Source organism: Ischnura elegans, assembly GCF_921293095.1.
Source record: "Ischnura elegans chromosome 13 unlocalized genomic scaffold, ioIscEleg1.1 SUPER_13_unloc_2, whole genome shotgun sequence".
NCBI classification, from domain to species: Eukaryota; Metazoa; Arthropoda; class Insecta; order Odonata; family Coenagrionidae; genus Ischnura; species Ischnura elegans.
In genome coordinates, this window is record NW_025791658.1 from 7,763,971 (window position 1) to 7,836,059 (window position 72,089).

Here is a 72,089-nt window from a genome sequence, read left to right on the forward strand (position 1 = left end):
ATTATCGGTGATTTTCGAAATATTTTATTTTTTTTCTGAGTAACCAAGGACGACGAAAAAAAATTGTTGCCTACATTTTGTAGACAATAATATAAGCATATATAATAATCATATTCGTTACCCTACACCTTAAATTAACTCGAATGGAGCGGAAGTTATGAAATTTTATTCGAAAAATAAATTTTTGGACGCCATTTTGGCTGCAATTTTCTCACTTGGAAACTAATAAATTTACTTTAATACATGCCCACGTTCATCAGCTTTCAAAAAAAGCATTAGTGACCCGTGTGTCACGCATAATTCGCGCGCAGTAAAATAAAAACCGAAAGACTGTCCCCGAAAAAAGCCCGATTTCGGCCATTTAGTCGTTCTAGCGACGACACGTGGCGGAAACTTCCGGTTTTCGGATTTTTCCTCCGGATCATTTCGGGTTCCCCACACGCGTGCCAAATTTCAGCTCTCCAGCACTTCTAGAAAAGGTCGGGAATTTGTATCCATCAGTGAGTCAGACACCACGAGGGCTGTATATAGATAGGATGTATATAGATAGGACTCGCCGCGCTGCGCGCGCTCGTTAGGGGGCAACGCCCCCTAAATCCCCCCGCATCCGGCTTCGCCGGCTGCCCCCACCGGACGGCGAAGCGGCTTCGCCGCACAAGGGTTACCCGAGTCGCCCCAAGGCGTGGACTCCTGGGAACGGCATCGCCCTTCCTCGTGCCGGGGCGGCTTCGCCGCACAAGGTTTACCGGTGTTCCTCCGAGACTGCGACAACTCGGAACGGCTGCGCCGTTCCTCGCCGCCCCCACTGGACGGCTTCGCCGTCCAACCCGTGACTCCTCGGAACGGCTTCGCCGTTTCTCGTTGTGGGTCGGCTTCGCCGCCCATATATTGAGGCAGCCATCCAACAGACACCAGCTAGTACCTCGGAACGGCTTCGCCGTTCATCGTGTTAGGGCGGCTTCGCCGCCCAAGGGTTACCCGAGTCCCCCCGAGGCGTGGACTCCTGGGAACGGCATCGCCCTTCCTCGTGGGGGGGCGGCTTCGCCGCAAGAGGTTTACTGGTGTTCCCCCGCGCCTTCGACAGCTCGGAACGGCTGCGCCGTTCCTCACCTGTGGTTATCTCGTCGTAATGGGGCGGCTTCGCCTCCCGAGGTTTACCTATTTCCCAGAGCCATCGCCTCCTCGGAACGGCTGCGCCGTTCCTCGCGTGAGGGCGGCTTCGCCGCCCAAGAGTTATCGGCGCCCTCCCTCGTTAGCTTCGTCGTAATGGGACGGGTTCGCCGCCCAGGGTTTACCCGTGTTCCCCCGAGGCGTCGACTCCTGGGAACGGCATCGCCCTTGCTCGTGGGGGGGCGGCTTCGCCGCCCAAGGTTTACTGGTGTTCCCCCGCGCCTTCGACAGCTCGGAACGGCTGCGCCGTTCCTCACCTGTGGTTATCTCGTCGTAATGGGGCGGCTTCGCCTCCCGAGGTTTACCTATTTCCCCGAGCCATCGCCTCCTCGGAACGGCTGCGCCGTTCCTCGCGTGAGGGCGGCTTCGCCGCCCAAGAGTTATCGGCGCCCTCCCTCGTTAGCTTTGTCGTAATGGGACGGGTTCGCCGCCCAGGGTTTACCCGTGTTCCCCCGAGGCGTCGACTCCTGGGAACGGCATCGCCCTTCCTCGTGGAGGGGCGGCTTCGCCGCCCAAGGTTAACCGGTGTTCCCCCGCGCCTTCGACAGCTCGGAACGGCTGCGCCGTTCCTCACCTGTGGTTATCTCGTCGTAATGGGGCGGCTTCGCCTCCCGAGGTTTACCTATTTCCCCGAGCCATCGCCTCCTCGGAACGGCTGCGCCGTTCCTCGCGTGAGGGCGGCTTCGCCGCCCAAGAGTTATCGGCGCCCTCCCTCGTTAGCTTCCTCGTAATGGGACGGGTTCGCCGCCCAGGGTTTACCCGTGTTCCCCCGAGGCGTCGACTCCTGGGAACGGCGTCGCCCTTCCGCGTGATAGGGCGGCCTCGCCGCCCAAGGTTTACTGTGTCCCCCCGAGCCGTCGACTCCTCGGAACGGCTTCGCCGTTCCTCGTCTGTGGGCAGCTTCGCCGCCCAAGGGTTATCGGCGCCCTCCCCCCGTAAGCTTCCTGGTGATGGGGCGCCTTCACCGCCCAAGGTTTACCCGTGTCCCCCCGAGGCGTCGACTCCTGGGAACGGCATCGCCCTTCCGCGTGAAGGTGCGGCTTCGCCGCCCAAGGTTTACTGTGTCCCCCCGAACCGTCGACTCCTCGGAACGCGTTCGCCGTTCCTCGTTTTTGGGTGGCCTCGCCGCCCAATGGTTATCGGCGCCCTCCCCCCTCGTAAGACACCCATTCGGCTGCTCCACGTGTTGGAGCGGATTTGCCGCCCGAGGGTTCTCGGAGGTTTTCCGCGCCTCTGACTCCTCGTTATGTCTCCGTCGTTCCTGGGGCAGGGGCAGCTTCGCCGGCGGGGGTTTCACTCCTCACAGTGCAATGCGTACTACCAGCTTTCCCCGATCGTTTACAAAGGCTGCCGGGGGAGAATGTGGCTGAATGTAGACGCATGCTAGCCGTGATTGTGGCATTTTAGCTTATGACGATGTTTCGAAGGGAGTCCGGGGGGTTTTCAGGGGTTTTTATGAGTATACTGACAACGGTCGCAATCATCCAAATAAATTACTTAGCGATGAGTCATAGGAGAAGGGAGTTACTGCTAAAATATGCGAAAACACCGAGGAACATACTATTCATAGAAAAGAAATACTTTTTTCCCTGGTCTTCTTCGAAGCCACGTGAAATATCGAGAAGTTGTCTTGCATAAAAGGTCTTTGTCTACCTACAGTAAAAATTCCAGCGATCTAACTGTAGGGGAACAATGAATTTTCCCCTATTACTCACATTTAGATTACCAATTATGTGTTCTCCACATAGCGGTGCATAGGCGCTGAAATAAGGCATAATTAATGTGAATTTCGTAGCCGTACCTTATGGGAAAGTGGTTAAAAAAATCGGTTTTAAGTGTCCTTGTCCTGGAACCCCTTTTATTACTCTACTATTTTGTTAAGAAATGTACATTTAAAAATTTGAAGTTTTATTGCGGGTGTGTAATTGGGGCAGGATAATTGAACAAGACGCGTAAATATAGCCGACACAATTCCCATTCGGAATCAATAAAAACGATACAACTGGGATGAATGGTACACGAAATATACGACTTATTAAGTAATTTTTATTTTTTTAGGGGGGTCACAGGGGGTTTTCGGGGGACCTAAAGTGCTTGGTCTGTATAACGCGGCATCGTTTACCTTGGATAAAATTTTCGGCTCTGTAGCTGTAGTGTAAGCATGCTTTTTCGACGGTGTCACCCGTTAAAATTAAATATTCTGCGTTCTCCTGGTAGCGGCGCGTAGGGGCACGAGAAAGACGTCAATCACCTGAATTTGGTGTCCGTACCACGTCGGGAAGTGGTAAAAAAAAATTCGGAAAAATTTAAAATCGTGTGTTGAGGGAATGCAGGCCATCGAAACGTTGGCAGCAATGGCCATCATCACCCGGCTGATTTCCCGAGAAGAGTTCATCAACAGCATTCGCCGGGAAAGAACCAAATCCTTCTTCATTCACGGCGGATGTGTTGTAAGTTACCAAACGTTGTAGGAGTCGCAATTTCAATGGAAATACATAATCGTTAATAACTCGAAATTCTTTCGTCGTTTGGATACATGAAGATAGCCAAAAAATTGAATAAAAAATCTAGTATCTTGCATTTAAGTGAATTTGTCCTACGACTATTGCAAATTGGTGAAAAAAATTCCGAAATTCGGCCCATAAGAAAAGCATTGAAAATTTGAATAAGTTAAAAAAAATACTTTAAATCAAAATATTGCAAAGAAAACGACACCAAAAAATCAAACAAAAAATCTAGTATCCCATACGTTAAGGACTTATTCCTACAACGATTTAAAGTTGGTTTTAAAAAAATCCAAAGATAGGCCCATAAGAAAAGCATTGGAAATTTAAAAAAATTATAAAAAATACTTTAAATCAAAATATGGCAAAATGTTTCACATCAAAAAATTGGCCAAAAAATCTAGTTTCTGTCAGTGAAATTTCACGTTCCCGTGACATTAAAAGTAGGCGAAGAATGGAAAAAGTTTTAGTCCCATAAGGCTCCAATGTTAATTCGGATCGATATATCTCGAAAACCGATCGACTTTTTCGAGTTTTCGGACTTTTCCCCCCGATGAATATTTTTTCTCCACGACCCGTAAAAATTTCGTCTTCCCAGCACGTCCGGAAGTGGTCGGGAATTTGTATACGTGAATGAGTGAGTGAATGAATGAGTGAGCTATCTGTCACACATCGGGTTGTATATATTATAGATAGATAGATGCGTAAAAAGTGGCATCTTCTCGTATCGTCATTTAACGGTTAATTCTAACAAAAATATATAGAATACCTTAAGACATATATTATTTGGCGGATGCATTTATAAAAATTCATACAATTTCAGGATTTTTTGGTTTTTAAACATTCTGTGATTCCTTTTAATTATGCATATTCCCATAAGTGCGTAAAAAGTAGCATCTTCTCGTATCGCCAATAAGTGGTAAATTCTAACTCAACTATATAGATAACCTAATGACACATATTATTTGGATGATGCATTTATAAAATTCCATACCATTTCAGTATTTTTGGGTTTTTAAACATTCTGTAATTTCTATTGTATATGCATATTCCCATTTGTGCGTAAAAAATAGCTGCTTATCGTATCGTCAATTAATGGTTAATTCTAACAAAACTTTATAGATAACATTATGACACATATTATTTCGATGATGCCTTTATTAAAATCCATACAATTACAGTATTTTTGGGTTTTTAAACATTCTGTAATTCCTGTTTTTATGCATATTCCCATATATGCGTAAAAAGTTGCATCATCTCGTATCGTCATTTATTGGTTAATTCCAACAAAACTATATAGAATACCTTAAGACACATATTATTTGGATGATACATTTATAAAAATCCAAACAATTTCAGTATTTTTGGGTATTTACACATTTTGTAATTCCTTTTGTTTATGCATATTCCCATATGATCGTAAAAAGTAGCATCTTCTCGTATCGTCGATTAATGGTTAATTCTAACAGAACTATACAAATTACCTTATGACATATATTATTTGGATGATGCATTTATAAAAATCCATACAATTTCAGTATTATTGGGTTTTTAAACATTCTCTTATTCCTTTTGTTTATACATATTCCCATATGTGCGTAAAAAGAAGCATCTTCTTGTATCGTCATTCAATAGTTAATTTTATGAAAACTATTAAGAATACCTTAGACACACATTATTTGGATGATGCGATTATAATAATCCATACAATTTCGGTATTTTTGCGTTTTTTAACATTCTGTAATTTCTTTTGTTTATGCATATTCCCATTTGTGCGTAAAAAGTAGCATCTTCTCGTATCGTCAATTAATGGTGAATTCTAACGAAACTATATAGTTACCCTTATGACACATATTATTTGGATGTTGCATTTATAAAAATGCATACAATTTCAGGATTTTTTGGTTTTTAAACATTCTGTTATATATTTGTTTATGCATATTCCAATATTTGCGTAAAAAGTAGCTTCTTCTCGTATCGTCAATTAATGGTTAATTCTAACAAAACTATATTGAATACCTTAGGACACAAATTATTAGGATGATGTATTTCTAAAAATCCTCACAAAATCAGTATTTTTGGGTTTTTAAACATTCTGTAATTCCTTTTGTTCATGCATACTCCCATATGTTCGTAAAAAGTAGCATCTTCTCGCATCGTCAATTAATAAGTTATTCTAACAAAACTATATCGAATACTTTAGGACACATATTATTTGGATGATGCATTTATAAAAATGCATACAATTTCAGTAAGTTTGGGTATTTACACATTCTGTAATTCCTGTTGTTTATGCATATTACCATTTATGCGTAAAAAGTGGCATCTTCTCGTATCGTCATTTAACGGTTAATTCTAACAAAAATATATAGAATACCTTAAGAAATATATTATTTGGCGGATTCATTTCTAATAATGCATACAATTTCAGGATTTTTTTTGTTTTTAAACATTCTGTGATTCCTTTTAATTATGCATATTCCCATAAGTGCGTAAAAAGTAGCATCTTCACGTATCGCCAATAAGTGGTTAACTCTAACTCAACTATATAGATAACCTTATGACACATATTATTTGGATGATGCATTTATAAAAATCCATACAATTATAGGACTTTTGGGTTTTTAAACATTCTGTTATTCCTTTTGTTTATGCATATTTCCGATGTGCGTAAAAAGTAGCATCTTCACGTATCGCCAATAAGTGGTTAATTCTAACTTAACTGTATAGATAACCTTATGACACATATTATATGGATGATGTTTTTATAAAAATCCATACAATTTCAGTATTTTTTTGTTTTCTAACATTCTGTTATTCCGTTTGTTTATGCATATTCCCATATGTCCGTAAAAAGTAGAATCTTCTAATATCATCAATAAATGGTTAATTCTAACAAAACTATATAGAATACCTTAAGACACATATTATTTGGATGATGTTTTTATAAAAATCCATACAATTTCAGTATTTTTTTTTTTTAACATTCTGTTATTCCGTTTGTTTATGCATATTCCCATATCATCTTAAAAAGCAGCATCTTCTCGTATCGTCAATTAATGGTTTATTCTAACAAAACTATATAGAATACCATAAGACACATATTATTTGGATGATGAATTTATAAAAATCCATACAATTACTGGACTTTTGGGTTTTTAAACTTTCTGTTATTCCTTTTGTTTATGCATATTCCCATATGTGCGTAAAAAGTAGCATCTTCACGTATCGCCAATAAGTGGTTTATTCTAACTTAACTGTAAAGATAACCTTACGACACATATTATATGGATGATGTTTTTATAAAAATTCATACAATTTCAATATTTTTTTGTTTTTTAACATTCTGTTATTCCGTTTGTTTATGCATATTCCCATATGTCCGTAAAAAATAGAATCTTCTCATATCGTCAATAAATGGTTAATTCTAACAAAGCTATATAGAATACTTTAAGACACATATTATTTGGATGATACATTTTTAAAAATCCATACAATTTCAGGACTTTTGGGTTTTTAAACATTCTTTAATTCCTTTTAATTATGCATATATTCCCATATTTGCGTAAAAAGTAGCATCTTCTCGTATCGTCAATTAATGTTTAATTTCAACAAAACTATATAGATAACTTTATGACAAATTATTTGGATGATGCATTTATAAAAATTTATACAATTTCAGTATTTTTTGGTTTTTAAACATTCTGTTATTCCTTTTGTTTATGCATATTCCCATATGTGCGTAAAAAATTGCATCTTCTCGTATCGTCAATTAATGGTTAATTCTAACAAAACTATATTGAATACCTTAAGACAAATTATTTACATGATGCATTTCTAAAAATCCTTACAATTTCAGTATTTTTGGGTTTTTAAACATTCTGTAATTCCTTTTTTTCATGCATATTCCCAGATGTTCGTAAAAAGTAGCATCTTCTCGTATCGTCGAATAATGGTTAATTCTAACAAAACTATATAGATAACCTTATAACACATATTATTTCGATGATACCTTTATAAAAATCCATACAAATTCAGTATTTTTGGTTTTTTACACATTCTGTAATTCCTTTTGTTTATGCATATTCCCATATATGCGTAAAAAGTAGCATCATCTCGTATCGTCAACTAATGGTTATTCTAACAAAATATATATAGAATACCTTAAGACAAATATTATTTGGATGATGCATTTATAAAAATCCATACAATTTCAGTATATTTGGGTTCTTAAACATTCTGTAATTCCTTTTGTTTATGCATATTCTCATATGTGCGTAAAAAGAAGCATCTTCTCGTATCGTCATTTAATAGTCACTTTTAACAAAACTATAAAGAAAACCTTAGGACACACATTATTTGGATGATGCATTTCTAAAAATCCATACAATTTCAGTATTTCTGGGATTTTAAACATTCTGTAGTTCTTGTTGTTTATGCATATTCCCATATGTGCGTAAAAAGTAGCATCTTCTCGTATCGTCAATTAATGGTTAATTCTAAGAAAACTATACAGAATACCTTAAGACACATGTTATTTGGATGATGCATTCATAAAAATCCATAGAATTTCAGTTTTTTTTGGTTATTAAACATTCTGTTATTCCTTTTGTTTATGCATATTCCCATATGTGCGTAAAAAGTAGCATCTTCTCGTATCGTCAATTAATGGTTAATTCTAACAAAACTATATTGAATATTTTAAAACACAAATTATTCGGATGATGCATATCTAAAATGCCTTATAATTTCAGTATTTTTGGGTTTTTAAACATTCATCAATTCCTTTTGTTTATGCATATTTACATATGTACGTGAAAGTAGCATCTTCTCGTATCGCCAATTAATGGTTAATACTAACAAAACTTTATACATAACCTTACGACACATATTAATTGGATGACGCAATTATAAAAATAAATAGAATTTCAGTATTTTTGGGTTTTTAAACATTCTGTTATTCCTTTTGTTGATGCATATTCCCATAAAAGCGTAAAAAGTAGCATATTCTCGTATCGTCAATTAATGGTTAATTCTAACAAAACTATATAGAGTACCTTGAGACACATTATTTGGATGAAGCATTTATGAAAATATATACAATTTCAGTATTTTTGGGTTTTTAAACATTCTGTAATTCCTTTTCCTTATGCATATTCCCATATGTGCGTAAAGAGGAGCATCTTCTCGTATCGTCAATTTATGGTTAATTCTAAGAAAACTATACAGAATACCTTAAGACACATGTTATTCGGATGATGCAATCATAAAAATCCATAGAATTTCAGTATTTTTAGGTTTTTAAACATTCTGTTATTCCTTTTGTTTATGCATATTCCCATATAAGCGTAAAAAGTAGCATCTTCTCGTATCGACAATTAATGGTTAATTCTAACAAAACTATATTGAATACCTTAGGACACAAATTATTTGGATGTAGCATTTTTAAAAATCCATAAAATTTCTGTATTTTTGGGTTTTTAAACATTCTGTTATTCCTTTTTTTTTTGCATATTCCCATATGTGCGTAAAAAGTAGCATCTTCTCGTATCGTCAATTAATGGTTAATTCTAACAAAACTATATTGAATACCTTAGGACACAAATTATTCGGATGATGCATTTCTAAAATGCCTTATAATTTCAGTATTTTTGGGTTTATAAACATTCATCAATTCCTTTTTTTTATGCATATTCCCATATGTACGTAAAAGTAGCATCTTCTCGTATCGTCAATTAATGGTTAATTCAAACAAAACTATATTGAATACCTTAAGTCACATATTATTTAGATGACGCATTAATAAATATCCATACAAATTTTTTATGTTTGGATTTTTTTTACATTCTGTACTTCCTTTTGTTTATGCATATTCCTATATGTGCATAAAAAGTAGAATCTTCTCGTATCGTCAATTAATGTTTAATTCTAAGAAAACTATAAAGAATACCTTAAGACACATATTATTTGGATGATGCATTCATAAAAATCCATAGAATTTCAGTATTTTTGGGTTACTAAACATTCTGTTATTCCTTTTGTTATTGCATATTCCCATATAAGCGTAAAAAGTAGCATCTTCTCGTATCGTCAATTCATGGTTAATTCTAACAAAACTATATTGAATACCTTAAGACACAAATTATTTGGATGATGCATTTCTAAAATGCCTTATAATTTCAGTATTTTTGGGTTTTTAAACATTCTGTAATTCCATTTGTTTATGCATATTCCCATATGTGCGTAAAAAGTAGCATATTCTCGTATCGTCAATTAATGGTTAATTCTAACAAAACTATATAGAATACCTTAAGACACATATATTTCGGATGATGCATTTACAAAAATCCATACAATTTCAGTATTTTTGGGTTTCTAAACATTCTGTAATTCCTTTTTTTATATATATTCCCATATTTGCGTAAAAAGAAGCATCTTCTCGTATCGTCATTTAATAGTTAATTTTAACAAAACTATAAAGAATACCTTGAGACACACATCATTTGGATAATGCGTTTATAAAAATCCATACAATTTCAGTATTTCTGGGTTTTTAAACATTCTGTAGTACTTGTTGTTTATGCATATTCCCATATGTGCGTAAAAAGTAGCATCTTCTCGTATCGTCAATTAATGGTTAATTCTAACAAAACTATATAGAATACCTTGAGATACATTATTTGGATGAAGCATTTATAAAAATATATACAATTTCAGTATTTTTGGGTTTTTAAACATTCTGTAATTCCTTTTAATTATGCTAATTCCCATATGTGCGTAAAAAGTAGCATCTTCTCGTATCGTCAATTAATGTTTAATTCTAACAAAACTATATAGATAACCTTATGACACATAGTACTTTAATGGTGCATTTCTAAAAATCCATAAAATTTCAGTATTTTTGGGTTTTTAACCCTAGAGTGGTGACTCCCGGTCTCACAGACCGAAGATTATTTCTCATCGGTGTCTCAAGCGAAGTATATAATGTTGCTGTTTTTGCTTTTCGGTAGCTTCCTATTTCACGCTGCTCTTCCGATACATGACCGAAAAAATCACTTCGTCAGAGTAATTTGGTACTTATTGCTACTTTCGTTCTGCGAGACCGCGCGTCACCACTCATGTTCAGAAATTTTACTTTGTTGCCGGAGTGGTGACGCCCGGTCTCACAGACCGAAAGTGTAACATTAATGTATCATGAAAATAGATTACAATGATGCCGCTTTCACCATCCCTTGGATTCAAATTTCGTCTTGGAAGTTACATGAACCCTATATAAGGCCAAGGAATACTTTTTCCACGAGTCAGTCACTGTGTGCGCGCAGTTGTTAGACATGCTTGTGGATCGACGCCGCTGTCCAGGAAAAACATCCAAGCACAACGACACCAACAGGTACGTTATAAATTTTGGAGTGCATTCATTGGAAATTGCTTATTAACTTCACGCAAATAATTTATTTTACAATATACGAGTATATAATTTCTTTTGGTTAGCACGTATCTCTGGTTCATAATAACTGAACGAGATGAATGGCATTATATGTAATAACTTATAGTTTTATCATTATCTCGACGGGGTATAATCTGCCCATGTACTCTTTTTTGTGAATCTCCTTTTGCAACTCTTGCGAGAGCTCAGACTGCACTTGGTGAGTAACTTGGTGAGTACGCTACGCAGCTATTTCACCTTTGAATTTTTATACCTTATGCCGTACATTGTTCCATATGTTGCATCCCATTTTCCTCTAAATATGTTTTTATTACCGATATTAGTTGGAGTGATGAGTTATGAAAAGGAAAAACAGAGGCTGTCACGGTTGCTGTCCGAAGTAGATAAAGAACCGCAAGAATCCCTGCATTTTGATGACGACGATGACGAAGATCCTTTGGAGGTGCAAGAAGAGAGCAGTGACTCGGAACAAGACTGGGACATGGAGGACGGAGATGCAATGAAAGAGGATGATATCTTCACCGGGAAAGATGGGACCACCATATGGAGAAAGAAAACACCAAAACAAAGCGTAAGAACGCGTTCAAAAAATATAATTACAAAATTACCAGGGCCTAGAGGAAAAACGAAAGGAATAACAAGTTCTATAGAATAATGGCGATGTTGTTTTTGACAGTTCAATAATAAATATGATTACCGATTGTACTAACAAAGTCATTGATAAGGTTTCTCCTAATTACGGGCGTAGCACGTACGCAAGACCTGCTAATGTTCATGAAATTGAAGCACTAATGGGATGCTGCTGCTTTATTGTATCAATAAAAGTAATCACGAAAATGCCGAAGACCTCTTTAGTACCAAAGGCAATTCAATTGAAATATTTCGTCTTGTCATGTCAATTCAGCGTTTCCGATTTTCTGCTGCGTCATCTAACTTTTGATGACAAAGAAACTAGAGATGAAAGACGTAAAGTTGATAAGCTTGCCCCCGTGCGAGAGGTATTTGATTTGTTTGTTGAAAACTGCGAAAATAATTTCAGCTTATCTGCCCAGGTTACCATAGACGAGAAGTTGGAGGCATTTTGAGGTCGCTGTGGGTTTCGTCAGTATATACCAAATAATCCCGCCAAATATGGAATAAAAACATTTCCTTCGCAATGCAAAAATGCATTACACGTCCAACTTAGATGTTTACGTTGAAAAACAACCCGATGGGCCGTATTCAATGGACAATAGAGCATTTGCCGTGGTTGAACGCTTGTGTGAGCCAATTTATAACACTAACCGTAATGTTACCATGGACAACTGGTTCACTAGCATTGAGCTTCTTGAGAGACTGCTGAATATCTATCAGCTGACTTCAGTGAGCACAATCAGAAAAAATAAACGCGGCTTACCTCCAGAATTCGTTCAAGAAAAGGGAAGTAAAGTGAAATCATGTCTGTTTAGTTTTAGGAAAAATTGTACATTAGTTTCGCACGTCCCCAGAAAAGGAAAAAATGTTCTCTTGATTTCAAGCATTCACGACTTAGACCAAGTGGATGCAATAACTACAAAACCTGATATCATTTTCACCTATTACAGCACAAAAGGTGGAGTAGATGTCGTGGATAGGTTGTGTGCTAACTACAATTGCGCTAGACCAACAAGGCTTTGGCTAATGGTCGTGTTTTATTCATTATTGAATATATCAACAATAAGGTCTCAAGTAATATACACTATCAACAACAAGAAAGAAAGCCTTGTACTGCGTAAATTTATTGAAGGAATTGCATTTTCCCTGATTGAAAAACATCTTAGGAATCGTGCATCTATGGAAAACTTACCACGAATCGCTCGTTTACGGATAAATGAACTACTGACCATTAAGCCATAAGAATTACCTCCTAATCCTACTGAAGGGCAGATTGGGCGCTGTAAATATTGTGACAGTAAGAGGAGTCGTAAAACGCGATACTCTTGTAAAATTTGTAACTCATTTCTCTGCCTTGAACACGTAACCTTGCAATGCGAAAGGTGCTATGCCAAAAATTCAGAAGCCTTCTTTTGACATTGACATTCCTGAAAAATTCCTGATTATATATGATTGAATATGTTTTTAATGTATGGCATGTAATTTAAATTAAATCTACTGTTAATTATCAATACCGTGTATCGTATTTTTTTGGTACTAATGAAAAGATGACGATGTATAAATATTTATTCCTGTTCTTCAACATTTAAATGAATAAAAGTTGAAAAATTGTGTATGTAATGAAAATGTGAAATAAATATTTATAATTAACAATAAAATTTCGTATTATGAAGATAATTCAAAGTAATTCAACTCAATTAAACTTCCAAACAGCATACGAGACCACATCGGTCCAGGAGACCGACGTCACCACTCGAAAACCAAAAATTCACGTCACCGCTCTAGGGTTAAACATTCTGCTATTTCTTTTGTTTATGCATAATCCCATATGTGCGTAAAAAGTAGCATCTTCTCGTATCGTCAATTAATGGTTAATTCTAACAAAACTATATTGAATACCTTAAGACACAAATTATTTGAATGATGCATTTCTAAAATGCCATATAATTCCAGTATTTTTGGGTTTTTATACATTAATTAATTCCTTTTGTTTATGCATATTCCCATATGTACGTAAAAGTAGCATCTTCTCGTATCGTCAATTAATGGTTAATACTAACAAAACTATATAGATAACCTTAAGACACATATTATTTGGATGATTCATTTATAAAAATCCATACAATTTCAGTATTATTGTGTTTTTAAACATTTTATAATTTCTGTTGTTTATACATATTACCATAGATGCGTAAAAAGTAGCATCTTCTCGTATCGTCATTTATTGGTTAATTCTAAAAAAACTATAAAGAATACTTCAAAACACATATTGTTTGGATGATGTATTTATAAAAATCCATACAATTTCAGTATTTTTGGGTTTTTAAACATTCTGAAATTCCTTTTGTTTATGCATATTCCCATATAAGCGTAAAAAGTAGCATCTTCTCGTATCGACAATTAATGGTTAATTCTAACAAAACTATATTGAATACCTTAGGACACAAATTATTTGGATGTAGCATTTTTAAAAATCCATAAAATTTCTGTATTTTTGGGTTTTTAAACATTCTGTTATTCCTTTTTTTTTTGCATATTCCCATATGTGCGTAAAAAGTAGCATCTTCTCGTATCGTCAATTAATGGTTAATTCTAACAAAACTATATTGAATACCTTAGGACACAAATTATTCGGATGATGCATTTCTAAAATGCCTTATAATTTCAGTATTTTTGGGTTTATAAACATTCATCAATTCCTTTTTTTTATGCATATTCCCATATGTACGTAAAAGTAGCATCTTCTCGTATCGTCAATTAATGGTTAATTCAAACAAAACTATATTGAATACCTTAAGTCACATATTATTTAGATGACGCATTAATAAATATCCATACAAATTTTTTATGTTTGGATTTTTTTTACATTCTGTACTTCCTTTTGTTTATGCATATTCCTATATGTGCATAAAAAGTAGAATCTTCTCGTATCGTCAATTAATGTTTAATTCTAAGAAAACTATAAAGAATACCTTAAGACACATATTATTTGGATGATGCATTCATAAAAATCCATAGAATTTCAGTATTTTTGGGTTACTAAACATTCTGTTATTCCTTTTGTTATTGCATATTCCCATATAAGCGTAAAAAGTAGCATCTTCTCGTATCGTCAATTCATGGTTAATTCTAACAAAACTATATTGAATACCTTAAGACACAAATTATTTGGATGATGCATTTCTAAAATGCCTTATAATTTCAGTATTTTTGGGTTTTTAAACATTCTGTAATTCCATTTGTTTATTCATATTCCCATATGTGCGTAAAAAGTAGCATATTCTCGTATCGTCAATTAATGGTTAATTCTAACAAAACTATATAGAATACCTTAAGACACATATATTTCGGATGATGCATTTACAAAAATCCATACAATTTCAGTATTTTTGGGTTTCTAAACATTCTGTAATTCCTTTTTTTATATATATTCCCATATTTGCGTAAAAAGAAGCATCTTCTCGTATCGTCATTTAATAGTTAATTTTAACAAAACTATAAAGAATACCTTGAGACACACATCATTTGGATAATGCGTTTATAAAAATCCATACAATTTCAGTATTTCTGGGTTTTTAAACATTCTGTAGTACTTGTTGTTTATGCATATTCCCATATGTGCGTAAAAAGTAGCATCTTCTCGTATCGTCAATTAATGGTTAATTCTAACAAAACTATATAGAATACCTTGAGATACATTATTTGGATGAAGCATTTATAAAAATATATACAATTTCAGTATTTTTGGGTTTTTAAACATTCTGTAATTCCTTTTAATTATGCTAATTCCCATATGTGCGTAAAAAGTAGCATCTTCTCGTATCGTCAATTAATGTTTAATTCTAACAAAACTATATAGATAACCTTATGACACATAGTACTTTAATGGTGCATTTCTAAAAATCCATAAAATTTCAGTATTTTTGGGTTTTTAACCCTAGAGTGGTGACTCCCGGTCTCACAGACCGAAGATTATTTCTCATCGGTGTCTCAAGCGAAGTATATAATGTTGCTGTTTTTGCTTTTCGGTAGCTTCCTATTTCACGCTGCTCTTCCGATACATGACCGAAAAAATCACTTCGTCAGAGTAATTTGGTACTTATTGCTACTTTCGTTCTGCGAGACCGCGCGTCACCACTCATGTTCAGAAATTTTACTTTGTTGCCGGAGTGGTGACGCCCGGTCTCACAGACCGAAAGTGTAACATTAATGTATCATGAAAATAGATTACAATGATGCCGCTTTCACCATCCCTTGGATTCAAATTTCGTCTCGGAAGTTACATGAACCCTATATAAGGCCAAGGAATACTTTTTCCACGAGTCAGTCACTGTGTGCGCGCAGTTGTTAGACATGCTTGTGGATCGACGCCGCTGTCCAGGAAAAACATCCAAGCACAACGACACCAACAGGTACGTTATAAATGTTGGAGTGCATTCATTGGAAATTGCTTATTAACTTCACGCAAATAATTTATTTTACAATATACGAGTATATAATTTCTTTTGGTTAGCACGTATCTCTGGTTCATAATAACTGAACGAGATGAATGGCATTATATGTAATAACTTATAGTTTTATCATTATCTCGACGGGGTATAATCTGCCCATGTACTCTTTTTTGTGAATCTCCTTTTGCAACTCTTGCGAGAGCTCAGACTGCACTTGGTGAGTAACTTGGTGAGTACGCTACGCAGCTATTTCACCTTTGAATTTTTATACCTTATGCCGTACATTGTTCCATATGTTGCATCCCATTTTCCTCTAAATATGTTTTTATTACCGATATTAGTTGGAGTGATGAGTTATGAAAAGGAAAAACAGAGGCTGTCACGGTTGCTGTCCGAAGTAGATAAAGAACCGCAAGAATCCCTGCATTTTGATGACGACGATGACGAAGATCCTTTGGAGGTGCAAGAAGAGAGCAGTGACTCGGAACAAGACTGGGACATGGAGGACGGAGATGCAATGAAAGAGGATGATATCTTCACCGGGAAAGATGGGACCACCATATGGAGAAAGAAAACACCAAAACAAAGCGTAAGAACGCGTTCAAAAAATATAATTACAAAATTACCAGGGCCTAGAGGAAAAACGAAAGGAATAACAAGTTCTATAGAATAATGGCGATGTTGTTTTTGACAGTTCAATAATAAATATGATTACCGATTGTACTAACAAAGTCATTGATAAGGTTTCTCCTAATTACGGGCGTAGCACGTACGCAAGACCTGCTAATGTTCATGAAATTGAAGCACTAATGGGATGCTGCTGCTTTATTGTATCAATAAAAGTAATCACGAAAATGCCGAAGACCTCTTTAGTACCAAAGGCAATTCAATTGAAATATTTCGTCTTGTCATGTCAATTCAGCGTTTCCGATTTTCTGCTGCGTCATCTAACTTTTGATGACAAAGAAACTAGAGATGAAAGACGTAAAGTTGATAAGCTTGCCCCCGTGCGAGAGGTATTTGATTTGTTTGTTGAAAACTGCGAAAATAATTTCAGCTTATCTGCCCAGGTTACCATAGACGAGAAGTTGGAGGCATTTTGAGGTCGCTGTGGGTTTCGTCAGTATATACCAAATAATCCCGCCAAATATGGAATAAAAACATTTCCTTCGCAATGCAAAAATGCATTACACGTCCAACTTAGATGTTTACGTTGAAAAACAACCCGATGGGCCGTATTCAATGGACAATAGAGCATTTGCCGTGGTTGAACGCTTGTGTGAGCCAATTTATAACACTAACCGTAATGTTACCATGGACAACTGGTTCACTAGCATTGAGCTTCTTGAGAGACTGCTGAATATCTATCAGCTGACTTCAGTGAGCACAATCAGAAAAAATAAACGCGGCTTACCTCCAGAATTCGTTCAAGAAAAGGGAAGTAAAGTGAAATCATGTCTGTTTAGTTTTAGGAAAAATTGTACATTAGTTTCGCACGTCCCCAGAAAAGGAAAAAATGTTCTCTTGATTTCAAGCATTCACGACTTAGACCAAGTGGATGCAATAACTACAAAACCTGATATCATTTTCACCTATTACAGCACAAAAGGTGGAGTAGATGTCGTGGATAGGTTGTGTGCTAACTACAATTGCGCTAGACCAACAAGGCTTTGGCTAATGGTCGTGTTTTATTCATTATTGAATATATCAACAATAAGGTCTCAAGTAATATACACTATCAACAACAAGAAAGAAAGCCTTGTACTGCGTAAATTTATTGAAGGAATTGCATTTTCCCTGATTGAAAAACATCTTAGGAATCGTGCATCTATGGAAAACTTACCACGAATCGCTCGTTTACGGATAAATGAACTACTGACCATTAAGCCATAAGAATTACCTCCTAATCCTACTGAAGGGCAGATTGGGCGCTGTAAATATTGTGACAGTAAGAGGAGTCGTAAAACGCGATACTCTTGTAAAATTTGTAACTCATTTCTCTGCCTTGAACACGTAACCTTGCAATGCGAAAGGTGCTATGCCAAAAATTCAGAAGCCTTCTTTTGACATTGACATTCCTGAAAAATTCCTGATTATATATGATTGAATATGTTTTTAATGTATGGCATGTAATTTAAATTAAATCTACTGTTAATTATCAATACCGTGTATCGTATTTTTTTGGTACTAATGAAAAGATGACGATGTATAAATATTTATTCCTGTTCTTCAACATTTAAATGAATAAAAGTTGAAAAATTGTGTATGTAATGAAAATGTGAAATAAATATTTATAATTAACAATAAAATTTCGTATTATGAAGATAATTCAAAGTAATTCAACTCAATTAAACTTCCAAACAGCATACGAGACCACATCGGTCCAGGAGACCGACGTCACCACTCGAAAACCAAAAATTCACGTCACCGCTCTAGGGTTAAACATTCTGCTATTTCTTTTGTTTATGCATAATCCCATATGTGCGTAAAAAGTAGCATCTTCTCGTATCGTCAATTAATGGTTAATTCTAACAAAACTATATTGAATACCTTAAGACACAAATTATTTGAATGATGCATTTCTAAAATGCCATATAATTTCAGTATTTTTGGGTTTTTATACATTAATTAATTCCTTTTGTTTATGCATATTCCCATATGTACGTAAAAGTAGCATCTTCTCGTATCGTCAATTAATGGTTAATACTAACAAAACTATATAGATAACCTTAAGACACATATTATTTGGATGATTCATTTATAAAAATCCATACAATTTCAGTATTATTGTGTTTTTAAACATTTTATAATTTCTGTTGTTTATACATATTACCATAGATGCGTAAAAAGTAGCATCTTCTCGTATCGTCATTTATTGGTTAATTCTAAAAAAACTATAAAGAATACTTTAAGACACATATTATTTGGATGATGCATTTATAAAAATCCATACAATTTCAGGATTTTTGGGTTTTTAAATATTCTGTAATTCCTTTTAATTATCCAAATTCCCACATGTGCGTAAAAAGTAGCATCTTCTCGCATCGTCAATTAATGGTTAATTCTAAGAAAACTCTACAGAATACCTTAAGACACATATTATTTGGATGATGCATTCATAAAAATCCATATTTTTTCACTATTTTTGGGTTATTAAACATTCTGTTATTCCTTTTGTTTACGCATATTCCCATATAAGCATAAAAAGTAGCATCTTCTCGTATCGTCAATTAATGGTTAATTCTAACAAAACTATATTGAATACCTTAAGACACAAATTATTTGGATAATGCATTTCTAAAATGCCTTATAATTTCAGTATTTTTGGGTTATTAAACATTCTGTAATTCCTTTTGTTTATGCATATTCCCATATGTGCGTAAAAAGAAGCATCTTCTCGTATCGTCAGTTCATGTTTAATTCTAACAAAACTATATAGATAACCTTATGACTCATAGTACTTTAATGGTGCATTTCTAAAAATCCATAAAATTTCAGTATTTTTGGGTTTTTAAACATTCTGCTATTTCTTTTGTTTATGCATATTCCCATATGTGCGTAAAAAGTAGCATCTTCTCGTATCGTCAATTAATGGTTAATTCTAACAAAACTATATAGAATACCTTGAGACACAGTATTTGGATGATGCATTTAAAAAATATATACAATTTCAGTATTTTTGGGTTTTTAAACATTCTATATTTCCTTTTGTTTGTGCATATTCTTATATGTGCGTTAGAAGTAGCATCTTCTTTGTATCGTCGATTAATGGTTAATTCTAACAAAACTATATAGAATACCTTAAGACACATACTATTTGGATGATGCATTTATAAAAATCCCTACAATATCATTCTTTTTGGGTTTTTAAACATTCTGTAATTTCTTTTGTTTATGCAAATTCCCATACGTGCGTAAAAAGTTGCATCTTCTCGTATCGTCAATTAATGGTTAATTCTAACAAAACAATATAGAATACCATAAGACACATATTATTTGGATGATGAATTTATAAAAATCCATACAATTTCAGTATTTTTGGGTTTTTAAACATTCTGTAATTCCTTTTGTTTATGCATATTCCCATATGTGCGTAAAAAAAGCATCTTCTCGTATCGTCAATTAATGGTAAATTTTAACAAAACTATATAGAATACCCAAAGACACATATTATTTGGATGATGCATTTAAAAAAATCCATACAATTTCAGTATTTTAGGGATTTTATACATTCTGTTTTCTTTTACTTTACGCATATTCCCATATGTGCGTAAAAAGTAGCATCTTCTCGTACTGTAAATTAATGGTTAATTCTAACAAAACTATATAGAATTCCTTAAGACACACATTATTTGGAAGATGCATTTATAAAAATCCATACAATTTCAGTATTTTTGGGTTTTTAAACATTCTGTAATTCCTTTTGTTTATGCATATTCCCATATGTGTGTAAAAAGTAGCATCTTCTCGGATCGTCAATTATTGGTTAATTCCAACAAAACTATATAGAATACCTTAAGACACATATTATTTGGATGATTCATTTATAAATATCCATACAATTTCAGTATTTTTGGGTTTTTAAACATTCTGAAATTCCTTTTGTTTATTCATATTCCCATAGGTGCGTAAAAAGTAGCATCTTCTCGTATCGTCAATTATTGGTTAATTCTAATAAAACTATATAGAATACCTTAAGACACATACTATTTGGATGATGCATTTATAAAATCCCTACAATATCATTCTTTTTGGGTTTTTAAACATTCTTTTATTTCTTTTGTTTATGCATATTCCCATATGTGCGTAAAAAGTCGCATCTTCTCGTATCGTCAATTAATGTTTAATTCTAACAAAACTATATAGATAACCTTATGACACATAGTACTTTAATGGTGCATTTCTAAAAATCCATAAAATTTCAGTATTTTTGGGTTTTTAACCCTAGAGTGGTGACTCCCGGTCTCACAGACCGAAGATTATTTCTCATCGGTGTCTCAAGCGAAGTATATAATGTTGCTGTTTTTGCTTTTCGGTAGCTTCCTATTTCACGCTGCTCTTCCGATACATGACCGAAAAAATCACTTCGTCAGAGTAATTTGGTACTTATTGCTACTTTCGTTCTGCGAGACCGCGCGTCACCACTCATGTTCAGAAATTTTACTTTGTTGCCGGAGTGGTGACGCCCGGTCTCACAGACCGAAAGTGTAACATTAATGTATCATGAAAATAGATTACAATGATGCCGCTTTCACCATCCCTTGGATTCAAATTTCGTCTTGGAAGTTACATGAACCCTATATAAGGCCAAGGAATACTTTTTCCACGAGTCAGTCACTGTGTGCGCGCAGTTGTTAGACATGCTTGTGGAACGACGCCGCTGTCCAGGAAAAACATCCAAGCACAACGACACCAACAGGTACGTTATAAATTTTGGAGTGCATTCATTGGAAATTGCTTATTTACTTCACGCAAATAATTTATTTTACAATATACGAGCATATAATTTCTTTTGGTTAGCACGTATCTCTGGTTCATAATAACTGAACGAGATGAATGGCATTATATGTAATAACTTATAGTTTTATCATTATCTCGACGGGGTATAATCTGCCCATGTACTCTTTTTTGTGAATCTCCTTTTGCAACTCTTGCGAGAGCTCAGACTGCACTTGGTGAGTAACTTGGTGAGTACGCTACGCAGCTATTTCACCTTTGAATTTTTATACCTTATGCCGTACATTGTTCCATATGTTGCATCCCATTTTCCTCTAAATATGTTTTTATTACCGATATTAGTTGGAGTGATGAGTTATGAAAAGGAAAAACAGAGGCTGTCACGGTTGCTGTCCGAAGTAGATAAAGAACCGCAAGAATCCCTGCATTTTGATGATGACGATGACGAAGATCCTTTGGAGGTGCAAGAAGAGAGCAGTGACTCGGAACAAGACTGGGACATGGAGGACGGAGATGCAATGAAAGAGGATGATATCTTCACCGGGAAAGATGGGACCACCATATGGAGAAAGAAAACACCAAAACAAAGCGTAAGAACGCGTTCAAAAAATATAATTACAAAATTACCAGGGCCTAGAATAAAAACGAAAGGAAAAACAAGTTCTATAGAATAATGGCGATGTTGTTTTTGACAGTTCAATAATAATTATGATTACCGATTGTACTAACAAAGTCATTGATAAGGTTTCTCCTAATTACGGGCGTAGCACGTACGCAAGACCTGCTAATGTTCATGAAATTGAAGCACTAATGGGATGCTGCTGCTTTATTGTATCAATAAAAGTAATCACGAAAATGCCGAAGACCTCTTTAGTACCAAAGGCAATTCAATTGAAATATTTCGTCTTGTCATGTCAATTCAGCGTTTCCGATTTTCTGCTGCGTCATCTAACTTTTGATGACAAAGAAACTAGAGATGAAAGACGTAAAGTTGATAAGCTTGCCCCCGTGCGAGAGGTATTTGATTTGTTTGTTGAAAACTGCGAAAATAATTTCAGCTTATCTGCCCAGGTTACCATAGACGAGAAGTTGGAGGCATTTTGAGGTCGCTGTGGGTTTCGTCAGTATATACCAAATAATCCCGCCAAATATGGAATAAAAACATTTCCTTCGCAATGCAAAAATGCATTACACGTCCAACTTAGATGTTTACGTTGAAAAACAACCCGATGGGCCGTATTCAATGGACAATAGAGCATTTGCCGTGGTTGAACGCTTGTGTGAGCCAATTTATAACACTAACCGTAATGTTACCATGGACAACTGGTTCACTAGCATTGAGCTTCTTGAGAGACTGCTGAATATCTATCAGCTGACTTCAGTGAGCACAATCAGAAAAAATAAACGCGGCTTACCTCCAGAATTCGTTCAAGAAAAGGGAAGTAAAGTGAAATCATGTCTGTTTAGTTTTAGGAAAAATTGTACATTAGTTTCGCACGTCCCCAGAAAAGGAAAAAATGTTCTCTTGATTTCAAGCATTCACGACTTAGACCAAGTGGATGCAATAACTACAAAACCTGATATCATTTTCACCTATTACAGCACAAAAGGTGGAGTAGATGTCGTGGATAGGTTGTGTGCTAACTACAATTGCGCTAGACCAACAAGGCTTTGGCTAATGGTCGTGTTTTATTCATTATTGAATATATCAACAATAAGGTCTCAAGTAATATACACTATCAACAACAAGAAAGAAAGCCTTGTACTGCGTAAATTTATTGAAGGAATTGCATTTTCCCTGATTGAAAAACATCTTAGGAATCGTGCATCTATGGAAAACTTACCACGAATCGCTCGTTTACGGATAAATGAACTACTGACCATTAAGCCATAAGAATTACCTCCTAATCCTACTGAAGGGCAGATTGGGCGCTGTAAATATTGTGACAGTAAGAGGAGTCGTAAAACGCGATACTCTTGTAAAATTTGTAACTCATTTCTCTGCCTTGAACACGTAACCTTGCAATGCGAAAGGTGCTATGCCAAAAATTCAGAAGCCTTCTTTTGACATTGACATTCCTGAAAAATTCCTGATTATATATGATTGAATATGTTTTTAATGTATGGCATGTAATTTAAATTAAATCTACTGTTAATTATCAATACCGTGTATCGTATTTTTTTGGTACTAATGAAAAGATGACGATGTATAAATATTTATTCCTGTTCTTCAACATTTAAATGAATAAAAGTTGAAAAATTGTGTATGTAATGAAAATGTGAAATAAATATTTATAATTAACAATAAAATTTCGTATTATGAAGATAATTCAAAGTAATTCAACTCAATTAAACTTCCAAACAGCATACGAGACCACATCGGTCCAGGAGACCGACGTCACCACTCGAAAACCAAAAATTCACGTCACCGCTCTAGGGTTAAACATTCTGCTATTTCTTTTGTTTATGCATAATCCCATATGTGCGTAAAAAGTAGCATCTTCTCGTATCGTCAATTAATGGTTAATTCTAACAAAACTATATTGAATACCTTAAGACACAAATTATTTGAATGATGCATTTCTAAAATGCCATATAATTTCAGTATTTTTGGGTTTTTATACATTAATTAATTCCTTTTGTTTATGCATATTCCCATATGTACGTAAAAGTAGCATCTTCTCGTATCGTCAATTAATGGTTAATACTAACAAAACTATATAGATAACCTTAAGACACATATTATTTGGATGATTCATTTATAAAAATCCATACAATTTCAGTATTATTGTGTTTTTAAACATTTTATAATTTCTGTTGTTTATACATATTACCATAGATGCGTAAAAAGTAGCATCTTCTCGTATCGTCATTTATTGGTTAATTCTAAAAAAACTATAAAGAATACTTTAAGACACATATTATTTGGATGATGCATTTATAAAAATCCATACAATTTCAGGATTTTTGGGTTTTTAAATATTCTGTAATTCCTTTTAATTATCCAAATTCCCACATGTGCGTAAAAAGTAGCATCTTCTCGCATCGTCAATTAATGGTTAATTCTAAGAAAACTCTACAGAATACCTTAAGACACATATTATTTGGATGATGCATTCATAAAAATCCATATTTTTTCACTATTTTTGGGTTATTAAACATTCTGTTATTCCTTTTGTTTACGCATATTCCCATATAAGCGTAAAAAGTAGCATCTTCTCGTATCGTCAATTAATGGTTAATTCTAACAAAACTATATTGAATACCTTAAGACACTAATTATTTGGATAATGCATTTCTAAAATCCATAAAATTTCAGTATTTTTGGGTTTTTAAACATTCTGCTATTTCTTTTGTTTATGCATATTCCCATATGTGCGTAAAAAGTAGCATCTTCTCGTATCGTCAATTAATGGTTAATTCTAACAAAACTATATAGAATACCTTGAGACACAGTATTTGGATGATGCATTTAAAAAATATATACAATTTCAGTATTTTTGGGTTTTTAAACATTCTATATTTCCTTTTGTTTGTGCATATTCCTATATGTGCGTTAGAAGTAGCATCTTCTTTGTATCGTCGATTAATGGTTAATTCTTAAAAAACTATATAGAATACTTCAAAACACATATTGTTTGGATGATGTATTTATAAAAATCCATACAATTTCAGTATTTTTGGGTTTTTAAACATTCTGAAATTCCTTTTGTTTATTCATATTCCCATATGTGCGTAAAAAGTAGCATCTTCTCGTATCGTCAATTAAAGGTTAATTCTTATAAAACTATATATAATACCTTAAGACACATACTATTTGGATGATGCATTTATAAAAATCCCTACAATATCATTATTTTTGGGTTTTTAAACATTCTGTAATTTCTTTTGTTTATGCAAATTCCCATACGTGCGTAAAAAGTTGCATCTTCTCGTATCGTCAATTAATGGTTAATTCTAACAAAACAATATAGAATACCATAAGACACATATTATTTGGATGATGAATTTATAAAAATCCATACAATTTCAGTATTTTTGGGTTTTTAAACATTCTGTAATTCCTTTTGTTTATGTATATTCCCATATGTGCGTAAAAAAAGCATCTTCTCGTATCGTCAATTAATGGTAAATTTTAACAAAACTATATAGAATACCTAAAGACACATATTATTTGGATGATGCATTTAAAAAAATCCATACAATATCAGTATTTTAGGGATTTTATACAATCTGTTTTCTTTTTCTTTACGCATATTCCCATATGTGCGTAAAAAGTAGCATCTTCTCGTACTGTAAATTAATATTTAATTCTAACAAAACTATATAGAATTCCTTAAGACACATATTATTTGGAAGATGCATTTATAAAAATCCATACAATTTCAGTATTTTTGGGTTTTTAAACATTCTGTAATTCCTTTTGTTTATGCATATTCCCATATGTGCGTAAAAAGTAGCATCTTCTCGGATCGTCAATTATTGGTTAATTCCAACAAAACTATAAAGAATACCTTAAGACACATATTATTTGGATGATTCATTTATAAATATCCATACAATTTCAGTATTTTTGGGTTTTTAAACATTCTGAAATTCCTTTTGTTTATTCATATTCCCATAGGTGCGTAAAAAGTTGCATCTTCTCGTATCGTCAATTATTGGTTAATTCTTATAAAACTATATAGAATACCTTAAGACACATACTATTTGGATGATGCATTTATAAAAAAGCCTACAATATCATTCTTTTTGGGTTTTTAAACATTCTTTTATTTCTTTTGTTTATGCATATTCCCATATGTGCGTAAAAAGTCGCATCTTCTCGTATCGTCAATTAATGGTTAATTCTAACAAAACTATATAGAGAACCTTAAGACACATATTATTTTGATGATGAATTTATAAAAATCCATACAATTTCAGTATTTTTGGGTTTTTAAACATTCTGTAATTCCTTTTGTTTATGCATATTCCCATATGTGCGTAAAAAAAGCATCTTCTCGTATCGTCAATTAATTGTAAATTTTAACAGAACTATATAGAATACCTAAAGACACATATTATTTGGATGATGCATTTATAAAAATCCATACAATTTCAGTATTTTAGGGATTTTAAACATTCTGTTTCCCTTTTGTTTATGCATATTCCCATATGTGCGTAAAAAGTAGCATCTTCTCGTATTGTAAATTAATGGTTAATTCTAACAAAACTATATAGAATTCCTTAAGACACATATCATTTGGTAGATGCATTTATAAAAATCCATACAATTTCAGTATTTTTGGGTTTTTAAACATTCTGTAATTCCTTTTGTTTATGCATATTCCCATATGTGCGTAAAAAGTAGCATCTTCTCGTATCGTCAATTATTGGTTAATTCTAACAAAACTATATAGAATACCTTAAGACACATATTATTTGGATGATTCATTTATAAAAATCCATACAATTTCAGTATTTTTGGGTTTTTAAACATTCTGAAATTCCTTTTGTTTATTCATATTCCCATATGTGCGTAAAAAGTAGCATCTTCTCGTATCGTCAATTATTGGTTAATTATTATAAAACTATATAGAATACCTTAAGACACATACTATTTGGATGATGCATTTATAAAAATCCCTACAATATCATTCTTATTGGGTTTTTAAACATTCTGTAATTTCTTTTGTTTATGCATATTCCCATATGTGCGTAAAAAGTAGCATCTTCTCGTATCGTCAATTAATGGTTAATTCTAACAAAACTATATAGAGAACCTTAAGACACATATTATTTGTATGATGCATTTATAAAAATAATACAATTTCAGTATTTTTGGGTTTTTAAACATTCTGTAATTCCTTTTGTTTATGCATATTCCCATATGTGCGTAAAAAGTAGCATCTTCTCGGTACGTCAATTAATGGTTAATTCTACTAAAACTATATAGAAAACCTTAAGACACATATTATTTGGATGATGCATTTATAAAAATCCATACAATTTCAGTATTTTTGGGTTTTTAAACATTCTGTAATTCCTTTTGTTTATGCATATTCCCATATTGGCGTAAAAAGCAGCATATTCTCGTATCGTCAATTAATGGTTAATTCTAACAAAACTATATAGAATACCTTAAGACACATATTATTTTGATGAAGCATTTATAAAAATCCATACAATTTCAGTATTTTTGGGTTTTTAAAAATTCTGTAATTCCTTTTGTTTATGCATATTCCCATATGTGCGTTAAAAGTAGCATCTTCTTGTATCGTCAATTAATGGTTAATTCTAACTAAACTATATAGAATACCTTAAGACACATATTATTTGGATGATGCATTTTATAAAAATCCATACAATTTCAGTATTTTGGGTTTTTAAACATTCTGTAATACCTTTTGTTTATGCATATTCCCATATGTGCGTAAAAAGGTAAAATATTCTCGTATCGTCAATTAATGGTTAATTCTAACAAAACTATATAGAATACCTCAAGACACATATTATTTGGATGATGCATTTATAAAAATCCATACAATTTCAGTATTTTTGGGTTTTTAAACATTCTATAATTCCGTTTGTTTATGCATATTCCATATGTACGTAAAAAGTAGCATATTCTCGTATCGTCAATTATTGGTTAATTCTAACAAAACTATATAGAATACCTTAAGACACATAATATTTGGATGATGCATTTACAAAAATTCAAACAATTTCAGTATTTTGGGTTTTTAAACATTCTGTAATACCTTTTGTTTATGCAAATTCCCATATGTGCGTAAAAAGTAGCATCTTCTTTTATCGTCAATTAATGGTCAATTCTAAAGAACTATATAGAATACTTTGAGACACATATTATTTGGATGATGCATTTATAAAAATCCATACAATTTCAGTATTTTTGGGTTTTCAAACATTCTGTAATTCCTATTGTTTATGCATATTCCCATATGTGCGTAAAAAGTAGCATCTTCTCGGTACGTCTATTAATAGTTAATTCTAACAAAACTATATAGAATACCTTAAGACACATATTATTTTGATGATGCATTTTATAAAAATCCATACAATTTCAGTATTTTGGGTTTTTAAACATTCTGTAATACCTTTTGTTTATGCAAATTCCCATATGTGCGTAAAAAGTAGCATCTTCTCGTATCGTCGATTAATGATAAATTCTAACAAAACTATATAGAATACCTTAAGAAACATATTATTTGGATGATGCATTTTATAAAAATCCATACAATTTCAGTATTTTGGGTTTTTAAACATTTTGTATTTCCTTTTGTTTAAACATATTCCCATATGTGCGTAAAAAGTAGCATATTCTCGTATCGTCAATTATTGGTTAATTCTAACAAAACTATATAGAATACCTTAAGACACATATTATTTGTATGAAGCATTTATTAAAATTAATACAATTTCAGTATTTTTGGGTTTTTAAACATTCTGTATTTCCTTTTGTTTATGCATATTCCCATATGTGCGTAAAAAGTAGCATCTTCTCGTATCGTCAATTAATGGTTAATTCTAACAAAACTATATAGAATACCTCAAGACACATATTGTTTGGAATGCATTTATAAAAATCCATACAATTTCAGAATTTTTTGGTTTTTAAACATTCTGTAATTCCTTTTGTTTATGCATATTCCCATATGTGCGTAAAAAGTAGCATATTCTCCTATCGTCAATTATTGGTTAATTCTAACAAAACTATATAGAATACCTTAAGACACATAATATTTGGATGATGCATTTACAAAAATTCAAACTATTTCAGTATTTTGGGTTTTTAAACATTCTGTAATACCTTTTGTTTATGCAAATTCCCATATGTGCGTAAAAAGTAGCATCTTCTCGGTACGTCAATTAATGGTTAATTCTAACAAAACTATATAGAATACCTTAAGACACATATTATTTGGATTATGCATTTATAAAAATCCATACAATTTCAGTATTTTTGGGTTTTTAAACATTCTGTATTTCCTTTTGTTTATGTATATTCCCATATGTGCGAAAAAAGTAGCATCTTCTCGTATCATTTTTTAATGGTTAATTCTAAAAAAATTATATAGAATACCTTAAGACACATATTATTTGGATGATGCATTTCTAAAAATCCATACAAATTCAGTATTTTTGGGTTTTTAAACATTCTGTATTTCCTTTTGTTTATGCATATTCCCATATGTGCGTAAAAAGGTAAAATATTCTCGTATCGTCAATTAATGGTTAATTCTAACAAAACTATATAGAAATCCTTAAGAAACATATTAATGGGATGATGCATTTATAAAAATCCCTACAATTTCAGTATTTTTGGGTTTTTAAACATTCTGTTTTTCCTTTTGTTTATGCATATTCCCATATGTGCGTAAAAAGTAGCATCTTCTCGTGTCGTCAATTAATGTTTAATTCTAACAAAACTATATAGAATACCTTAAGACACATATTATTTGGATGATGCATTTTATAAAATCCATACAATTTCAGTATTTTGGGTTTTTAAACATTCTGTAATACCTTTTGTTTATGCATATTCCCATATGTGCGTAAAAAGTAGCATCTTCTCGTATCGTCAATTAATGGTTAATTCTAACAAAACTATATAGAATACCTCAAGACACATATTGTTTGGAATGCATTTATAAAAATCCATACAATTTCAGTATTTTTGGGTTTTTAAACATTCTGTAATTCCTCTTGTCTATGCATATTCCCATATGTGCGTAAAAAGTAGCATCTTCTCGTATCGTCGAATAATGATAAATTCTAACAAAACTATATATAATACCTTAAGACACATAATATTTGGATGATGCATTTATAAAAATCCATACAATTTCAGTATTTTTGGGTTTTTAAACATTCTGTAATTTCTTTTGTTTATGCATATTCCCATATGTGCGTAAAAAGTAGCATCTTCTCGTATCGTCAATTAATGGTTAATTCTAACAAAACTATATAGAATACCTTAAGACACATATTATTTGGATGATGTATTTATAAAAATCCATACAATTTCAATATTTTTGGGTTTTTAAACATTCTATAATTTTTTTGTTTATGCATATTCCCATATGTGCGTAAAAAGTAGCATCTTCTCGTATCGTCGATTAATGATAAATTCTAACAAAACTATATATAATACCTTAAGACACATATTATTTGGATGATGCATTTATAAAAATCCATACAATTTCAGTATTTTTGGGTTTTTAAACATTCTGTTATTTATTTTTTTATGCATATTCCCATATGTGCGTAAAAAGTAGCATCTTCTCGTGTCGTCAATTAGTGGTTAATTCTAACAAAACTATACAGTATACCTTAAGACACATATAATTTGGATGATGCATTTATAAAAATCCATACAATTTCAGTATTTTTGGGTTTTCAATCATTCTGAAATTTCTATTGTTTATGCATATTCCCATATGTGCGTAAAAAGTAGCATCTTCTCGTGTCGTCAATTAATGTTTAATTCTAACAAAACTATATAGAATACCTTAAGACACATATTATTTGGATGATGCATTTTATAAAATCCATACAATTTCAGTATTTTGGGTTTTTAAACATTCTGTAATACCTTTTGTTTATGCATATTCCCATATGTGCGTAAAAAGTAGCATCTTCTCGTATCGTCAATTAATGGTTAATTCTAACAAAACTATAAAGAATACTCTAAGACTCATATTATTTGGATGATGCATTTATAAAAATCCCTACAATTTCAGTATTTTTGGGTTTATAAACATTCTGTAATTCCTCTTGTTTATGCATATTCCCATATGTGCGTAAAAAGTAGCATCTTCTCGTATCGTGGATTAATGATAAATTCTAACAAAACTATATAGAATACCTAAAGACATATTATTTGGATGATGCATTTATAAAAATCCATACAATTTCAGTATTTTTGGGTTTTTAAACATTCTGTAATTTCTTTTGTTTATGCATATTCCCATATGTGCGTAAAAAGTAGCATCTTCTCGTATCGTCGATTAATGGTTAATTCTTACAAAACTATACAGTATACCTTAAGACACATATAGTTTGGATGATGCATTTATCAATATCAATACAATTTCAGTATTTTTGGGCCCCGCACGGGGGAAAGAGAGTAATCTCTTCCTTTGGGGAGCCGCGCCCCCACGGACCCGAGCCCACCGGGGAGACAACCTCGTCAAAAAACCCTTCGCACGCTAGGATAGCGTCCAGACAGCATGTGACTCTGCTGTGCTGAGTAGCCGATACATCTGGCGTCCAGATTCACCCACGTGTTTGCCGTGCGTGGAGACCCGTACAAGGGGGAGAAGGGGATCCTGGTGGGTGAGTTCTCCGGCTCCCAGCTGGGCGTCGGAAACCCGGTATGGGCCGGAGTTCAATACCCCACTTCGGCCCTGGATTCCCCGAAAAACGGGCGGCCGAGAAGAGCCCAGCTCGGTCAATCGGCTCCTGGCGGCTGGGGAGCTTGGCGGCTCCTTCCGAGCGTACGCCAGGACGGGTTAGTGCTGGAGATATGGGGGTCTCCGTAGGGCGGCCGAAGGTGCGTGGGTTCGGAGGGCCCCCGCGCTGGAGGTTCTAACCCAAAAGAGACCCCCTATCAAAGGTTCCTATATCCCTTGGGTAGCCCTGGCGACCACACCGGATCTCGGTGTGGCGTCCCGAATGTGTGGCTCCGTGGTGGGTGGGGAGCCCAGGGGATGAATTATGTTCTTACTTTCATGGAGACGATTACTCTTCCTCCACCAAAAAGATCCCGCCCGGACACGGGCGGAGGAGAAAAGTCTTTTGAAAGCTCGAAGCGTTTTTTGTCTATGAAATGCGCCAAAGAAGGTGACACTCTGAAAAAGGTGTCTCCCTTTTTCATAAAAAAAGCTATGCAATCGATAATTACTGGAGAGCCAAATTCGGTGAAAAAACTAAGAGATGGTACCCTACTAATAGAGACTGCGAACAACATCCAAGCTGAAAAATTGCTTAAAACTGAAAAATTACACGACATCCCAGTTAAAGTCGAGATCCACCGCACTCTAAATACCTCTAAGGGAGTAATAAGTCACTACGACCTTCTTTACGTGGAACCAGAAGAGATCAAGAGAGAGATGGCCCCCCAGGGCGTCATCGACTGCCGCAGACTGACTACGAAGCGAAACGGTGAAGTGATAAATACCACGTCAGTAATTCTCACGTTCGCTCTAGACAAACTGCCCGTTAAAGTCTTCTTAGGATACGAATCTGTAACTGTGCGACCATTCTTCCCTCAACCGATGCGCTGCTTCCAATGCCAAAAATTCGGCCACATCGCACCGCGATGTGAGGGCAAGGCCACCTGCCCGCGCTGCGGCAAGGACAAGCACGATGGGGACAAATGTGCGGAAGCGGCCTGCTGCGTGAATTGCGAGGGTACCCACGCGGCTTACTCTCGCGATTGCCCGAAAATGAAAGAGGAACGGAAGATTATGGAAATAAAAACTATGGAAAAAATATCTTACCTGGAGGCAAGGAAAAAGTTCAAAGCCCTTAGTGCCCCCTCTTTCTCGCGTTCCTTTGCCGCAATCGCCTCTGCTCCAGTTAAGAAGTGCACCATTTCTACACAGACGGAACCTGAAAAGCAGATAGATTTATTAAAAAAAACAAATGCGAGTAACAATAGCAATACTAAAAAAAACACCCCTAACTCCTCCGTAGTGTCTCCCAAAAATACAACAAAGAAAACCACCAGAAAACCTGACCAGCGAGAGAAAACTCCCTCTCCTGGTCCCTCCGGCAAAGGTATGGAACCGATGCAGGAGGACATAGACGAAGATCTCTGTATTTCGGACACAGAGATCGAAAAAGTCAGGAATAAGGGAAGGAAAAGTCGCTTAAAGCGATGATTCCACAGACTTCCGGGCTAATGCTGCTCCAAGTTTCAATATTGACATCCTTTTTTTTTCTGTTTTTATTTATCTTTTACCCTTTTTAAACCCTTTTTATGAATTTTATATTACAATGGAATTGTAATGGATTTTATCGGCATAAGGAGGAGCTGGCTGTTTTAATAAATGATTTTAACCCTTTCTGTATATGTTTGCAGGAAACGCGTTTTAAAGATACAGACAAGGGATATTTAAAACATTTTAACACTTTTAGACTGGACGATACTAGTGGCCAACGAGCCCATGGTGGAGTTTCGGTTTTTGTCCGGGAGGCTCTTTACACCTCCCGAATAAATCTTAACACACCGTTCCAAGCGGTAGCGGTGACGGTGCACGCTCCCGAGGCGATAACGGTGTGCAACGTTTACCTGCCGGAGGGTGCACCCGTCACCCGTTTTAATCTAGAATCCCTTGTTCACCAGCTACCTCAGCCTTTTATTTTACTCGGAGATTTTAATGCTCACGATCGTCTATGGGGAAGCACCCCGGAACAGTGCAACCGCAGGGGACGTATTTTATCAAGTTTCATTAGTGATTTTAACCTTTTTTTACTCAATAACGGCGAGAAAACCCGTTTTAACTCTTATAGCGGCGATTCTTCCTCCATTGACTTGAGTATTTTATCGACTAGTTTGGTCAATAAACTCAAACTCTCTGTGCATAAGGATCTTAGTGGGAGCGATCACTTTCCCCTTTTAATCAAAAGGGAGCAAAATATAAACCCCGATTTTATTAGACCAGGCTGTTGGATTGTCCGGAAAGCTGATTGGCATCTTTTTAACTCAAATTTTAACTACGTGTGGGATAAAAACAACGACTGTGTAACAAACGTAAATCTTTTGACATCCAGCATCATTCAAGCCGCCGAAATTAGCATACCACGATCTCGAAGCATCCTTCCAAGAAATGCGGTGCCATGGTGGAATGAAACCTGCGCAGAAGCCATTAAAAAACGTAAGAAAGCTCTCCGAATTTTCAACAAGTATCCTACAGCAAATAATCTCTCCGCTTTTCGGCGACTAAGAGCGAAAGCGCGTCAGGTAATAAAGGACGCAAAGAGGATTTCTTGGATGAATTTTGTCTCCGGTGTCAACCACAGGACTCCACTTGCACAGGTATGGCGTAAGGTGAGGAGCATATCGGGTAGCAGCCAGCATCTAGGTATATCCTTCCTAGAAGTCGAAGGAAAGGTTATCACTTCTCCAGCTGCGATAGGGAACGTATTCGCCCAATTACTCGCCAAAGTGAGCAGCGACGAATGCTATGACCCTTCTTTTGCGATCCTCAAGAAAAGGCTCGAGAACGTCCCTATATCCTTTATGGAGCCTAAAACAACGGCAGACTACAATATGCCATTTACCATTTGGGAGCTGAAATCTGCCATTCATGACTCCCACGACACGTCCCCAGGACCCGACGAGATCCACAATGCCTTCCTCCGAAATCTATCGGAATCGGCGTTGCTGGAAATCCTTGAAACTTTTAATCAGCTCTGGGCCAATGGGGATTTTCCTCCGTCCTGGCGGGAGTCCGTCATTGTCCCCATCCCAAAACATGGAAAAGACCGAGCTGATCCGAATTCTTACCGGCCGATTTCTCTCACCAGCTGCCTGTGCAAGTTAATGGAGCGAATGGTAAATCGACGTCTCATTTGGTGGCTGGAGCGTCGAAAACTCCTCTCTAGGATACAATGCGGATTCAGACGGAACCGTTCCACAATGGACCACTTGGTCAGAATTGAAAATTTCATCCAAGAAGCCTTCCTTCTCCGCCAACACGTAGTCGGTGTATTTTTCGACTTAGAGAAGGCTTACGACCGGGTCTGGCGACGTAAGATTCTACGCGTATTACGCGAGTGGGGTTTTAGAGGCTGTTTGCCCATTTTTATACAAAATTTTTTAACCAACCGTGTTTTTAAAGTAAGGACGGGACAGTTGTTGTCAAATTTTTACCCTCTTGACAACGGAGTTCCCCAAGGCTCGGTTCTGAGCGTGACGTTGTTCGCTATTGCGATCAACGACATAGCTCACTGCATCAAGGAGCCAGTGTTAGGGTCACTGTTTGTGGATGATCTCGCGATTTTCTGCAGATCATCTAGGGTCGTGAATGCATCGCGTATGGCGCAACTCACCATCAATAAACTTCACAAATGGACCCAAAATAACGGCTTCCTTTTCTCTTTGGAGAAAACAAAGTGCGTTCACTTTTCTCGCACTCGGGGCGTCCATGTAAATCCCACGTTACACCTAGGTGGTAGAAACCTCCCATTTGTGGAATCAGTCCGTTTTCTGGGGATGACCCTCGACCACAAACTCAACTGGAAGGAGCACATTAATTCTGTCAAGGTAAACTGTTTGAAGTCTTTAAACATTTTAAAGTTTTTAAGCCACGCATCTTGGGGAGCAGACCGCACCACCTTAATTTTACTTTACCGCACACTGGTGCGGTCGAAATTAGACTACGGCTCATTCGTGTATGCGTCCGCACGCGAGACGTATTTGAAAGCACTTAATTCAGTGCACAACGCAGGTCTGCGACTATGCACTGGGGCGTTTAGGACCAGCCCGATTCCCAGTATATATACCGACGCAGGCGAGCCTCCTCTATGCTACCGAAGGACCTGGCTTCTTTGTAGCTACGTTTCCAAAATTTTAGCAATGACGAGTCACCCATGTTATAGTTTACTTTTTAAACCCCGTTTTATTAATGTTTTTAACCGAAGGACTAAAGCAACCAGACCAGTAAGCGTTCGTTTTAACGATTTTATTCGCGGATGCGAATTCACGCTACCTGAAGTGTATCCTGTTTCATTCTCGGAACACCCCCCTTGGATTACTCCCACTCCGGTGGTGAATATTCTTTCACGATCTCGACCGAAGTCTTCCACAACTCCCTCGGAGTACCAGCGTTTGTTTGCCATGTTCCGATGGAATCACCCCAACCTTACCCCCGTTTACACTGACGGTTCGAAAGATAACTCTGCTTGTGCATGTGCAGTGGTCTCCCCTATCCACGGGAACATCAGAGCAAAGCTTCACCCGATGTGCAGTGTGTACACGGCGGAGCTTTATGCCATAAGGACAGCTCTAGAAGCCCTAGATGACCACGGCGGCTCCTTTGTGATATGCACTGACTCCAGGAGCTCGCTACAAGCCATCTCTGGCTTCTCACCCGTGCACCCGATCGTGCAAGAAATACACTCTCTCCTGCTGACCCTTTCGAGAAAGGGTTTGAATATCCATTTTCTGTGGGTACCGGGACATGAGGGGATAGCCGGGAATGAGATAGCAGACGCTATGGCCAAGGAAGCTCTGAATAACGAAGTTCTAGTCTCAACGCTGGTTCCCCACGAGGACTTACGAGCATCTCTAAGAAACGTGGTATTTGGAAAATGGAGGGAGTCATGGAGGATTCTAAATAATAACAAGCTCCGTGGCATCAAGGACACGGTAGCAGCGTGGCCCTCCTCAGCTCGTAGTAATCGGAGAGAGGAAGTAGTACTTACACGATTGAGGATAGGGCACAGCCCCCTGACCCATGCGTATCTCTTTGCTGAAGAGAAGGAACCTCCCCAATGTGGGGATTGTAAATGTCCATTAAGTATTAGACACATCATGCTAGATTGTGTTAAGTACCGCGAAGCGCGAAGGCGAAATAATCTAGGGGGAGACCTAAAAACCCTTTTAGGAGACCACCCTACCAACTTAATCTGTACATTTCGGTTTCTCAGAGAAATAAACATTTTTAATAAAGTCTAATTATGTACACTTTCAACGAAGACATCAGATGCATTAGATTACTTTATACATAACAATTGTAATTAAATAGCACAGTAGTGGTGCAAAATGACCTTGCCGTCGACGCACCCTAAATCCAAACACTACTAGTATTTTTGGGTTTTTAAACATTCTGTAATTCCTTTTGTATATTCATATTGCCATATGTGCGTAAAAAGTAGCATCTTCTTGTATCGTCAATTAATGGTTAATTCTTACAAAACTATACAGTATACCTTAAGACACATATAGTTTGGATGATGCATTTATCAAAATCCATACAATTTCAGTATTTTTGGGTTTTTAAACATTCTGTAATTCCTTTTGTATATTCATATTGCCATATGTGCGTAAAAAGTAGCATCTTCTCGTATCGTCGATTAATGATAAATTCTAACAAAACTATATATAATACCTTAAGACACATATTATTTGGATGATGCATTTATATAAATCTATACAATTTCAGTATTTTTGGGTTTTTAAACATTCTGTAATTCCTCTTGTATATGCATATTGCCATATGTGCGGAAAAAGTATCATCTTCTCGTATCGTCAATTAATGGTTAATTCTAACAAAACTATATAGAATACCTTAAGACACATATTATTTGGATGATGTATTTATAAGAATCCCTACAATTTCAGTATTTTTGGGTTTTTAAACATTCTGTAATTCCTCTTGTTTATGCATATTCCCATATGTGCGTAAAAAGTAGCATCTTCTTTTATCGTCAATTAATGGTTAATTCTAAAAAAAATATATAGAATACCTTAAGACACATAATATTTGGATGATGCATTTACAAAAATTCAAACAATTTCAGTATTTTGGGTTTTTAAACATTCTGTAATACCTTTTGTTTATGCAAATTCCCATATGTGCGTAAAAAGTAGCATCTTCTCGGTACGTCAATTAATGGTTAATTCTAACAAAACTATATAGAATACCTTAAGACACATATTATTTGGATTATGCATTTATAAAAATCCATACAATTTCAGTATTTTTGGGTTTTTAAACATTCTGTATTTCCTTTTGTTTATGTATATTCCCATATGTGCGAAAAAAGTAGCATCTTCTCGTATCATTTTTTAATGGTTAATTCTAAAAAAATTATATAGAATACCTTAAGACACATATTATTTGGATGATGCATTTCTAAAAATCCATACAAATTTAGTATTTTTGGGTTTTTAAACATTCTGTATTTCCTTTTGTTTATGCATATTCCCATATGTGCGTAAAAAGGTAAAATATTCTCGTATCGTCAATTAATGGTTAATTCTAACAAAACTATATAGAAATCCTTAAGAAACATATTAATGGGATGATGCATTTATAAAAATCCCTACAATTTCAGTATTTTTGGGTTTTTAAACATTCTGTTTTTTCTTTTGTTTATGCATATTCCCATATGTGCGTAAAAAGTAGCATCTTATCGTGTCGTCAATTAATGTTTAATTCTAACAAAACTATATAGAATACCTTAAGACACATATTATTTGGATGATGCATTTATAAAAATCCATACAATTTCAGTATTTTTGGGTTTTTAAACATTCTGTAATTCCTCTTGACTATGCATATTCCCATATGTGCGTAAAAAGTAGCATCTTCTCGTATCGTCGAATAATGATAAATTCTAACAAAACTATATATAATACCTTAAGACACATAATATTTGGATGATGCATTTATAAAAATCCATACAATTTCAGTATTTTTGGGTTTTTAAACATTCTGTAATTTCTTTTGTTTATGCATATTCCCATATGTGCGTAAAAAGTAGCATCTTCTCGTATCGTCAATTAGTGGTTAACTCTAACAAAACTATACAGTATACCTTAAGACACATATAGTTTGGATGATGCATTTATCAAAATCCATACAATTTCAGTATTATTGGGTTTTTAAACATTCTGTAATTCCTCTTGTATATGCATATTGCCATATGTGCACAAAAAGTATCAACTTCTCGTATCGTCAATTAATGGTTAATTCTAACAAAACTATATAGAATACCTTAAGACACATATTATTTGGATGATGTATTTATAAAAATCCATACAATTTCAATATTTTTGGGTTTTTAAACATTCTATAATTTTTTTGTTTATGCATATTCCCATATGTGCGTAAAAAGTAGCATCTTCTCGTATCGTCGATTAATGATAAATTCTAACAAAACTATATATAATACCTTAAGACACATATTATTTGGATGATGCATTTATAAAAATCCATACAATTTCAGCATTTTTGGGTTTTTAAACATTCTGTAATTTATTTTTTTATGCATATTCCCATATGTGCGTAAAAAGTAGCATCTTCTCGTGTCGTCAATTAGTGGTTAATTCTAACAAAACTATACAGTATACCTTAAGACACATATAATTTGGATGATGCATTTATAAAAATCCATACAATTTCAGTATTTTTGTGTTTTCAATCATTCTGAAATTTCTATTGTTTATGCATATTCCCATATGTGCGTAAAAAGTAGCATCTTCTCGTATCGTCAGTTAATGGTCAATTCTAACAAAACTATATAGAATTACTTAAGACACATATTATTTGGATGATGCATTTATAAAAATCCCTACAATTTCAGTATTTTTGGGTTTTTAAACATTCTGTAATTCCTCTTGTTTATGCATATTCCCATATGTGCGTAAAAAGTAGCATCTTCTCGTATCGTGGATTAATGATAAATTCTAACAAAACTATATAGAATACCTAAAGACATATTATTTGGATGATGCATTTATAAAAATCCATACAATTTCAGTATTTTTGGGTTTTTAAACATTCTGTAATTTCTTTTGTTTATGCATATTCCCATATGTGCGTAAAAAGTAGCATCTTCTCGTATCGTCGATTAATGGTTAATTCTTACAAAACTATACAGTATACCTTAAGACACATATAGTTTGGATGATGCATTTATCAATATCAATACAATTTCAGTATTTTTGGGTTTTTAAACATTCTGTAATTCCTTTTGTATATTCATATTGCCATATGTGCGTAAAAAGTAGCATCTTCTTGTATCGTCAATTAATGGTTAATTCTTACAAAACTATACAGTATACCTTAAGACACATATAGTTTGGATGATGCATTTATCAAAATCCATACAATTTCAGTATTTTTGGGTTTTTAAACATTCTGTAATTCCTTTTGTATATTCATATTGCCATATGTGCGTAAAAAGTAGCATCTTCTCGTATCGTCGATTAATGATAAATTCTAACAAAACTATATATAATACCTTAAGACACATATTATTTGGATGATGCATTTATATAAATCTATACAATTTCAGTATTTTTGGGTTTTTAAACATTCTGTAATTCCTCTTGTATATGCATATTGCCATATGTGCGGAAAAAGTATCATCTTCTCGTATCGTCAATTAATGGTTAATTCTAACAAAACTATATAGAATACCTTAAGACACATATTATTTGGATGATGCATTTATAAAAATCCATACAATTTCAGTATTTTTGGGTTTTCAAACATTCTGTAATTCCTATTGTTTATGCATATTCCCATATGTGCGTAAAAAGTAGCATCTTCTCGTATCGTCGATTAATGATAAATTCTAACAAAACTATATAGAATACCTTAAGACACATATTATTTGGATGATGCATTTATAAAAATCCATACAATTTCAGTATTTTTGGGTTTTTTAACATTCTGTAATACCTCTTGTTTATGCATATTCCCATATGTGCGTAAAAAGTAGCATCTTCTTGTATCGTCGATTAATGATAAATTCTAACAAAACTATATAGAATACCTTAAGACACAAATTATTTGGATGATGCATTTATAAAAATCCATACAATTTCAGTATTTTTGGGTTTTTAACATTCTGTAATTCCTCTTGTTTATGCATATTCCCATATGTGCGTAAAAAGTAGCATCTTCTCGTATCGTCAATTAATGATAAATTCTAACAAAACTATATAGAATACCTTAAGACACATATTATTTGGATGATGCATTTATAAAAATCCATACAATTTCAGTATTTTTGGGTTTTTAAACATTCTGTAATTTCTTTTGTTTATGCATATTCCCATATGTGCGTAAAAAGTAGCATTTTCTCGTATCGTCAATTAATTGTTAATTCTAACAAAACTATATAGAATACCTTAAGACACATATTATTTGGATGATGTATTTATAAAAATCCATACAATTTCAGTATTTTTGGGTTTTTAAACATTCTATAATTTTTTTTTGTTTATGCATATTCCCATATGTGCGTAAAATGTAGCATCTTCTCGTATCGTCGATTAATGATAAATTCTAACAAAACTATATATAATACCTTAAGACACATATTATTTGGATGATGCATTTATAAAAATCCATACAATTTCAGTATTTTTGGGTTTTTAAACATTCTGTAATTTCTTTTGTTTATGCATATTCCCATATGTGCGTAAAAAGTAGCATCTTCTCGTATCGTCAATTAGTGGTTAATTCTAACAAAACTATACAGTATACCTTAAGACACATATAGTTTAAATGATGCATTTATCAAAATCCATACAATTTCAGTATTTTTGGGTTTTTAAACATTCTGTAATTCCTCTTGTATATGCATATTGCCATATGTGCGTAAAAAGTATCATCTTCTCGTATCGTCAATCAATGGTTAATTCTAACAAAACTATAGAGACTACATTAAGACACATATTATTTGGATGATGCATTTATAAAAATCCATACAATTTCAGTATTTTTGGGTTTTCAATCATTCTGAAATTCCTATTGTTTATGCATGTTCCCATATGTGCGTAAAAAGTAGCATCTTCTCGTATCGTCAATTAATGGTCAATTCTAACAAAACTATATAGAATACCTTAAGACACATATTATTTGGATGATGCATTTATAAAAATCCCTACAATTTCAGTATTTTTGGGTTTTTAAACATTCTGTAATTCCTCTTGTTTATGCATATTCCCATATGTGCGTAAAAAGTAGCATCTTCTCGTATCGTCGATTAATGATAAATTCTAACAAAACTATATATAATACCTTAAGACACATATTATTTGGATGATGCATTTATAAAAATCCATACAATTTCAGTATTTTTGGGTTTTTAAACATTCTGTAATTTCTTTTGTTTATGCATATTCCCATATGTGCGTAAAAAGTAGCATCTTCTCGTATCGTCAATTAATGGTTAATTCTTACAAAACTATACAGTATACCTTAAGACACATATATATGGATGATGCATTTATCAAAATCCATACAATTTCAGTATTTTTGGGTTTTTAAACATTCTGTAATTCCTCTTGTATATGCATAATGCCATATGTGCGTAAAAAGTATCATCTTCTCGTATCGTCAATTAATGGTTAATTCTAACAAAACTATATAGAATACCTTAAGGGGGAACCTGCGCTTCGAAATACTATTTTCATACGATAAAAAGTTTATGTGTTTATGAGTTGATTCTGGTTTAAAATGCTTTTTTTATATTTAGTTAGCACTACTAAAAAGACATGATGGCAATATACCATGGTAAATTTGCAAAAAGAAACTTTAACACTTCTAATGTAAACTAAAGGTTATGTTGACTTCAGCAGCAGCAGTTATTACTTTAGCATTTTAATTCAAGAATAATTAATGAATTGAGGATAAGGAAAAAATATTTTCTGATGATAAATATTTTAAAATGTGAATAAAAGGTTTAATTTTGCGATATAATGTAATGAAAACTTATGACATAAATATTTGGCAACATTGAGATTGGTAAACAGTAGACTGTGACATAGCAACGCGCCCTGTGGTATCTTGTTATGCTTGATTAAACGTGGTGTGTGTCATCTTCGTGTTTTGAGGTTTTCAAGAGCGTTTAATTGCGCATAATTTATTGCGTTCATCATTTTCCTTTTTTCACCCTTCATTTCAATCATTCGTTCGTGGTCTCTTTCATCTACATCCCTTCACCATTTTCACTATCGCTCATCTTCGCCATCATCATATTGTCATCGTTAGAATCCATTTTACGCAATGGATAATCTCCGAGCTCGTCACAAGGGCAGATTTGCTAAAGCAAAAAAAGCCAAACGATTTGAAAACCTGAAGATTTGCTCGGCGCGGGAGAAGTCAGAAGTTTCTGGTGACAACAACATCATACTTGAAGGAAGCAGAATTGTTGATGTGATGTTCCTCGCGCAGCAACTGATTTGCTCGGGCTGTGATAATGTTTTATCACTCCTGGATATAGTGTCGGAGAGTGTAATTGGTCTTGCCAGCAAATGGACCATCAATTGCCGGCAATGTGGTATTGATAAATCTGTCTGTACCTCAAAAAGTAATACCAATCCAGAGACGAATCGCATATCGTATAGCATCAATATAAAGGCTGCTTTAGGTAAGATAATGAAATATTTTGACTGTGAAGGTGCTTTGTGGTTTAATTACGCTGTATAAAATAGACAATTTCTATGATTTTAACTAATCCTTTCGTTTTAATATGCTGTTAATAATCAGGAATGCTTGACGCTGGCATTGGCCCTACTCATGCCAACGCATTCCTTACCTGCCTTAATGTGCCTGCCGTAACCGAGTCACTGTTAAAGAGAAGTGAAAGGATAGTTGGACCTGCTATCGAAGATGTTGCGAACAAGAGCTGCCTACTATCGTCTACACTTGAAAAAACATTGGAGGCATCTATAACTCAAGGTATTCTTCGATTTGATTACTTGAATGCCCGTTTCTTTGGGTATTTATTTCATTCAATGTTTTAATAAGCTTTTCTTATTGTTCTAGAATCTGTGGAGTCAAACGAGCTGGCATTGCCTTTTGCTGGTGATGAAACATCAATCGAGGGAGAGTAAGTATTAACTAAATATCATTTTTGCTAGTATTGGTCTCAATTCTTCTACTATATAGTAAAACATTGCCGAAAGTGTGGTAAATTTGGTGAGAGTTTTGCTGTGGATAAACATTTTGCACAGTACACACAAACTTGTTTCACTATGCATGGTACCAACAAGATGTGACAATAATAATAATAATAATAATAATAAATGCCTAATAAATAATAAAATAAATAAATTTTTTATTTACAGTGGAGCAAGTAATGTGGTATCCCCTGGCCTTGAAACCACCGTAGCTGCCTCCTATGATATGGGATGGCAAAAGAGGGGAAATGGGAGAAGTTATTCTAGCCTCACTGGACATGGATGTCTCATTGGCATCCATTCAAAAAAAGTTCTATCTTTTGGAACTAGGAATGCAGCTTGCAAGGCCTGCTCATATTCCAATGTTGACCATGACTGTCGCAGGAATTGGTCTGGCAGTGCTAAGGCTATGGAGGCGGATTTGGCAGTAGAGCTTTTAACCACCAGCACTCCTCTAAAGGCAGCTCAAGTGAAGGTGGGAACTATTGTCTGCGATGAAGATTCTTCCACCATAGCCAAAATTAGGAGGGATGTAGGCAATGTGGAAAAGGTGTCTGACATCAACCATGCAAAAAAGAATTTGGGGAATGCATTGTATGGTTTGAGGATGACACACAAGCAGTTGACCCCAACTGTAATTAAATATTTGCAGAGGTGTTTTGGTTATGCACTCCAACAGAATAGGGGAAATCCAGCAAGCCTCAGGAAAGCTATTATGAATATTGTCCCTCACTCCTTTGACTGTCATGGAGAATGTGGCCCATGGTGTGGGTTTGTTAAAGACCCAGTAACATATTTCCATCGAGGACTTCCCAGGGGATTAGGTTTGGAGGGTGAAACTTTGTGTGCAAGTCTCAACAAAGTTTTTGAGAAATTTGGAAATATTGCTAATAGTTTGGCTCCTTGTGGCTCCACCCAAGGCAATGAGAGCTTCAATGCCATTGTAGCCAGCAAAGCCCCTAAATCTAGGCATTATGGCTCTTCGGAATCGAACGATTACAGAGTCGCTGCAGCAGTTTGCCAGAAGAATGTTGGTGTTGGGTATGTGGCAGATGTGAAGAAGTCCCTGATGCTATCTCCAGGGTCCAACACAAATAAGCACAGGCAGTGGCTGGCTAGAAAGCGAATGGCTGTTATGGAGAAAAAGAAGAGTTTGAGCTTCAAGAGGAGGAGACTTTTCAAAAACCTAAAGAAGGGAGCAATGGTGAAGAGTCGGGAAGCTCGGGAAGGGGAGACATATAGGAGTGGGATGGGCATGGATGGTGATGCCACTCTCATTTCACCCCAAGTGCTTGTTCCGGTCACACGTGAATATTCTCTGATAATATTTGATGTGGAAACCACAGGCCTGTGTAATTCATCTGAAATTATTCAGGTTGGTGCTGTGGGAGCATCAGAATTCTCTGTGTATATTAAACCTTCAGGGCCTATTCCTGAGCGGATAAGTGAATTGACTGGGCTAAGTGTGAGGGATGGGGAAATGTGGCGTGGAGGAAAGAAGCTTGTGCACCACAGTGCTGTTGAGGGGCTGAAGGCCTTCATTCAATTTCTGTCAAAGTCAGAGAGAGGTGCCTTGTTGGTGGGCCATAATGTAAATTTTGATGCAAGGATGATTGTGGCGGCCATCCAGAAGGCCAACTTGTTGGAGGACTTTATGTCGGTTGTCGTGGGGTTTGCAGATAGCTGCCCCATATTTAAAAAGCTTCTCCCTGGTAGACAGTCCTATCGACAGGAATGTCTTTTTAAAGACATTATAGGGGAGTCAGTGTCTTTGGATCCTCATAATGCCCTCAATGATTCATTAGCACTGAAAATGCTGATGTCGCATATGGACATAAATAATGAGCACATTATTAAAGAAAGCTTTTCTCTGGACTCATTTATTCGAAGGCGTGAGTTTTTGGGGAAAAGAAAGTCCATATTGCTCAGTCTGTCTGTGCTCCGGGATATGGGGATATCCCAATACATGGTTGGAAGGCTTGCGGATGAAGGACTCAGCTTTGGGTGCTTAAGAGAAGTATATAGGGCAAGTGGTGAGGAAGGAGTCAAAGATTTAATTCTAAAAAAAAAAGTCACAAAAAGTGCTATGATTGTAAATAAATTGCAAGCTATTATGAAAAAATGTTCTGAATAAAAATTGAAGTGAATATTTTATGGTTTATTCCTTTGGAAAAAATCCTTTTGAGAATGTTCATGTTGCTCAAACTGCTGTCACAACACAAGATGGTTAGTTGTATCCTGTATTTCAACATTTGAATGTACATTATCGCTGTCTTGACCTTGGAGCAAATACAGGTAATTATTACGTATGTTGTAAGATGGTATAAAGTTAATATTCATTAGGTTACAATTTCTATAACTTTTTCTTAATATTTGGCCTAGTTATTAGTACAGATATTCATGGGTTTGCAACATAACGTGAATTTAGGAGGACCTTTACTGACAGAGATAAGATGCAAATTGTAAGTATATCTCGTCTAGTGAATACGAATTATAACAAAATGGAAGTTGGCCCTTGGTAATCGTCCGTGGAATTGATTTCCGTTACGTTAAAATAATTGCAATACATCGTTACCATATAGTTCATAACTTAAGGTGGTTAGTAGTCCATTCATTTAAAACACCGTATCTACTGAAAAAAGGATGTCATAGCTTAGTTTCTATTAGGCTGGCGTATGTTTCATTGTTTTCGCATTCCAAAAAAAACTCCATTTTCATGAGCCACATAACATATTTAAGCTATTGTATGAATTGCCATTCCAAATTATCGAAAATTTTACAATTACGGAATAATTAATGATTTTGGCTTGAGTGCACCATTAAAAGAACGTTCCGATATGAACTAAATATCCGTTTAATGAATTCGTAGAAAAATGACTCCGAAAAATCCAATTAACTGGAATTACGCAGCAGTCGACAGGTGCAATATCGCTCTTCATATTTTACCTCCGTATACTTTGCAACGTTGCCACTACCTCCGCAGCATAATGGCTTCGCACTCTGTAGAAAACCGGAAGTATGTTCTTTAAACTTAAATACTGACGCTAACATATCGGTAACCCCTTCTAAAAAAATATATATATTGGGCATCGATGCCTATTCTATGCTGTGTTAATTTTTCAACGATATTTTTCGGGCCAAATTCGAGATAAAAAATGTTTTACAGGGGAAGGTCATCATTCTCCCATAAAGACAATGTATTTCAAGGTGAAAATCCGTCATTTTCAAATCCATAAATCTTTCTTAAATGGCCGGTGACAGAGTAATATTTTTTCACAATTCGATAGAAAAAATAATGAGCAACAACATATGTAAAAATAAGGGGAGGTTTTCGGGCATGTCTGTAATGATGGTTCCTCCTTAAGACACATATTATTTGGATGATGTATTTATAAAAATCCATACAATTTCAGTATTTTTGGGTTTTTAAACATTCTGTAATTCCTCTTGTTTATGCATATTCCCATATGTGCGTAAAAAGTAGCATCTTCTCGTATCGTCGATTAATGATAAATTCTAACAAAACTATATAGAATACCTAAAGACATATTATTTGGATGATGCTTTTATAAAAATCCATACAATTTCAGTATTTTTGGGTTTTTAAATATTCTGTAATTTCTTTTGTTTATGCATATTCCCATATGTGCGTAAAAAGTAGCATCTTCTCGTATCGTCAATTAATGGTTAATTCTAACAAAACTATATAGACTACCTTAAGACACATATTATTTGGATGATGCATTTATAAAAATCCATACAATTTCAGTATTTTTGGGTTTTTAAACATTCTGTAATTCCTTTTGTTTATGCATATTCCCATATGTGCGTAAAAAGTAGCATATTCTCGTATCGTCAATTATTGGTTAATTCTAACAAAACTATATAGAATACCTTAAGACACATATTATTTGTATGATGCATTTATAAAAATTAATACAATTTCAGTATTTTTGGGTTTTTAAACATTCTGTATTTCCTTTTGTTTATGCATATTCCCATATGTGCGTAAAAAGTAGCATCTTCTCGTATCGTCAATTAATGGTTAATTCTTACAAAACTATATAGAATACCTCAAGACACATATTGTTTGGAATGTATTTATAAAAATCCATACAATTTCAGTAATTTTGGGTTTTCAATCATTCTGAAATTCCTATTGTTTATGCATATTCCATATGTGCGTAAAAAGTATCATCTTCTCGTATCGTCAATTAATGGTTAATTCTAACAAAACTATATAGAATACCTTAAGACACATATTATTTGGATGATGTATTTCTAAAAATCCATAAAAATTCAGTATTTTTGGGTTTTTAAACCTTCTGTATTTCCTTTTGTTTATGCATATTCCCATATGTGCGTAAAAAGTAGCATCTTCTTTTATCGTCAATTAATGGTTAATTCTAAAAAAAATATATAGAATACCTTAAGACACATATTATTTGGATGATGCATTTATAAAAATCCATACAATTTCAGTATTTTTGGGATTTTAAACATTCTGTAATTCCTCTTGTTTATGCATATTCCCATATGTGCGTAAAAAGTAGCATCTTCTCGTATCGTCGATTAATGATAAATTCTAACAAAACTATATAGAATACCTTAAGACACATATTATTATGATGATGCATTTATAAAAATCCATACAATTTCAGTATTTTTGGGTTTTTAAACATTCTGTAATTTCTTTTGTTTATGCATATTCCCATATGTGCGTAAAAAGTAGCATCTTCTCGTATCGTCAATTAATGGTTAATTCTAACAAAACTATACAGTATATCTTTAGACACATATTATTTGGATGATGCATTTATAAAAATCCATACAATTTCAGTATTTTTGGATTTTCAATCATTCTGAAATTCCTATTGTTTATGCATATTCCCATATGTGCGTAAAAAGTAGCATCTTTTCGTATCGTCAATTAATGGTGAATTCTAACAAAACTATATAGAATACCTCAAGACACATATTGTTTGGAATGCATATATAAAAATCCATACAATTTCAGTATTTTTGGGTTTTTAAACATTCTGTAATTCCGTTTGTTTATGCATATTCCATATGTGCATAAAAAGTAGCATCTTCTTGTATCGTCAATTAATGGTTAATTCTAACAAAACTATAAAGAATACCTTAAGACACATAATATTTGGATGATGCATTTACAAAAATTCAAACAATTTCATTATTTTGGGTTTTTAAACATTCTGTAATACCTTTTGTTTATGCAAATTCCGATATGTGCGTAAAAAGTAGCATCTTCTTTTATCGTCAATTAATGGTCAATTCTAAAGAACTATATAGAATACTTTGAGACACATATTATTTGGATGATGCATTTATAAAAATCCATACAATTTCAGTATTTTTGGGTTTTCAAACATTCTGTAATTCCTATTGTTTATGCATATTCCCATATGTGCGTAAAAAGTAGCATCTTCTCGGTGCGTCAATTAATGGTTAATTCTAACAAAAGTATACAGAATACCTTAAGATACATATATTTTGGATGATGCATTTATCAAAATCCATACAATTTCAGTATTTTTGGGTTTTTAAACATTCTGTAATTCCTCTTGTTTATGAATATTGCCATATGTGCGTAAAAAGTATCATCTTCTCGTATCGTCAATCAATGGTTAATTCTAACAAAACTATATAGAATACCTTAAGACACATATTATTTTGATGATGTATTTATAAAAATCCATACAATATCAGTATTTTTGGGTTTTTAAACATTCTATAATTTTTTTTGTTTATGCATATTCCCATATGTGCGTAAAAAGTAGCATCTGCTCGTATCGTCAATTAATGGTTAATTCTAACAAAACTATATAGACTACCTTAAGACACATATTATTTGGATGATGCATTTATAAAAATCCATACAATTTCAGTATTTTTGGGTTTTCAATCATTCTGAAATTCCTATTGTTTATGCATATTCCCATATGTGCGTAAAAAGTAGCATCTTCTCGTATCGTCAATTAATGGTTAATTCAAACAAAACTATATAGAATACCTTAAGACACATATTATTTGGATGATGCATTTATAAAAATCCCTACAATTTCAGTATTTTTGGGTTTTTAAACATTCTGTTATTCCTTTTGTTTATGCATATTCCCATATGTGCGTAAAAAGTAGCATCTTCGGGTATCGTCAATTAATGGTTAATTCTAAAAAAACTATATAGAATACCTTATGACATATATAGTTTGGATGATGCATTTCTAAAAATCCATCCAAATTCAGTATTTTTGGGTTTTTAAATATTCTGTAATTTCTTTTGTTTATGCATATTCCCATATGCGCGTAAAAAGTAGCATCTTCTCGTATCGTCAATTAATGGTTAATTCTAACAAAACTATATAGAATATCTTAAGACACATATTATTTGGATGATGCATTTATAAAAATCCATACAATTTCAGTATTTTTGGGTTTTTAAACATTCTGTAATTCCTTTTGTTTATGCATATTCCCATATGTGCGTAAAAAGTAGCATATTCTCGTATCGTCAATTATTGGTTAATTCTAACAAAACTATATAGAATACCTTAAGACACATATTATTTGTATGATGCATTTATAAAAATTAATACAATTTCAGTATTTTTGGGTTTTTAAACATTCTGTATTTCCTTTTGTTTATGCATATTGCCATATGTGCGTAAAAAGTAGCATCTTCTCGTATCGTCAATTAATGGTTAATTCTTACAAAACTATATAGAATACCTCAAGACACATATTGTTTGGAATGCATTTATAAAAATCCATACAATTTCAGTAATTTTGGGTTTTCAATCATTCTGAAATTCCTATTGTTTATGCATATTCCATATGTGCGTAAAAAGTATCATCTTCTCGTATCGTCAATTAATGGTTTATTCTAACAAAAGTATATAGAATACTTTAAGACACATATTTTTGGATGATGCATTTATAAAAATCCATACAATTTCAGTATTTTTGGGTTTTTAAACATTCTGTGATTCCTTTTGTTATTGCATATTCCCATATGTACGTAAAAAGTATCATCTTCTCGTATCGTCAATTAATGGTTAATTCTAACAAAACTATATAGAATACATTAAGAAACATATTATTTGGATGATGCATTTATAAAAATCCATACAATTTCAGTATTTTTGGGTTTTTAAACATTCTGTAATTTCTTTTGTTTATGCATATTCCCAAATGTGCGTAAAAAGTAGCATCTTCTCGTATCGTCAATTAATGGTTAATTCTAACAAAACTATACAGTATATCTTTAGACACATATAGTTTGGATGATGAATTTATCAAAATCCATACAATTTCAGTATTTTTGGGTTTTTAAACATTCTATAATTTTTTTTTGTTTATGCATATTCCCATATGTGCGTAAAAAGTAGCATCTTCTCGTATCGTCAATTAATGGTTAATTCTAACAAAACTATATAGAATACCTAAAGACACATATTATTTGGATGATGCATTTATAAAAATCCATACAATTTCAGTATTTTTGGATTTTCAATCATTCTGAAATTCCTATTGTTTATGCATATTCCCATATGTGCGTAAAAAGTAGCATCTTTTCGTATCGTCAATTAATGGTTAATTCTAACAAAACTATATAGAATACCTCAAGACACATATTGTTTGGAATGCATATATAAGAATCCATACAATTTCAGTATTTTTGGGTTTTTAAACATTCTGTAATTCCGTTTGTTTATGCATATTCCATATGTGCATAAAAAGTAGCATCTTCTTGTATCGTCAATTAATGGTTAATTCTAACAAAACTATAAAGAATACCTTAAGACACATAATATTTGGATGATGCATTTACAAAAATTCAAACAATTTCATTATTTTGGGTTTTTAAACATTCTGTAATACCTTTTGTTTATGCAAATTCCCATATGTGCGTAAAAAGTAGCATTTTCTTTTATCGTCAATTAATGGTCAATTCTAAAGAACTATATAGAATACTTTGAGACACATATTATTTGGATGATGCATTTATAAAAATCCATACAATTTCAGTATTTTTGGGTTTTCAAACATTCTGTAATTCCTATTGTTTATGCATATTCCCATATGTGCGTAAAAAGTAGCAACTTCTCGGTGCGTCAATTAACGGTTAATTCTAACAAAAGTATACAGAATACCTTAAGATACATATATTTTGGATGATGCATTTATCAAAATCCATACAATTTCAGTATTTTTGGGTTTTTAAACATTCTGTAATTCCTCTTGTTTATGAATATTGCCATATGTGCGTAAAAAGTATCATCTTCTCGTATCGTCAATTAATGGTTAATTCTAACAAAACTATATAGAATACCTTAAGACACATATTATTTTGATGATGTATTTATAAAAATCCATACAATATCAGTATTTTTGGGTTTTTAAACATTCTATAATTTTTTTTTGTTTATGCATATTCCCATATGTGCGTAAAAAGTAGCATCTTCTCGTATCGTCAATTAATGGTTAATTCTAACAAAACTATACAGTATATCTTTAGACACATATAGTTTGGATGATGCATTTATCAAAATCCATACAATTTCAGTATTTTTGGGTTTTTAAACATTCTATAATTTTTTTTTGTTTATGCATATTCCCATATGTGCGTAAAAAGTAGCATCTTCTTTTATCGTCAATTAATGGTTAATTCTAACAAAACTATATAGAATACCTAAAGACACATATTATTTGGATGATGCATTTATAAAAATCCATACAATTTCAGTATTTTTGGATTTTCAATCATTCTGAAATTCCTATTGTTTATGCATATTCCCATATGTGCGTAAAAAGTAGCATCTTTTCGTATCGTCAATTAATGGTTAATTCTAACAAAACTATATAGAATACCTCAAGACACATATTGTTTGGAATGCATATATAAGAATCCATACAATTTCAGTATTTTTGGGTTTTTAAACATTCTGTAATTCCGTTTGTTTATGCATATTCCATATGTGCATAAAAAGTAGCATCTTCTTGTATCGTCAATTAATGGTTAATTCTAACAAAACTATAAAGAATACCTTAAGACACATAATATTTGGATGATGCATTTACAAAAATTCAAACAATTTCATTATTTTGGGTTTTTAAACATTCTGTAATACCTTTTGTTTATGCAAATTCCCATATGTGCGTAAAAAGTAGCATCTTCTTTTATCGTCAATTAATGGTCAATTCTAAAGAACTATATAGAATACTTTGAGACACATATTATTTGGATGATGCATTTATAAAAATCCATACAATTTCAGTATTTTTGGGTTTTCAAACATTCTGTAATTCCTATTGTTTATGCATATTCCCATATGTGCGTAAAAAGTAGCATCTTCTCGGTGCGTCAATTAATGGTTAATTCTAACAAAAGTATACAGAATACCTTAAGATACATATATTTTGGATGATGCATTTATCAAAATCCATACAATTTCAGTATTTTTGGGTTTTTAAACATTCTGTAATTCCTCTTGTTTATGAATATTGCCGTATGTGCGTAAATAGTATCATCTTCTTGTATCGTCAATTAATGGTTAATTCTAACAAAACTATATAGAATACCTTAAGACACATATTATTTTGATGATGTATTTATAAAAATCCATACAATATCAGTATTTTTGGGTTTTTAAACATTCTATAATTTTTTTTGTTTATGCATATTCCCATATGTGCGTAAAAAGTAGCATCTGCTCGTATCGTCAATTAATGGTTCATTCTAACAAAACTATATAGACTACCTTAAGACACATATTATTTGGATGATGCATTTATAAAAATCCATACAATTTCAGTATTTTTGGGTTTTCAATCATTCTGAAATTCCTATTGTTTATGCATATTCCCATATGTGCGTAAAAAGTAGCATCTTCTCGTATCGTCAATTAATGGTTAATTCTAACAAAACTATATAGAATACCTAAAGACACATATTATTTGGATGATGCATTTATAAAAATCCATACAATTTCAGTATTTTTGGGTTTTCAATCATTCTGAAATTCCTATTGTTTATGCATATTCCCATATGTGCGTAAAAACTAGCATCTTTTCGTATCGTCAATTAATGGTTAATTCTAACAAAACTATATAGAATACCTCAAGACACATATTGTTTGGAATGCATATATAAAAATCCATACAATTTCAGTATTTTTGGGTTTTTAAACATTCTGTAATTCCGTTTGTTTATGCATATTCCATATGTGCATAAAAAGTAGCATCTTCTTGTATCGTCAATTAATGGTTAATTCTAACAAAACTATAAAGAATACCTTAAGACACATAATATTTGGATGATGCATTTACAAAAATTCAAACAATTTCAGTATTTTGGGTTTTTAAACATTCTGTAATACCTTTTGTTTATGCAAATTACCATATGTGCGTAAAAAGTAGCATCTTCTTTTATCGTCAATTAATGGTCAATTCTAAAGAACTATATAGAATACTTTGAGACACATATTATTTGGATGACGCATTTATAAAAATCCATACAATTTCAGTATTTTTGGGTTTTCAAACATTCTGTAATTCCTATTGTTTATGCATATTCCCATATGTGCGTAAAAAGTAGCATCTTCTCGGTGCGTCAATTAATGGTTAATTCTAACAAAAGTATACAGAATACCTTAAGATACATATATTTTGGATGATGCATTTATCAAAATCCATACAATTTCAGTATTTTTGGGTTTTTAAACATTCTGTAATTCCTCTTGTTTATGAATATTGCCATATGTGCGTAAAAAGTATCATCTTCTCGTATCGTCAATTAATAGTTAATTCTAACAAAACTATATAGAATACCTTAAGACACATATTATTTTGATGATGTATTTATAAAAATCCATACAATATCAGTATTTTTGGGTTTTTAAACATTCTATAATTTTTTTTGTTTATGCATATTCCCATATGTGCGTAAAAAGTAGCATCTGCTCGTATCGTCAATTAATAGTTAATTCTAACAAAACTATATAGACTACCTTAAGACACATATTATTTGGATGATGCATTTATAAAAATCCATACAATTTCAGTATTTTTGGGTTTTCAATCATTCTGAAATTCCTATTGTTTATGCATATTCCCATATGTGCGTAAAAAGTAGCATCTTCTCGTATCGTCAATTAATGGTTAATTCAAACAAAACTATATAGAATACCTTAAGACACATATTATTTGGATGATGCATTTATAAAAATCCCTACAATTTCAGTATTTTTGGGTTTTTAAACATTCTGTTATTCCTTTTGTTTATGCATATTCCCATATGTGCGTAAAAAGTAGCATCTTCGGGTATCGTCAATGAATGGTTAATTCTAAAAAAACTATATAGAATACCTTATGACATATATAGTTTGGATGATGCATTTCTAAAAATCCATCCAAATTCAGTATTTTTGGGTTTTTAAACATTCTGTATTTCCTTTTGTTTATGCATAATCCCATATGTGCGTAAAAAGTAGCATCTTCTCGTTTCGTCAATTAATGGTTTATTCTAACAAAACTATATAGAATACCTTAAGACACATTATTTTGATGATGCATTTATAAAAATCCCTACAATTTCAGTATTTTTGGGTTTTTAAACATTCTGTAATTCCTTTTGTTTATGCATATTCCCATATGTGCGTAAAAAGTAGCATCTTCTCGTATCGTCAATTAATGGTTAATTCTAACAAAACTATAAAGAATACCTTAAGACACATAATATTTGGATGATGCATTTACAAAAATTCAAACAATTTCAGTATTTTGGGTTTTTAAACATTCTGTAATACCTTTTGTTTATGCATATTCCCATATGTGCGTAAAAAGTAGCATCTTCGGGTATCGTCAATGAATGGTTAATTCTAAAAAAACTATATAGAATACCTTATGACATATTTAGTTTGGATGATGCATTTCTAAAAATCCATCCAAATTCAGTATTTTTGGGTTTTTAAACATTCTGTATTTCCTTTTGTTTATGCATAATCCCATATGTGCGTAAAAAGTAGCATCTTCTCGTTTCGTCAATTAATGGTTTATTCTAACAAAACTATATAGAATACCTTAAGACACATTATTTTGATGATGCATTTATAAAAATCCCTACAATTTCAGTATTTTTGGGTTTTTAAACATTCTGTAATTACTTTTGTTTATGCATATTCCCATATGTGCGTAAAAAGTAGCATCTTCTCGTACCGTCAATTAATGGTTAATTCTAACAAAACTATAAAGAATACCTTAAGACACATAATATTTGGATGATGCATTTACAAAAATTCAAACAATTTCAGTATTTTGGGTTTTTAAACATTCTGTAATACCTTTTGTTTATGCAAATTCCCATATGTGCGTAAAAAGTAGCATCTTTTATCGTCAATTAATGGTCAATTCTAAAGAACTATATAGAATACTTTGAGACACATATTATTTGGATGATGCATTTATAAAAATCCATAAAATTTCAGTATTTTTGGGTTTTTAAACATTTTCTAATTCCTTTTGTTTATGCATATACCCATATGTGCGTAAAAAGGATAACTTTCTCCTATCGTCAATTAATGTTTAATTCTAACAAAACTATATATAATACCTTAAGACACATATTATTTGGATGATGCATTTATAAAAATCCATACAATTTCAGTATTTTTGGGTTTTCAAATATTCTGTAATTCCTATTGTTTATGCATATTCCCATATGTGCGTAAAAATTAGCATCTTCTCGTATCGTCAATTAATGGTTAATTCTAACAAAACTATATAGAATACCTTAAAGCCCGTATGACACTTGCCAATTTATTGGCCAATATATCGGCGCGCAATATTGGTTAAAATATTGGGCTTTAGGTATCGTATGACACGTACCAATATTTACACCAATATTGGCCATTATAGTGTTCTGATACCCCTCTAGAGAACGTCACATAACACAAAATGACAAAAGAGCATCTCAAGACGCAGATTGATTGCCAATGAGCTACAGAATGGGAGTTGGCATAATAATTGTAAATTTAATAACCTTTTCGAGGGGCTGCAAAGATATTTTCGAATTGCTCGAAATTTCATTCGGGTGAGTTCCTTGAATGATGAGAGATTGGAAATATTATGATCTCATAGGTGAGCCAAGATAACGTAGCGGCTCGTATTGGCTGGAATATGTTCATCGAATAAACAGAGATTGTGTCATCAATTGGGACTTTCACCCGAAAATTTAGCGCTCAAATATTGAAAAATAGTTTAATAATTGTAATTTAATCAAAATATAGACGCAACGGAGGAGAATCACGACGTTTTTATTCATTAAATATCCGAAATGTTATTTCCGAATTACCCACTTTAGACAGTTGATGTTTGTGAATTTATGTTTTCTCAAAGTAAATATTAATTATTTGAGCTATTCCATGGATTGCTATGCTTCTAAAGTTTTTATATATGATATTAAAATTCCGAGGTGAAATGTTTTGCAAAGAGCTTCTAGATTTGGCCACTAGGAATCGACAAGACTGAGTTCTGATTGAGATTGGCCTCGAGAAAATAGAACCCGTTCTAAAATCTAGATTGGCCAAGAAATTGTGCCCAATATTGTGAAACGGAGATTGGGCTAGAAATTGGTGTGTGTCAGTGGGTCCACAATCCAATATCCAATGGATTGGCCAATAAATTGGCAAGTGTAATACGGGCTTAAGACACATATTATTTGGATGATGCATTTATAAAAATCCCTACAATTTCAGTATTTTTGGGTTTATAAACATTCTGTAATTCCTTTTGTTTATGCATATTTCCATATGTGCGTAAAAAGTAGCATCTTCTCGTATCGTCAATTAATGGTTAATTCTAACAAAACTATATAGAATACCTTAAGACACATATTATTTGGATGATGCATTTATAAAAATCCATACAATTTCAGTATTTTGGGTTTTTAAACATTCTGTAATACCTTTTGTTTATGCATATTCCCATATGTGCGTAAAAAGCAGCATCTTCTCGTATCGTCAATTAATGGATAATTCTAACAAAACTACATAGAATACCTATGGACAAATATTGTTTGGAATGCATTTATAAAAATCCATAAAATTTCAGTATTTTTGGGTTTTTTAACATTCTGTTATTCCTTTTGTTTATGAATATTCCCATATGTGCGTAAAAAGTAGCATCTTCTCGTATCGTAAATTAATGGTTAATTCTAAATAACCATAAAGAATACCTTAAGACACATATTATTTGGAAGCTGCATTTATAAAAATCGATACCATTTCAGTATTTTTGGGTTTTTTAAACATTCTGTAATTCCTCTTTTTATCCAATTCCCATATGTGCGTAAAAAGTAGCATCTTCTCATATCGTCAATTAATGGTAAATTCTAACAAAACTATATAGAATACCTTAAGACACATATTATTTGGATGATGCATTTATAAAAATCCATACAATTTCAGTATTTTTGGGTTTTTAAACATTCTGTTATTCCTCTTGTTTATGCATATTGCCATATGTGCGTAAAAAGTATCATCTTCTCGTATCGTCAATTTATGGTTAATTCTAACAAAACTATATAGAATACCTTAAGACACATATTATTAGGATGATGTATTTTTTAAAATCCATACAAATTCAGTATTTTTGGGTTTTTAAACATTCTCTAATTTCTTTTGTTTATGCATATTCCCATTTATGCGTAAAAAGTAGCATCTTCTCGTATCGTCAATTAATGGTTAATTCTAACAAAACTATATAGAATACCTTAAGACACATATTATTAGGATGATGCATTTTTAAAAATCCATACAAATTCAGTATTTTGGGTTTTTAAACATTCTGTATTTTCTTTTGTTTATGCATATTCCCATATGTGCGTAAAAAGTAGCATCTTTTCATATCGTCAATTAATGGTTAATTCTAACAAAACTATATAGAATACCTTAAGACACATTATTTGGATGATGCATTTATAAAAATCCCTACAATTTCAGTAATTTTGGGTTTTTAAACATTCTGTAATTCCTTTTGTTTATGCATATTACCATATGTGCGTAAAAAGTAGCATCTTCTCGTATCGTCAATTAATGGTTAATTCTAACAAAACTACATAGAATACCTTAAGACACATATTATTTGGATGATGCATTTATAAAAATCCATACAATTTCAGTATTTTGGGTTTTTAAACATTCTGTAATACCTTTTGTTTATGCATATTCCCATATGTGTGTAAAAAGCAGCATCTTCTCGTATCGTCAATTAATGGTTAATTCTAACAAAAATACATAGAATACCTATGGACAAATATTGTTTGGGATGCATTTATAAAAATCCATACAATTTCAGTATTTTTGGGTTTTTATAAAATTCTCTTATTCCTCTTGTTTATGCATATTGCCATATGTGCGAAAAAAGTATCATCTTCTCGTATCGTCAATTAATGGTTAATTCTAACAAAACTATATAGAATACCTTAAGACACATATTATTAGGATGATGCATTTTTAAAAATCCATACAAATTCAGTATTTTGGGTTTTTAAACATTCTGTATTTCCTTTTGTTTATGCATATTCCCATATGTGCGTAAAAAGTAGCATCTTCTCATATCGTCAATTAATGGTTAATTCTAACAAAACTATATAGAATATCTTAAGACACATATTATTTGGATGATGCATTTATAAATATCCATAGAAATTTCAGTATTTTTGGGTTTTTAAACATTCTGTTATACCTATTGTTTATGCATATTGCCATATGTGCGTAAAAAGTATCATCTTCTCGTATCGTCAATTAACGGTTAATTCTAACAAACTTATATAGAATACCTTAAGACACATATTATTAGGATGATGTATTTTTAAAAATCCATACAAATTCAGTATTTTTGGGTTTTTAAACATTCTCTAATTTCTTTTGTTTATGCATATTCCCATATGTGCGTAAAAAGTAGCATCTTCTCGTATCGTACTAAGGAGTTAATTCTAACAAAACTATATAGAATACCTTAAGCCACATATTATTAGGATGATGCATTTTTAAAAATCCATACAAATTCAGTATTTTGGGTTTTTAAACATTCTGTATTTCCTTTTGTTTATGCATATTCCCATATGTTCGTAAAAAGTAGCGACTTCTCGTATCGTCAATTAATGGTTAATTTTAAAAAAACTATATAGAATACTCTAAGACAATTATTATTTGGAGAATGCATTTATAAATATCCATACAATTTCAGTATTTTTTTGTTTTTAAACATTCTATAATTCCTTATATTTATGCATATTCCCATATGTGCGTAAAAAGTTGCATCTTCTCGTATACTCAATTAATGGTTAATTCTAACAAAACTATATAGAATACCTTAAGACACATATTATTTGGATGATGCATTTATAAAAAACCATACAATTTCAGTATTTTTGGGTTTTTAAACATTCTGTTATTCCTTTTGTTTATGCATATTCCCATATGTGCGTAAAAAGTAGCATATTCTCGTTTCGTCAATTAATGGTTAATTCTAACAAAACTATAGAGAATACCTTAAGACACATATTATTTGGATGATGCATTTCTAAAAATCCATACAAATTCAGTATTTTTGGTTTTTAAACATTCTGTATTTCCTTTTGTTTATGCATATTCCCATATGTGCGTAAAAAGTAGCATATTCTCGTATCGTCAATTAATGGTTAATTCTAACAAAACTATATAGAATACCTTAAGACACATATTATTAGGATGATGCATTTCTAAAAATCCATACAAATTCAGTATTCTTGGGTTTTATAAACATTCTGTATTTCCTTTTGTTTAAGCATATTCCCATATGTGCGTAAAAAGTAGCATGTTCTCGTATCGTCAATTAATGGTTAATTGTAACAAAACTATATAGAATACCTTAAGACACATATTATTTTGATGATGCATTTCTAAAAATCCATAAAAATTCAGTATTTTTGGGTTTTTAAACATTCTGTAATTCCTTTTGTTTATGCATATTCCCATATGTGCGTAAAAAGGATAACCTTCTCGTATCGTCAATTAATGCTAAATTCTAACAAAACTATAAATAATACCTTAAGACACATATTATTTGGATGATGCATTTATAAAAATTCATACAATTTCAGTATTTTTGGGTTTTCAAACATACTGTTATTCCAATTGTTTATGCATATTCCCATATGTGCGTAAAAAGTAGCATCTCCTCGTATCGTGAATTAATGGTTAATTCTGACAAAACTGTATAGAATACCTTAAGACACATATTATTTTGATGATGCATTTATAAAAATCCCTACAATTTAAGTATTTTTGGCTTTTTAAACATTCTGTTATTCCTTTTGTTTATGCATATTCCCATATGTGTGTAAAAAGTAGCATCTTCTCGTATCGTCAATTAATGGTAAATTCTAACAAAACTATATAGAATACATTAAGACACATATTATTTGGATGATGCATTTCTAAAAATCCATACAAATTCAGTATTTTTGGGTATTGAAACATTCTGTATTTCCTTTAGTTATGCATATTCCCATATGTGCGTAAAAAGTAGCATCTTCTCGTATCGTCAATTAATGGTTAATTCTAACAAAATTATATAAACAGTATTTTAAATTCAGGTACCATAGTCGTCTACAGACAATTCCGAGACCCGACGCCGACCTCAGTCGGTCACCCATGTTCGACCGCTTGGGGGAGGCATACCGTCGGCGCTGGATACGCCCCGGGAGCCCCGGTTTCCCCGATCGGCAAGTGGGCTCGGATGCCGACGCACCCCTAAGCGAGGCGCGTCGACTAAGAGCAAGAAAAGTGTCTCGAGCCTTCCGGCTCACGGGTCTCCTCAAATCACCGTTGCCTCATCGGCTAGAGGGGATTCTGCCTTAGAGGCGTTCAGGCATAATCCCAAGGATGGTAGCGTCGCACCATCGGCCGCTCGACCGAGTACGTGAACCAAATGTCCGAACCTGCGGTTCCTCTCGTACTGAGCAGGATTACTATCGCAACGACCGGTCATCAGTAGGGTAAAACAAACCTGTCTCACGACGGTCTAAACCCAGCTCACTTTCCCTATTGGTGGGTGTACAATCCAACGCTTGGTGAATTCTGCTTCGCAATGATAGGAAGAGCCGACATCGATGGATCAAAATAACTTATTACCATAAAACACATATTATTTAGATGATGCATTTATAAAAATCCATACAATTTCAGTATTTTGGGATTTTAAACATTCTGTTATACCTTCTGTTTATGCATATACCCATATGTGCGTAAAAAGTAGCATCTTCTCGTACCGTCAATTAATGGTTAATTCTAACAAAACTATATAGAATACCTTCAGACACTTAAAATTTGGATGATGCATTTATAAAAATCCGTACAATTTCAGTATTTTTGGGTTTTTAAACATTCTGTAATTCCTCTTGTTTATGCATATTGCCATATGTGCGTAAAAAGTATCATCTTCTCGTATCGTCAATTAATGGTCAATTCTAACAAAACTATATAGAATACCTTAAGACACATATTATTTGGATGATGTATTTATAAATATCCATACAATTTCAGTATTTTTGGGTTTTTTAACATTCTGTAATTTCTTTTGTTTATGCATATTCCCATATGTGCGTAAAAAGTATCATCTTCCCGTATCGTCAATTAATGGTTAATTCTAACAAAACTATATAGAATACCTTAAGACACATATTATTTGGATGATGCATTTATAAAAATCCATACAATTTCAGTATTTTTGGGTTTTTAAACAATCTGTTATTCCTCTTGTTTATGCATATTGCCATATGTGCGTAAAAAGTATCATCTTCTCGTATCGTCAATTAATGGTTAATTCTAACAAAACTATATAGAATATCTTAAGACACATATTATTAGGATGATGCATTTTTAAAAATCCATACAAATTCAGTATTTTTGGTTTTTAAACATTCTGTATTTCCTTTTGTTTATGCATATTCCCATATGTTCGTAAAAAGTAGTGACTTCTCGTATCGTCAATTAATGGTTAATTCTAACAAAACTATATAGAATACCTTAAGACACATATTATAAGGATGATGGATTTATAAAAATCCATACACTTTCAGTATTTTTGGGTTTTTAAACATTCTCTAATTTCTTTTGTTTATGCATATTCCCATATGTGCGTAAAAAGAAGCATCTTCTCGTATCGTCAATTAATGGTTAATTCTAAATAAACTATATAGAATACTCTAAGACAATTATTATTTGGATGATGCATTTATAAACATCCCTACAATTTCAGTATTTTTGGGTTTTTAAACATTCTGTAATTCCTTTTGTTTATGCATATTCCCATATGTGCGTAAAATGTAGCATCTTCTCGTATCGTTAATTAATGTTTAATTCTAACAAAACTATATATAATACCTTCAGACACATATTATTTGGATGATGCATTTATAAAAATCCATACAATTTCAGTATTTTTTTGTTTTTAAACATCCTGAAATTCCTTATGTTTATGCATATTCCCATATGTGCGCAAAAAGTAACATCCTCTCGTATCGTCAATTTATGGTTTATTCTAACAAAACTATATAGAATATCTTAAGACACATATTATTAGGATCATGCATTTCTAAAAATCCATACAAATACAGTATTTTTGGGTTTTTAAACATTCTATAATTCCTTATGTTTATGCATATTCCCATATGTGCGTAAAAAGTAGCATCTTCTCGTATCGTCAATTAATGGTTAATTCTAACAAAACTATATAGAATACCTTAAGACACATATTATTTGGATGATGCATTTATAAAAATCCATAAAATTTCAGTATTTTGGGTTTTTAAACATTCTGTAATACCTTTTGTTTATGCATATTCCCATATGTGCGTAAAAAGCAGCATCTTCTCGTATCGTCAATTATTGGTTAATTCTAACAAAACTACATAGAATACCTATGGACAAATATTGTTTGGAATGCATTTATAAAAATCCATACAATTTCAGTATTTTTGGGTTTTTTAACATTCTGAAATTCCTTTTGTTTATGCATATTCCCATATGTGCGTAAAAAGAAGCATCTTCTCGTATCGTAAATTAATGGTTTATTCTAAATAACCATAAAGAATACCTTAAGACACATATTATTTGGATGCTGCATTTATAAAAATCGATACCATTTCAGTATTTTTGTGTTTTTAAACATTCTCTAATTCCTCTTTTTATCAAATTCCCATATGTGCGTAAAAAGTAGCATCTTCTTATATCGTCAATTAATGGTAAATTCGAACAAAACTATATAGAATACCTTAAGACACATATTATTTGGATGATGCATTTATAAAAATCCATACAATTTCAGTATTTTTGGGTTTTTAAACATTCTGTTATTCCTCTTGTTTATGCATATTGACATATGTGCGTAAAAAGTATCATCTTCTCGTATCGTCAATTAATGGTTAATTCTAACAAAACTATATAGAATACCTTAAGACATATTATTAGGATGATGTATTTTTTAAAATCCATACAAATTCAGTATTTTTGGGTTTTTAAACATTCTCTAATTTCTTTTGTTTATGCATATTCCCATATGTGCGTAAAAAGTAGCATCTTCTCGTATCGTCAATTAATGGTTAATTCTAACAAAACTATATAGAATACCTTAAGACACATATTATTAGGATGATGCATTTTTAAAAATCCATACAAATTCAGTATTTTGGGTTTTTAAACATTCCGTATTTTCTTTTGTTTATGCATATTCCCATATGTGCGTAAAAAGTAGCATCTTTTCATATCGTCAATTAATGGTTAATTCTAACAAAACTATATAGAATACCTTAAGACACATATTATTTGGATGATGCATTTATAAAAATCCCTACAATTTCAGTAATTTTGGGTTTTTAAACATTCTGTAATTCCTTTTTTTTATGCATATTACCATATGTGCGTAAAAAGTAGCATCTTCTCGTATCGTCAATTAATGGTTAATTCTAACAAAACTATATAGAATACCTTAAGACACATATTATTTGGATGATGCATTTATAAAAATTCATACAATTTCAGTATTTTGGATTTTTAAACATTCTGTAATACCTTTTGTTTATGCATATTCCCATATGTGCGTAAAAAGCAGCATCTTCTCGTATCGTCAATTAATGGTTAATTCTAACAAAACTACATAGAATACCTATAGACAAATATTGTTTGGAATGCATTAATAAAAATCCATACAATTTCAGTATTTTTGGGTTTTAAAACATTCTGTAATTCCTTTTGTTTATGCATATTCCCATATGTGCGTAAAAAGTAGCATCTTCTCGTATCGTCAATTAATGGTAAATTCTAACAAAACTATAAAGAATACCTTAAGACACATATTATTTGGATGCTGCATTTATAAAAATCGATACAATTTCAGTATTTTTGTGTTTTAAAACATTCTGTAATTCCTCTTGTTTATCAAATTCCCATAATTGCGTAAAAAGTAGCATCTTCTCATATCGTCAATTAATGGTAAATTCTAACAAAACTATATAGAATACCTTAAGACACATATTATTTGGATGATGCATTTATAAAAATCCATACAATTTCAGTATTTTTGGGTTTTTATAAAATTCTCTTATTCCTCTTGTTTATGCATATTGCCATATGTGCGTAAAAAGTATCATCTTCTCGTATCGTCAATTAATGGTTAATTCTAACAAAACTATATAGAATACCTTAAGACACATATTATAATGATGATGCATTTTTAAAAATCCATACAAATTCAGTATTTTGGGTTTTTAAACATTCTGTATTTCCTTTTGTTTATGCATATTCCCATATGTGCGTAAAAAGTAGCATCTTCTCAAATCGTCAATTAATGGTTAATTCTAACAAAACTATATAGAATACCTTAAGACACATATTATTTGGATGATGCATTTATAAAAATCCATAGAAATTTCAGTATTTTTGGGTTTTTAAACATTCTGTTATTCCTATTGTTTATGCATATTGCCATATGTGCGTAAAAAGTATCATCTTCTCGTATCGTCAATTAACGGTTAATTCTAACAAAACTATATAGAATACCTGAAGACACATATTATTAGGATGATGTATTTTTAAAAATCCATACAAATTCAGTATTTTTGGGTTTTTAAACATTCTCTAATTTCTTTTGTTTATGCATATTCCCATATGTGCGTAAAAAGTAGCATCTTCTCGTATCGTCAACTAATGGTTAATTCTAACAAAACTATATAGAATACCTTAAGCCACATATTATTAGGATGATGCATTTTTAAAAATCCATACAAATTCAGTATTTTGGGTTTTTAAACATTCTGTATATCCTTTTGTTTATGCATATTCCCATATGTTCGTAAAAAGTAGCGACTTCTCGTATCGTCAATTAATGGTTAATTCTTACAAAACTATATAGAATACTCTAAGACAATTATTATTTGGATGATGCATTAATAAATATCCATACAATTTCAGTATTTTTTTGTTTTTAAACATTCTATTATTCCTTATATTTATGCATATTCCCATATGTGCGTAAAAAGTAGCATCTTCTCGTATACTCAATTAATGGTTAATTCTAACAAAACTATAAAGAATACCTTAAGACACATATTATTTGGATGATGCATTTATAAAAAACCATACAATTTCAGTATTTTTGGGTTTTTAAACATTATGTTATTCCTTTTGTTTCTGCATATTCCCAAATGTGCGTAAAAAGTAGCATATTCTCGTTTCGTCAATTAATGGTTAATTCTAACAAAACTATATAGAATACCTTAAGACACATATTATTTGGATGATGCATTTCTAAAAATCCATACAAATTCAGTATTCTTGGGTTTTATAAACATTCTGTATTTCCTTTTGTTTATGCATATTCCCATATGTGCGTAAAAAGTAGCATGTTCTCGTATCGTCAATTAATGGTTAATTGTAACAAAACTATATAGAATACCTTAAGACACATATTATTTTGATGATGCATTTCTAAAAATCCATACAAATTCAGTATTTTTGGGTTTTTAAACATTCTGTAATTCCTTTTGTTTATGCATATTCCCATATGTGCGTAAAAAGGATAACCTTCTCGTATCGTCAATTAATGCTAAATTCTAACAAAACTATAAATAATACCTTAAGACAATTATTATTTGGATGATGCATTTATAAAAATCCATACAATTTCAGTATTTTGGGTTTTTAAACATTCTGTAATACCTTTTGTTTATGCATATTCCCATATGTGCGTAAAAAGCAGCATCTTCTCGTATCGTCAATTAATGGTTAATTCTAACAAAACTACATAGAATACCTATGGACAAATATTGTTTGGAATGCATTAATAAAAATCCATACAATTTCAGTATTTTTGGGTTTTTAAACATTCTGTAATTCCTTTTGTTTATGCATATTCCCATATGTGCGTAAAAAGTAGCATCTTCTCGTATCGTCAATTAATGGTAAATTCTAACAAAACTATAAAGAATACCTTAAGACACATATTATTTGGATGCTGCATTTATAAAAATCGATACAATTTCAGTATTTTTGGGTTTTAAAACATTCTGTAATTCCTCTTGTTTATCAAATTCCCATATGTGCGTAAAAAGAAGCATCTTATTATATCGTCAATTAATGGTAAATTCTAACAAAACTATATAGAATACCTTAAGACACATATTATTTGGATGATGCATTTATAAAAATCCATACAATTTCAGTATTTTTGGGTTTTTATAAAATTCTCTTATTCCTCTTGTTTATGCATATTGCCATATGTGCGTAAAAATTAGCATCTTCTCGTATCGTCAATTAATGGTTAATTCTAACAAAACTATATAGAATACGTTAAGATATATAATTTGGATGATCCATTTATAAAAATCCATACAATTTCAGTATTTTGGGTTTTTAAACATTTTGTAATACCTTTTGTTTATGCATTTTCCCATATGTGCGTAAAAATTAGCATCTTCTCGTATCGTCAATAATTGTTAATTCTAACAAAACTATAAAGAATACTCAAAGACACATATTATTTGGATGATGCATTTATAAAAATCACTACAATTTCAGTATTTTTGGGTTTTTAAACATTCTGCAATTCCTTTTATTTATGCATATTCCCATATGTGCGTAAAAAGAAGCATCTTCTCGTATCGCCAATTAATGGTTAATTCTAACAAAATTATATAGAATACCTTCAGACACATATTATTTGGATGATGCATTTATAAAAATCCATACAATTTCAGTATTTTTGGGTTTTCAAACATTCTGTAATTCCTATTGTTTATGCATATTCCCATATGTGCGTTAAAAAATGCATCCTCTCGTATCGTCAATTATTGGTTAATTATAACAAAACTATATAGATTACCTTAAGACACATATTATTTGGATGATGCATTTATAAAAATCCCTACAATTTCAGTATTTTTGGGTTTTTAAACATTCTGTAATTCCTTTTGTTTATGCATATTCCCATATGTGCATAAATAGTAGCATCCTCTCGTATCGTCAATTAATGGTTAATTCTAACAAAACTATATAGAATACCTTAAGACACATATTATTTGGATGATCCATTTATAAAAATCCATACAATTTCAGTATTTTGGGTTTTTAAACATTTTGTAATACCTTTTGTTTATGCATATTCCCATATGTGCGTAAAAATTAGCATCTTCTCGTGTCGTCAATTAATGGTTAATTGTAACAAAACTATATAGAATACGTTAAGACATATTATTTGGATGATGCATTTATAAAAATCCATACAATTTCAGTATTTTTGGGTTTTTAAACATCCTGTAATTCCTTATGTTTATGCATATTCCCAAATGTAAGTAAAAAGTAGCATCCTCTCGTACCGACAATTTATGGTTAATTCTAACAAAACTATATAGAATACCTTAAGACACATATTATTTGGATGATACATTTATAAAAATCCATACAATTTCATTATTTTTGGGTTTTTAAACATTCTGTAATTCCTTTTGTTTATGAATATTCCCATATGTGCGAAAAAGTAGCATATTCTTGTATCGTCAATTAATGGTTAATTCTAACCAAATTATATAGAATACCTTAAGACACTTATAATTTGGATGATGCATTTATAAAAATCCGTAAAATTTTAGTAGGGTTGTAGGGTTGGGTTGGGTTGGGTTGGGTTGGGTTGGGTTGGGTTTGGTTGGGTTGGGTTGGGTTGGGTTACCTTGGCTTGGCTTGGGTTGGGTTGGGTTGGATTGGGTTGGGTTGGGTTGGGTTTGGTTGGGTTGGGTTGGGTTGGGTTGGGTTGGCTTGGGTTATGTTGGGTTGGGTTGGGTTGGGTAGGCTTGGCTTGGGTTGGGTTGGGTTGGGTTGGGTTGTGTTAAGTTGGGTTTGGTTGGGTTGGGTTGTGTTGGGTTGGGTTAGGTTGGGTTGGGGGTTGGGGACACTTATTATTAGGATGATGCATTTCTAAAAATCCATACAAATTCAGTATTTTTGGGTTTTTAAACATTCTGTATTTCCTTATGTTTATGCATATTCCCATATGTGCGTAAAAAGTAGCATATTCTCGTATCGTCAATTAATGGTTTATTCTAACAAAAGTATATAGAATACCTTAAGACACATATTATTTGGATGATGCATTTATAAAAATCCATACAATTTCAGTATTTTTGGGTTTTTAAACATTCTGTGATTCCTTTTGTTATTGCATATTCCCATATGTGCGTAAAAAGTAGCATCTTCTCGTATCGTCAATTAATGGTTAATTCTAACAAAACTATATAGAATACATTAAGACACATATTATCTGGATGATGCATTTATAAAAATCCATACAATTTTAGTATTTTTGGGTTTTCAAACATTCTGTAATTCCTATAGTTTATGCATATTCCCATATGTGCGTAAAAAGTAGCATATTCTCGTATCGTCAATTAATGGTTAATTCTAACAAAACTATATAGAATACATTAAGACACATATTATTTGGATGATGCATTTATAAAAATCCCTACAATTTCAGTATTTTTGGGTTTTTAAACATTCTGTAATTCCTTTTGTTTATGCATATTCCCATATGTGCGTAAAAAGTAGCATCTTCTCGTATCGTCAATTAATGGTTAATTCTAACAAAACTATAAAGAATACCTTAAGACACATAATATTTGGATGATGCATTTACAAAAATTCAAACAATTTCAGTATTTTGGGTTTTTAAACATTCTGTAATACCTTTTGTTTATGCAAATTCCCATATGTGCGTAAAAAGTAGCATCTTTTATCGTCAATTAATGGTCAATTCTAAAGAACTATATAGAATACTTTGAGACACATATTATTTGGATGATGCATTTATAAAAATCCATAAAATTTTAGTATTTTTGGGTTTTTAAACATTTTCTTATTCCTTTTGTTTATGCATATACCCATATGTGCGTAAAAAGGATAACTTTCTCCTATCGTCAATTAATGTTTAATTCTAACAAAACTATATATAATACCTTAAGACACATATTATTTGGATGATGCATTTATAAAAATCCATACAATTTCAGTATTTTTGGGTTTTCAAATATTCTGTAATTCCTATTGTTTATGCATATTCCCATATGTGCGTAAAAATTAGCATCTTCTCGTATCGTCAATTAATGGTTAATTCTAACAAAACTATATAGAATACCTTAAAGCCCGTATGACACTTGCCAATTTATTGGCCAATATATCGGCGCGCAATATTGGTTAAAATATTGGGCTTTAGGTATCGTATGACACGTACCAATATTTACACCAATATTGGCCGTTATAGTGTTCTGATACCCCTCTAGAGAACGTCACTAAACACAAAATGACAAAAGAGCATCTCAAGACGCAGATTGATTGCCAATGAGCTACAGAATGGGAGTTGGCATAATAATTGTAAACTTAATAACCTTTTCGAGGGGCTGCAAAGATATTTTCGAATTGCTCGAAATTTCATTCGGGTGAGTTCCTTGAATGATGAGAGATTGGAAATATTATGATCTCATAGGTGAGCCAAGATAACGTAGCGGCTCGTATTGGCTGGAATATGTTCATCGAATAAACAGAGATTGTGTCATCAATTGGGACTTTCACCCGAAAATTTAGCGCTCAAATATTGAAAAATAGTTTAATAATTGTAATTTAAACAAAATATAGACGCAACGGAGGAGAATCACGACGTTTTTATTCATTAAATATCCGAAATGTTATTTCCGAATTACCCACTTTAGACAGTTGATGTTTGTGAATTTATGTTTTCTCAAAGTAAATATTAATTATTTGAGCTATTCCATGGATTGCTATGCTTCTAAAGTTTTTATATATGATATTAAAATTCCGAGGTGAAATGTTTTGCAAAGAGCTTCTAGATTTGGCCACTAGGAATCGACAAGACTGAGTTCTGATTGGAGATTGGCCTCGAGAAAATAGAACCCGTTCTAAAATCTAGATTGGCCAAGAAATTGTGCCCAATATTGTGAAACGGAGATTGGGCTAGAAATTGGTGTGTGTCAGTGGGTCCACAATCCAATATCCAATGGATTGGCCAATAAATTGGCAAGTGTAATACGGGCTTAAGACACATATTATTTGGATGATGCATTTATAAAAATCCCTACAATTTCAGTATTTTTGGGTTTATAAACATTCTGTAATACCTTTTGTTTATGCATATTCCCATATGTG

General features: G+C 32.8%; 1 protein-coding gene across 1 annotated transcript; it reads left to right on the plus strand.

Moving 5' to 3' along the window:
* Nucleotides 1–11,452: 11,452 nt before the first annotated feature.
* On the plus strand, nt 11,453–46,453 carry LOC124172766. Its single transcript, XM_046552255.1, has 7 exons — nt 11,453–11,692; nt 16,570–16,794; nt 22,028–22,252; nt 43,409–43,787; nt 43,907–44,098; nt 44,186–44,249; nt 44,488–46,453. Exons 1-7 carry the CDS (start codon nt 11,453–11,455, stop codon nt 46,451–46,453), a joined length of 3,291 nt encoding a protein of 1,096 aa, XP_046408211.1.
* The last annotated feature ends 25,636 nt before the right edge of the window (nt 46,454–72,089 follow it).

Bases quoted from the DNA above. Each gene is read 5' to 3' on its own strand.
- LOC124172766 (XM_046552255.1), top strand. From the start codon at position 11,453: ATGAGTTATGAAAAGGAAAAACAGAGGCTGTCACGGTTGCTGTCCGAA. The intron at 11,693-16,569 runs GTAAGAACGCGT...AGTTATGAAAAG, and splicing joins AGAAAACACCAAAACAAAGC to GAAAAACAGAGGCTGTCACG. The intron at 44,250-44,487 runs GTAAGTATTAAC...TTTTATTTACAG, and splicing joins GAAACATCAATCGAGGGAGA to TGGAGCAAGTAATGTGGTAT.